The 71,448-nt window shown below is 48.9% G+C and overlaps 1 protein-coding gene and 1 pseudogene across 1 annotated transcript; both read left to right on the forward strand.

Moving 5' to 3' along the window:
- Positions 1-13,191: 13,191 nt before the first annotated feature.
- Positions 13,192-13,720, forward strand: LOC129150259 (60S ribosomal protein L21-like; annotated as a pseudogene).
- A 19,008-nt stretch (positions 13,721-32,728) lies between these two features.
- PXDC1 (PX domain containing 1) lies at positions 32,729-55,443 on the forward strand. The gene is made up of 5 exons (XM_054721529.1): positions 32,729-33,408; positions 44,166-44,257; positions 46,171-46,288; positions 52,844-52,955; positions 54,270-55,443. Exons 1-5 carry the CDS (start codon positions 33,153-33,155, stop codon positions 54,385-54,387), a joined length of 696 nt encoding a protein of 231 aa, XP_054577504.1. The 5' UTR covers positions 32,729-33,152; the 3' UTR covers positions 54,388-55,443.
- The last annotated feature ends 16,005 nt before the right edge of the window (positions 55,444-71,448 follow it).

Below are 71,448 nucleotides of genomic sequence, written 5' to 3' on the forward strand. Positions count from 1 at the left end.
GGTCTATCCATACAGTGGAAGATGATTCTGCCTAAAGAGGAAGGAAGTTCTGACACATGCTTGGATGAATCTTGAGGACGCTATTCTCAGTGAGATAAGTCAGTCACAAAAGGACAAATACTGTATAATTCCACTGATATGAGGCACCTAGAATGGTCATATTCATAGAGACAGATAGTAGAACGGTGGGTACCAGGGGCTGAGGGGAGGGGAATGGGGAGTTAGTGTTTAATAGGGACAGACTCAGTTTTACAAGATGAAAAGAGTTCTGGAGATGATTATGGCGATGTTTGCACAACAATAAATGTATTTACTACTGTTGAACTATACATTTAAGAATGCTTAAGATAATAAATTTTATGTGTATTTTACCATGAAAAAATTAGAAATACAGTTTCTAATATGCTATGCAAACCCTTCCTGAGTTGCCCTCAGTCCAACTACTCAGTTTCATTCCCACTCTTTCTCACCCACCTCACACCCCCAGGTATGGGTTTATAGGCCATTCTGTGAGGTGCCCTTCACTCTCCCTGCTCTGGGAAACACCCCACTCCGGGAAACCCCTTCTCCCTCCCCTCCCCCCTCAGCTCTGAAAGGCTCTGATTCCCAAGGCCTCTGGTCTCACCCACACTCACTCCAGGAAACCTCCATCCTGTCGCCACCCCGGGGCCCAGCTGCTCAGACCTGTGGGCTCCTGCCCCACCTCACTGCCATCACAGGGTGCGGCCAGCCCTGGTGACCTGGGCCTGTGGTCGGCTCTCATGCCTGCTTGCTTATGCGTGCAGGTAAGGGCACGTTTATTTGTCCTTGCATTTCTATCCCTGCGCAGAGCTCCTAGCTCCTAGGTGCTCGGTCAACATCTTTCAGATGGAAGTGGGTTAGGGAGCGAAGGGAATGGGAGCCTCAATGAACAGTCAGGGCTGAGATTGCCACCATGGCCCAGTAAGGCCATAGGCCACACAGTGGTACTGTCAGACGGGTAGGCAGCTAGCCAGGGCCCCACCCCACTGCCCCTCTAAGCCCCGGCCAACCTGGTCCCTCTCCCATCACCCCAGGTCTGTCCAGGAGCCAACATCTAAAGGGTGACCCCAGGCACAGCAGAGAGCCCCAAGGACCCCATCAACACTCAGTCCCCTCTTTGATGCTCATGCTCCGCATGTTCTTGTGTGTTTTGTGGTAAAAGTTCATTTGTGTCGATGGTTTCAGGTAAGAACAAGCGGAAGAGAAAATAATTTCTGCCAAGAGACCCTCAGGTTCAGACTGCGCTGGCTGGAGCCTCTCTGGCCCTTTCGCCTCTATCCAGTCTTGAGCCCCTGGCGGGTGAGTTTGAGATACCCAAGCGCTCCTGTGAGAAGGGTGAAGGGGCCCTGGCAAGAAGCAAAGAGTGGGTGGCAGCCTCCTGGGCACCAGCGTGCTCCTGGCTCGCTGACAAGGGGGAATGACTCACACGGGCTGTGGGGAGCTTTCCGCCCGCCCGACACCCCCTAGGACAGCTCTGAGTGCTGTCTGCAGCCGAGCGCTGGAAGGAGCTCGCCCTGGCCCAGGGCAGACTGCGGTCCCGTCTGAGCTGACCTGGCAGCATGATTTCACGTACCACCGAAGTGGCGGTATTTTTCCCGGCAGCACAGAAATGATGCATACTTAGCAGTCTGAGAAGGAGATCATTGCTGAAGATTACCCTCAAAGGCAGACACCCTGAGCGACTTCAGGCTGGTCTGGACATGCGGGATTTGAAGCAGAGGAAGGTAAAGGTAGTTTACAGGATTAATTAGGACACAGATCAGTGCAATTTGTCAGATATTGTGATATTGCTTTTCATGCTAATTTTTACATAGCAGAGGCGATGAGGGGCTGGGAACCTTTGCTGGGGTGAGGGGAATGACATCACACCCAGTGATCAATGCCACAGCCCACAGGAAGCCTTATGTTGATCACTCAAATCGTAGTTCATTTAAGAGGACAAGACGACTGGTGTCAGAGCTGTGGAAAATCCAAGACATACAGTGTCCTGGATGGATGAAAAATAAGACATTAGCCGCCCTGTGCACGTACAGACTAGGGGCGGTTCAGGCCTTGATGTATGCATAAAAATAATAAATTAATGCAAAAGTAGTTTCAAAAGTAGACACGAATTTCAGTTATGTGTAAGGGAATGAAAGTCGAAATCACCTCACGGTAGGCTGGCCTGGGCTAACTTAAACACATGTCTCTTCTCCTCCCCGGCAGGCAAGCTCACGTGTCCTCGTGCGAGCAGTCAGTCTATCAGCACTTGGCTGAGCGTGCAGCAACACATCCTTGCTGATTTCATCGCATTTTGTTTTCTTGGAAGGAGCTTCAAGCCGCTGCATGAAAATTACATGGTAGTGGTGGGGGAAAGAAACAAACAGAAAAGTCAGCTTTCTTGATTAGCTTTCAGTGGTTGGAGAGAGGTTTCGTGGGAGTCTGAAACCATTTCTCCTGCTTTGCTGGCAATTGTCAGTTATCCATCTATTTATTTGGAGGAGGAAAGAGCTGACAGAAAAGGCTCTCTCCTGAATTCTCTGCTGTTGAATAAAACAGCACATGGAGAGAAGCGGACTCCATTGAGAGGACAGGGCCAGAGCACTCGCAACCATCACACCTGCTCGCCCTTGAACAGAAGCTCCAACCACCAGCTGCCTCGGTGCCCACAGCATTGGCAGCACCGCACCAGAGAGGAGAGACCCTGATGCAAGTGTGACTCCGTGCGTTTGGCTCAGGGTGCTGGGGAGCTGGCATGGACCCCAGAGAAAACTCGCCCAACAGGAACCCACAGTGAGGAGGCTGTTTGACATGCAGCGCTTTTCTGTCTTCCAGAATGTGGGCACTTCGGCAACATTCACTCCTTAGAATTCCCGGGCTGTTTCCGTCCTTCTCACTATAACCTTTGTCCACTTTCAAAGGACAGCATGCTTGCCTGGGACACAGAGCTGACCAGGATGGCAGGCCCAGAAGCTCAGGGACACGCTGCTCTGGGTGGGTGTGTTGTGTGTACAAGCACATGTGTGTTATGGGCGTGTGTGAGGACACCATGCATACCCCAAGGTCCGTCAGCTCTTCTAACGCCACCTCCTGCCCCACCCAGATTTTCTTCCTCCCACTCCTCTCTCTTAGACAATATTTTAAAAAATATATATTTTATTGATTTTAGAAACTAAGGGAGAGGAAGAGAGAGATAGAAACATCAATGATGAGAGAGAATCGTTGATCAGCTGCCTCCTGCTTGCCCCCCACTGGATCAAGCCCACAACCCAGGAATATTCTCCGACTGGAAATCAAACCATGACCTCCAGGTTCAAAGGTCAATGCTCAACAACTGAGCTACGCTGGTCCGACTCTTAGACAATATTTTAACTAGTGTCTTGAATTTCAAGTTCCAGTGAGCAAAAAAGGTCAGCATCTCAAACTCAGCTGAGCCGCAGACAAGCCTCTCCCCAGTGCACCCCCTCCCCACTCCCACCTCTGTCACGGGAACCACCACAGTGGGAACAGTCACAGCCACTGCCATCCTCTCCCAGGCCCTGCACCTCGTTAGCGCCAGGTGCTGACATCAGTCCCTTTCCCATGGTCTCTCCTGGCCCCTTTCCGCTTTCCCACTGGTACTGTCTGCTCTCCCTGCCCACAGGGCCTCCCCCACACACTAATAGCTGTCCCCAATAACACCTCCTGAACACCACGACCAGGTACCCATCAGGGCAGGTTTGGGCCTGTCATGCATGCACCGAACATACATGTGTATGCGCGTGCAAATACACACCCAACACACACACAGCACCCCCCCCCCTCCGCACACACATACACACACAAGTCTACAGACTCCCGTCAGCTCTCCATAATACTCAGAATAACATTCTAAACTGTGCCCACCCTGGCACGAAGGCCTCCCCCGTTAACTCCCACCCTCTCCCCCAGCCTGTGCCCCGCCAGCCCCCTGCTCCAGGGATGACACGCCTAGGGACTATGTGAACAAGCTCATCACTTGTAGTGGAAAGAAGTTTTCAATCCAATATTTTGTGGTTATTTATCTGTTCTGTAGACAACAACAAAAGTCATACCACATATAAAAACACATATGAGAACTTGAATCTCTATCTCTGTCTCTATCTCTATCTCTATCTCTATCTCTATCTCTATCTCTATCTCTATCTCTACCTCTATCTCTATCTCTATCTCTATCTCTATCTAATCTATATCTGAAGAAGGAAAAATTGTGCAAATGCTGGCTTTTTGTCCTTGTAACCTTTGGAGTGAAGTCGGGGTGAGGCTCTGTAGGACGTGGAAGCTGATCCAGCAGGTCGCCTTAGGCGTCCCTGTCACAGCTTTTAGCACATCAGGCTGTAATCCCTGCTCTGCTTCTCTGTCCCCGACCAACCGGATGGAGATTCCTCCGTGGTAGCAGCACGGCCTCACCTTTCTCAGCGGTCAGCAGGGAGCCAGCTCTCAGGAAGAGAGCAGCAGGGCTGGGTCCCTGTGATCTCCTAATGGAACAGGTCGGGGCGCACTTCTGTACTGGAGACGGAGGGCGCAGCAGTGTGCTCAGCAGTGTGTGTGAGATGCCGTAGCCCCCACTTGCAATTGGCTTATTTTCCCCCTTTTTTTAATTTCAGAGAGGAAGGGAGAAGGAGAGAGAGATACATCAATGATTAGAGGGAATCATTGATTGGCTGCCTCCTGCACGCCCCCTACTGGGGACTGAGCCCGCAACCCGGGCATGTGCCCTAGACTGGAATTGAACCCGGGACCCTTCAGTCCTCAGGCGGCGCTCTATCCACTGAGCCAAACCGGCTAGGGAGCAAGTGGCTCTTGAAAGCAACTTGCAGGTACGGTCCCAAAATCCTGCAGGCAAATTTTGGGGGGTATGCATGGTTTCCTTAAGCCATTCACACCACTGTGGACCCTTGAAGATGCATGCCCCCAACACCTTCCCTATGGAGCTTCCCACAGCATCCAATGTCTCCCTTTGGGGTGGGGCTGTGGCTTCACACAGAGGCTGCACATTAGAATCCCCTGGGATTCGGTCCTGGAGAGCTAAGCTTCCAGCAAGGATCTGGCTGGATGGTCAGGGGTGGCCCGGGCATCAGCATTTGAAAAGCTGCTCAGATCACCCCAAGGGCGTCCGGACTGGGGACTGTCACTAACGCACCAAGAGCCACAGAGCTGCGCTTCTCAAGTCCCAGCCAGTGCTCCTCGGGGTTCCAGGAGGGTCCACGCTGTTGAAGGTGGTAATGGCACTTGATTCTATCTCCATTTTAAAATAATAAATACAGAAAGTAACTATTCTGAGATCCCTCTCTTTTCAGCCTAGTATTCAGGGAGCAAGCCTGCGTGGTGTGTGGAGTGGTGTTCAGATTTGGTCACGTCATTTGCTGATTACAGCTAGCTAATGCTGGTGCTTCTGACTTTACATTGTTCTTCATCTTAGTTTTACATTGTTTAATTCATGCCCATAATGGGCCACTAGTTAAATAAACAAGGCATTTGGAATACTGACATTTAAATACAAGTTTATGAAGAAAATAACATAAGCCTTTGTCAAATAAGCCTCAAAAATTTTACCAGTTATATTCATTAAATTTAAATTCTTAAAGAACATCAACATCTCCAGTATTTCAAAACCATTGTCCAAAAAGAAAATATAGCAAATAATTTATCCAATTGCTTTTCCTTTTATTGACGATAAAACTTTAAAAAAGAAACATTCTCTCCTCATCATTTTAACAAATGAAAATTATAAAAATACTAGAGGCCCGATGCATGAAATTCATGCAAGAGTAGGCCTCCCTTCCCCTGGCTGCCAGCACCAGCTTCCCTCTGGCACCCGGGACTGGGCTTCCCTTGCAGGGAGATCATGGGGCAATGGCTGGGCCCCTGACCAATTGCATCGCACCCACCTTGGCTGGCCTGGCACCAGTGGGTATCATAGCGTGGTCCCAGATGGTCATTCTGCTGTTTGGCCATTCTGTCGATTTGCATATTACACTTTTATTATATAGGATTAAGTCGACAGTCCATTTTGATGCCCTAAACATGACCAAATTTTAAGTTGCTTTTTAATATTTGTTTTTGTCCAAACTAAACACAATATTGGGTTTTTCATATAAAATTAGAGGCCCGGTGCACAAAATTCATGCATGGGGGGGGGCCCTCAGCCCAGCCTGCACCCTCTCCAATCCGGGACCCCTCGGGGGATGTTCAACTGCCAGTTTAGGCCCAATCCTGGGACATCCCTCTCACAATCCGGGACCACTGGCTCCTAACTGCTCACCTGCCTGCCTGCCTGATCGCCCCTAACTGCGCCCCCCTGGCCCGGTCGCCTCTTACTTCCCCCCCTTCCGGCCTGGTCACCCCCAACTGCCCCCCCCACCCCGCTGGCCTAGTCACCCCTCACTGCCTCCCTCTGCCAGCCTGGTTGCCCCTCACTGCCCCCCCCCACCAGCCTGGTTGCCCCCAACTGTCCCCCCTACGGGCCTGGTTGCCCCACGCAGCCTGCTGTTTGGTCATTTGGTCTCCCCTCACTAACTCCCCTGCCAGCCTGGTTGCCCCACGCAGCCTGTGCGGTTGTCCATTCGGTTGCGATGGTCTTTTATATATATAGATTAAAGTGTGTTAAAAAGCACAAACATTTGTACAATTTGTAGAAATGTATCTTACAAATTATGAAAGTTGTGATCTTACATTAGAAATGTTTTATATCCTTGAGATTATGTTGATCTGAATAAAATACTAAAAATAACTTTTGCTCAACCTCATGTAAAAATAATAAGACCACTAAAAAAATAATAAGACATTTTTTTTTAAATTCTGAATGAGTTTTTCAGGTTATGAATGAGGTGCATGTGTCAAAAAATTTGGGGAAATGGCATATTTTCCCTAACTTGATTATCAGAATCACAGAGGGAGTTTGTTAAGCAAAGAGACTTCTGATTCCCCCAGATCCATGAGTTGGAGTGTCTAGGAGATAGGGGGCACCTCTATTTTTAATAAGCATCCCAGATGATTCTTTTTTTTTTTTTGTTTTTTTTTTTTTTTTTTTTTTTTGCTGTTGTTAATCCTCACCCAAGGAAAATTTTCCACTGATTTTTATAGAGAGAGTGGAAGGAAGGGATGGAGGGAGGGGGGAAGAGAGAGAAAGAGAGAGACAGAGAGAGAGAGAGAGAGAGAGAGGGAAACATTGATGTGAGAGAGACACATTTATTGGTGACCTCCCGCACCTTCCCCAACCAGGACCAGGGCTCGAACCTTCTAACCTTTGGTGTTTGGGCCAACACTCTAACCATTGAGACACACCAGTGAGGGCCCAGATGATTCTGATGATGAGCCTAGTGGGAAACCAAGCTTATCATCGAAAAGCAGTTCCCTGGGGCAAAAAGAAGCCAGGAAAGCAGGTTGGCAAAAGGACACACTAGGCAGAAAAAGGCCAGATCTGAGCATGGTCCTGCCCTGAAGATCTTAGTGAAGGGAAGGAAGAAAGACACTGAAGGGATGAGTGGAGGAGCAGGCGAGGATTAAAGCTGCAGGCTATGCAAGCCAAGGACCCGGTCACCTGTCTCAGATCTGTCTCCTACCATGTGACCTCAGGAAAGTCACCTGAGTCAGGTTTCTCATCTGTATAATGATAATTTTTTAAAGACTAACTCTGTAGGATTGTGGTCAGGGTTAAAAGAAATTATCTAGGCAAAGCATGTGGTCCCGAAGCTGCTAAATGTAAGTAGAGAACGCAAAGAAAGGCTGGGAATGACTGAAGAGGGATTTTGAAGCTGCCTTTGACCTGTCTCTGTGAAATGATTGTTATATTTTCTGAACCTATAATTTGCGGTTGTCCTAGTCTTCTGGGATGAACAGTCTGTTCATAAATCCCACCCATCTGGGATCGATCCATGCAACATTATGGATCGCTGCAACTTCAATAAGTAAGTACCCCCTCCCTCCGAGACTGGACAGTCTTCTTCTTTGGGGTGATCAGGTTAGGATGTCGTGAAAGGGATTAAACATGCTGTGTTCGGAACATAGTTTTTCTGCAAGCTTCTCTAGATGAAGACAAGTGTTCCAGAGAGAGGGAATTTATAACGCTGATCTCTACTGAGCAAGTGGAGAAACCAGGCCGGGTGGCGGGAGTGGGGGCACATGCTGAGGTCTTTGATTTGATCCTTAGCACAAAGCATTCTTTTACTTAACATCTCTCAGCGATGAAAATGTAACTGTCAGCTAGGTTTACAAATTGGAGGAGCACTTCTAAAGACTATAGAATAACTCCCTGGAAGCAGAAAAGCTGGTAATGAGATTAGAGGCTCAACTCTCAACATCACACAGAAAAAAAATACTTATTCAGGAAGCTAGAGATGGGCGCCCAGGGTAGAACAAAAGCATGTTATGCAAATACAATGTGTCTGCATTATTCAGGGAAGTGATGAAAAATAGAAGGAAAGTAATCTTGAGACCTTCCTTTTCCTCAAGAAAAAAAATGTGGTGGGTTCAGAAGCGCCACCCTGAAAGACTGCCTCCCACTGGGTCCTGGCTAGGGACAGGGAGCTCTGGGGAGGCACTGCGAATGAACCCCCACTTGGCTGCCCGGGATACAATCAGCAATGCAGCGAAAGGAGGGATGGGAACAAAATGATTATTTTCATCATTATCCCTATGGTTAGGCATGGTTACTTTCAATCTATTGTTAGAGCTGATTGTGTTTTCATATCTCTCATTTCCTTTCAGACTCAATGCTCTTACTGCAGGAAATTATTAGCATATTTCAGCAAAAATTCTTGCAGCAGAAATATGCCACATGGTGATAATTCTTTTCATTGGAAGAACGAAATTGGAAGTTTGGGCCACTCCTGTTCATGACGTTATATATCCATAGCTCCTCTCCTTGATGATTTTCCCCTTAGTTCATAGGCTAACAAGCTCAGGACAAGTAATGCACACATGAATTTTATAGAGACCAGGGGTATTTGCTATGACAAACCTAACGTGCTGTATTGAATTTATTAGAAAGATCCCAAATAGAGGCCTCTCAAGATGTCAACTCAATCTGTGGAGTTTATTACCATGGAGAGAGTTTCTCTAGAGCGGGCGAAAAAATTGGAGAAACATCAGGAGGAACCAAGATGGCGGCATAGTTAAACAACTAATCTGCTGCCTCACACAACAATTTCAAAAACACAACTAAAAGACAAAAACGTCTACCACCCAGAACCACGGGAAAGCTGGCTGAGTGGAAGACTGACAACTAAGAACAGAAAGGAGCACAATCGCTGAAAAGCTGAGGTACGGAGGCACGCGAATCGGGCCGGCGGCGGGCGGCTGGGTGCGCGGCTTTTCTTCAACCCGCAGGGAGACAAGCTCTCGATCACTCTGAAATCCAGTTTCTGGGGACACTCGGGGGACCCAGACACCTACGGGGAGAAGCTGGACTCTCGGCCATCGGGTCGGAAAGTGAGAGTGACTTTTTTGCTGTGGTGCGCCCAGCAATCATTGTTTACTGCGCTGGAGCGCGGGGCGCAGGGACTTGGAAACGGGAAAGGCAGAGACGGCTGACGGCAGCCATCGCTGTTGGCCACGCCCCAGCCTAGTGACGCCCTGAGACCCCGCCCAGCCCTGAGGCCCCGCCCCGCACATTCTACAAACCCGCCCAGGCTCCACACAGCGGCTTTTACATATAAAGGCCTGTTCTGGGGCAGCTTAACCAACTGCAGCTCCAGTCAGACTGCTCCAAAACCGCCCAAGCACAGGAGGAGAAAACTAGCCCTTGCTGTAGCTCCTGCTGGGGGACACACAGTACACAAGGGTACACCAAGAGTGTCCACCTCAAGTAACTGGGAGGCTGAACCATTGAACCAATAGGACACCTAGTACACAAAACTACCCTACCAACTCAGGGAAGCAGAGAATATGAGAAGGCAAGGAAACAGATCACAAACCAAAGAAATGGAGGAAAACAAGCGATTGGACATAGAGTTCAAAACTACGGTTATAAGGTTTTTCAAGAATTTCATGGAAAAGGCCGATAAATTCCATGAGGACCAACTGGAAATTAAACATACACTGACTGAGATAAAAAATATTATACAGAGACCCAAAAGCAGACTAGAGGATTGCAAGAATCAACTCAAAGATTTGGAATACAAAGAGGCCAAGGACACTCTTCCAGAGAAGCATGAAGAGAAGAGAATTCAGAAAGTTGAAGATAGTGTAAGAAGCCTCTGGGACAACTTCAAGCGAACCAACATCAGAATTATGGGGGTACCAGAAGAAGAGAGAGAGCAAGATGCTGAAAACCTATTTGAAGAAATAATGAACGAAAACTTCCCTCACCTGATGAAAGAAATAGACTTACAAGTCCAGGAAGCGCACAGAACCCCAAACAAAAGGAATCCAAAGAGTACTACACCAAGACACATCATAATTAAAATGCCAAGAGCAAAAGACAAAGAGAGAATCTTACAAGCAGCAAGAGAAAAACAGTTAGTTACCTACAAGGGAGCTCCCATACGATTATCAGCTAATTTCTCAACAGAAACCATGCAGGCCAGACGGGAGTGGCAAGAAATATTCAAAGTGATGAATAGCAAGAACCTACAACCAAGACTACTCTACCCAGCAAAGTTATCATTCAGAATTGAAGGGCAGATAAAGACCTTCACAGATAAGAAAAAGCTAAAGGAGTTCATCACCACCAAACCAGCATTATATGAAATGCTGAAAGGTATTCCTTAAAAAGAGGAAAAAGAAGAAGAAAGATAAAAATTATGAACAACAAATACATATCTATCAACAAGTGAATCTAAAAGTCAAGTGAATTAAAAATCTGAGGAACAGAATAAACTGATAAACTTATTAGAATCAGAGGCATAGAATGGGAGTGGATTGATAATTCTCCGGGGGAAAGGGGTGTCTGTGTGGGGAGTATGGGAAGAGACTGGACAAAAATCATACACCTATGGATAAGGACAGCGGGGGGGGGGGGGGGGGGAGGGGGGAGGTAAGGGCAGAGGGGGGGGGGTGGTAACTGGGTGGTGGGGAGATATGTGGGGAAAAAGGAGAAACAATTGTAATCTGAACAATAAAGATTCATTAAAAAAAAAAAAAGAAAGAAAAAATTGGTGCAGAAATAAATGGTCTGATGTCTGGGTGTGTAGGAAAAAACCCCAAACCTTATTTTCCAGGTAGCATTCTATGGAAGCTACCAACAGCATGGCCACCTAGTACCCATGAAGCAAGGTAGCAAAGAGCTTACACTGGTTACAGCCAGGATGTGGCAGCCAGTGCTTACATTATGCCACACATTTCTCCTACTGTGAAAGTTGAACCTTGGTGGAATTAAAAATGGATACATGAGCTTATCAGAGGTACCAGATGATCAGCTTCTAGAATATCATCTTTCCTTTATCACAGTCCTGAAGATCTCTTAGACCAACAAATCTAAATTTTAAAAAGATAAATGAAAACCCTGACCATTTGGCTACTTCTCAAGGCCCAGAAGGGACTTGTTTATCTTTTATAACAAAGCAGCAAAACTTCAGAAGAATTCTCTGGTCACATGGTACGGCTCTCACTCCATTTGCACCAGGTGATAAAAACCTGCTGAAAGAGTGAGTGGTGGCAATACAGAGGGATTTTTACAGGAAAACAAAGACAGTGTCTCCTAAGTATATTTTAAAAAATGACATTGGAGAGGTGAAAAAGTTTACATATGAAAAGATAAAACTGTTTAATTGGGTCAATAGTCATAGGTGTTACACTGGGATTTATAATCAATGAACTGGGGGGAAAACAACCCTCTGGAGATCACCAATAAAGTTACAGCAGCACTTGAGAGTTTCATTTCCTTAGAAAGTGTGCTCATTCATACCACATTGTCATAGGGACTTTTAAAAAGTGTTTTCCGGCCATTTTGTTGCCCCACGGAAGACCAAGAACTGGGTTGAGAGGAGATATAAAAGTTCCCACCCACTTTTACCTTCCTCCGCCCACTCACCAGGTAGAAGAACTCTGTAAGTCCTCTCTCTGACACAGGAGTTCCTGGAAATGCCTTTTGTTGGAAAACAATGACTACTGCCCCCAGCTAGGAGCCACGTGACAGGAAAAGTCCAGCTATTAAGGACAAACCCCTCAGGCAGAAGGTGGGCAGGCAGCGGAAGACCTCGCAAGCTTCCTCTACAATGGAGCATCTCATTTGAGGTACAGTCATCCCCTTATCCACAGTTTCAGTTACCTGAGGTTAGCGTCGGTCCAAAAATATTAAACGGAAAATTCCAGAAACAAACAATTCGTAAGTTTTAAGTTGCACAGCATTCTGTGTAGTGTGATGAAATCTCGCAGCATCCTCTCCGTCCTGCCGGGACGTGAATCATCCCTTTGTCCAGCGCATCCACGCTATAGACCCTCCTTGGCTGTTAGTCACTCAGTAGCCGCTGGGTTATCAGATCCACTGTCTCGGTATCACCGGGCTGGTGTTCAAGTCGCCCTTATTTACTTAATAATGGCCCCAAAGTGCGAGAATAGAGATGCTGGCAACTCAGGTATGCCAGAGAGAAGCCGTCAAGTGCTCCTTTTAAATGTAAAGCTGAGTATAGCACAAAGATATTTTGAGAGAGAAAGAAAAATTCACATAACTTTTATTGCAGTATATTGTTATAATTGCTCTATTTTACTATTAGTTATTGTGGTCCATCTCCTACTGTGCTTAATTTCTAAATTAAACTTTGTTGTAGATACGTATGTACAGGAAAGCATGTACAACAGATCCTTGAAAGAGGTCACTTTGTTCAATGTTGTTTTGTAACAATGTTGATGAGGAAAGAACTCGATTCCCAGTCAGGGCCACTGTCTGTGGCATGGGCACTTGCTCACCACAATTGCGCGGGTCTCCGGGAACTCCAGTTTCTTCCCACGTGTCAGAGCTGTGCCACATGGGTGAATGGGCGTGGCGGCAGTGCCCGTCTGGTCTGAGTGAAGGTGCCCTGCGGTGTGCCCTGCGATGGAAGGGGCCCTGAGCCCTGAGCTGCTGAGCTGGGCTCCAGCTGCCCCACGACCATGAACTGCAATGGAAAACAGTGAGCTTACTTGTTTTCATTAATCTTTTTCAAATGTATAAGTAGCTCACATTTATTTCAGTGTTTAATATTAGAAGTGTCCTTTTCGCTCGGAACCGCCATCTTCCAGTAATTCACCAAAATGACTAACACACAGGGAAAGAGGAGAGGCCCCCGCTATATGTCCTCTAGGCCTTTTAGAAAACATGGAGCTGTTCCTTTGGCCACATACATGCAGATCTACAGGAAGGTGATACTGTGGACATCCGGGGAATGGGCGCTGTTCACAAAGGAAGGCCCCACACATGTTCCCGGGGCAAAACTGGAGGAGTCTACAGTGTCACCCAGCATGCAGTGGAAATTGTTGTGAACAAGCAAGTTAAGGGGAAGATTCTTGCCAAGAGAGTCACTGTGCATATTGAGCATATTCAGCACTCTGAGAGCCGAGATGGCTTCCTGAAACGTGTGAAGGGAAATGATCAGAAAAGGAAGGAAGCCAAAAAGAACAGTACCTGGGTTCAACTGAAGCACCAGCCTGCTCCACCCAGAGAAGTACACTTTGTGAGAGCCAATGGGAAGGAGCCTGAGCTGCTGGAACCCATGAATTCATGGCATGATAAGTGTAAAAAAAAAAAATATCTGTACTGATAAAAATGTTTCTCTTAATTGAGTAGAAGTGTGGCATCCTTTCCCCCCAAAATAAAGAAAACTTTGTGTTCATATATATATATATATATATATATATATATATATATATATATATATATTTATATATACACAAATTCCCATGCACTAAATTTGTACACAAGGGGCGGGGGGGGCTGTACCTCAGCCCAGCCTGCACCCTCTTCAATCTGGGACATCCTCTCGCAATCTGGGACCGCTGTCTCCTAACTGCTCACCTGCCTGCCTGCCTGATCGCCCCTAACCACTCTGCCTGCCAGCCTGCTTGCCCCCAACTGCCCCCCCCCACCGTCCTGATCACCCCCATCTGCCCTCCCCTCCTGGCCTGATCACCCCTAACTACCTCTGCCTTGACCCCTCCACCATGGCTTTGTCTGGAAGTTCTCCCGATCTAATTTGCATATTACCCTTTTATTAGTGTGTGTGTGTGTGTGTGTGTGTGTGTGTTTGTATATATATATATATATATATATATATATGAAGTGTTTTGGGTCTTTATTTAAAAGTTTGGCAATATTTTTGTAACTAGAAATATGCTGTAGGAATTTAACTCTTGCTGGTATCAATTAACCTGTGGTAAGACTGGTTTCATTATATGTTGTTTTGCTTAAAGCTGCAGTTTACAAGAATCTCTGGTCAATATTAGGGGAGGACTGAGTACATACATGGGGTTCAGTGCTATCTGCAGTTTTTTTCTAATATATATATATATATATATATATATATATATATATATATATATATTGATTTCAGAGAGGAAGGGAGAGGGAGAGAGAGATAGAAACATCAATGATGAGAGAATCATTGATTGGCTGCCTCCTGCACACCCCCACTGGGGATCGAACCTACAACCCTGGCATGTGCCCTTCACCGGAATTGAACCTGGGACCCTTCAGTCCACAGGCCGACACTCTATCCACTGTACTAAACCAGCTAGGTTACAGTCCCCTGGGATAATGGAACTATAATTTGAGATGTGTATAAATATTTTTACCCACCTTGTTAAAATGCTTTTTAATTCAATATTTGTAGGTAACAGTGAAACAATGTGAAAAGTGGCCTAAGTAATATGCTCAGGCCTATCTGTTTTCTTGGAAGCTTCTAACTTGAGCAGGGTATTCCCAGGTTCAGTGTCATTTCCCCTGGCCAATTACCCTTCCTCATTTCTCATAGCCCGTGAGGTCAAATGACAGCCAGAGCAATGGGGAAGTAGAATCACTCAGATATGCCCAATATCCTTAGCTATTCATTTCATTTTTTATTCATTGTTTTGGAAGCCACTCAAACCCTTTTTGATTTTATATATATAGATATACATATCTATATATATAAAAGCCTAAGTGACCATCTGACCATTCGACCAGTTGACCGGTAGCTATGACGTGCACTGACCACCAGGGGGCAGATGCTCAATGCAGGAGCTGCCAAGCTGTGGTGATTTGGCAGCTACGGTACTCAGGTGACACACCCAGAACCAGATAGAAGGGACCCTGATTCTGGAGTGCATCACTTGAGAACCACCTTCTCACAATCCAGGACCCCTGCGGAGGGTAGGGGAGGGGGGATGTTGAAGAGCTCCTTTTGTCCTGATCCCTGCAGGCCAGGCCGAGGGATCCCACCGGTGCACGAATCCATGCACCAGGCCTCTAGTGTGTGTGTGTATTTATATATTTTTTTTTTCTCCTCCTCCTTCTCTCCTCCTCCTCCTCCTTCTCCTCCTCCTCCTCCTTCTTCTTCAATGATCACCCAATGATATGTTCTTATTGGTTTGCGAGAGAGAGAGAAGACATTGATGTGAGAGAGAAACATGGATTGGTTGCCTCCCGTATGAGCCCTGACCATATATCGAACCCACAACCTAGGTATATGCCCTGGCCAGGAATTGAACCTGCAACCTTTTGGTGTATGGGATCAACCAACTGAGCCACTTGGCCAGGGCTCAATCACTTTTTGGAATGAAATCGTTATCATAAATAATTAAGCAGTATGTGTGTAGTTGTATTCTAGGAGAAATTACATTTCTCCTAACATGATACTTAACATCATTGGAATTTATTTGAAAACACTCACCTTCATTTTCTGTCAACTTGACGATGTGTCAAAACCTACTTCCTTGAAAGTGACCAAAAGCATCAAAATTAATCACCAAGAGCTCTTATCATTGAATATTAAATTACGTAAAGGCCCCCGAGGACTAGACAGTGCTTAAACCACAGGAGGGTGTGGTTGTGGTGTGGACCATGTGAGTATCATTGGAGCCTTGGCTGTCTGCCCAAAGCATGCTCACACAGCCATGCCGGGCACACCAGGCATCTGAGAGAGGTTGCCTTTAAGTGAAACCATGTAACGATGTGGGCTGTGTGGCTCCCTCACGGCAGCCACTTTTGTGTTGAGTATGTCTTTTAAAAGCAGTGCTCCAGCAAACCAAGGAAACAATCTCACTGTCAGACTGGGATCTGCTGACACTGAACTTGGAGTGGAGTTTTAGGAGTATAATCAGAATCACAGGAGATACCAGTCTGCTGAACTTAAAAATGGGTTATTAACAAAAGCAAAACCTGCCAGTAGTCTGCAATTGCCCAGCTTCCGAACTGTACCTGTGGCCCCGAGTCATCAGACTGGCACTGGTTTTCTAGAATATATGTACACGGTGGTGGTGGAAAGAACGTCCCTCCAGCATAAACCTCCCACTCACGGACACTCTCCTCACCCAGAGGCTCAATGTAAACACTCTAAGCACTTTTTAAAAAATGTAAGTAAGGAGAGAGCAAACATTCCAGTTATTATTAGCTCCTCTTTGATTATTGGCCCGAATGGAATGTTTTTGGAAAGCATTGCTTTCTCCATTTCTTTAAAAATGTATTTACTTATTTTTCAGTCTTAGGACTTCCGCTCTGGGCTACCTGAGGTCAGGTCATTTTGAACGTTTGAGTTAAAGAGCCCTGGGAAAAGAAAATTCAATTACTTTTCTGTCTGGGCGAGTGACAGAACAATTCATCACGACAACTAATACAAACGTACTTACTTCTCTAAACATCAGCTCCTTGAACCAAGCACAACACTGGCATTTGTGCTGTGGCCCTCAGCTTTTTCCTGGTTTGGGTTCACTGAGCCCTTTACTAGTATATCTGGGCAGAATTTAACTGCATTGGTGAGGGGGTCACAGTCATGTGACAACATAGAGCAGAGATATGACAATTAGCTGAAATACTTGATGTGCAGATGAATAAATTCAGTAATGTGGGTTGCTATTTGGAAGTAAATATGCAAACCAACCAGAGAGAAAGAGAGATGGGTAAAATTGGAGGCTTCATTCATTAACATGCACTGAGCAAATCTGGGGATGAAAATATAAATATATCCAAAAGCCAAAAAGGTAATCAGGGTGTGATTATTCGTTTAGAAAGCAGAGTCATCTGGGACTCTTTGAAGTTCTCTTGACTTGTAGTAAGATATCTTTAAACATTATCTTGAAATAAAAATTTACCCATTTCGACTCAACTGGCATGGCTCAGGGGTTGGGTGTCAACCTATGAACCAGGAGATCATGGTTCGATTCCAAGTCAGGGCACAGGCCCGGTTGTGTGCTTGATCCCGAGTGGGATTCTCTCTCACCATTGATGTTTCTGTCTTTCTCTCCCTTTCCCTCTCCCTCTCTAATCAATAAAATATATATTTCTAAAAATGTTTCTCTATTTCCTTCTTCCCTCAAGAAGAACCAGAATTGTGTTAAGAAAGCAAAGAGAAATAAACAAGGGTTTTTCATCCCAAAATGACGTTCTTGAGTTTCCAAAAAGAAAGCCACAGCCCTAGCAGGTTTGGCTCAGTGGATAGAGCATCAGCCTGTGGACCAACGGCTCCCAGGTTCTGTTCCAGTCAAGGGCACATACCTCTGTTGCAGGCTCCTACCCGGCCCAGGCCTGGTCGGGGTTCGTGCAAGAGGCAACCAATCAATGTGTTTCTCTCACATTGATATTTCTTTCTGTCTTGTTCTCTCTTCCACTTTCTCTAAAATCAATGGGAAAATATCCTCAGGTGAGGATTAAAAAACAAAACAAAAAACAAAAAGAAGGCCACATTGGAAGCAAGGCAAGAGTTTATGCCTTGGAAGGAGGGGAAAGGAGGAATGAAGTCACCTGAGTACATGGTTGCTCTTGGAGGTTCATGGGAAGGAAACTGGGAATGGAGAAGACGGGCAGGTGGCCAGAACACACACTGTGTGGAAGCCTAGCATTGCGGGTGGCGGGCAGCTGCTCTTTCTGTCCTCATTGGATCGGCATCCTCATTGACACCTGCCTGCCCACTGCTTACACACAAGGTGCCCATCTGTCCAAAAATCTGCTGAGCCCCAGAAATGCCTCATATTTCCTCCCCTGAATGGCCGAACTTTGTCATTCTCCCCAACAGAGTGGCTTTTCACTATTCAGAAATGCTATTGGAAACCAATTCAAGCCCCTGTATGTGGGTCAAGTTGAGTGATAAAATTCACCTCCCATTTCAAATTTCTGTTCCTTCTAATCAAATTTACATGAAGGTAGTCAATCTACATCTTTCCAGAAACATATCTACTCCATAAGATGAAGGGCAATAGAACTCAACCTTGGTCTTTTTAGCTAAAAGTTCTTGCTCACCTCATACTAAGTAGCTAATGATGTGATTAGATTTAAACTACACTAAATGGACAAGATGTTGGGCATATAGATACGAAAAGATATCAAATAAAGTAAACACTGACCCAAATCTTCCCCCACAATTTTTTGAAGATTCTGAAGTACCTCGGTCTCTTCATTCACTCATAGAATGAGATGCTTACTGGATACCAATCTTGAGTCTCTATGTTATGTGGTACAACTAATGTAAATACTTTCAGAACAACATCTCTAGTCTCAGGAGCATTCATAACGTTACCACCAACATTCACTAGAGTTAAATGATTATTAGCTAGCATGTGAATTGAATCTATTAAAACTTAATTGAATATCTAACTTGGAGAATTGGGATAAAATGCAATAGTCTGGACTTAAATTACTGGGGCTCATGTGCTATAGTAAAAGTGGTCTCAGGACTAAGGAGCCTTTAGAGTGGTTGTTGCTATGTTCTTTATCACCTTGTACCCAATGCCAGGAGTTACCCACAAGATGCAGTACTGATTAATTTTGTTTTTTCCTTAGCCTTTAATTCAGTGAACAGTAACCATTTGGGACTAATTTTAATGTGCTTGATAAAAGTCCTTAGGCACTGATGCTTATATGTGACAATATCAACAGAAATAGTGTTTCTCAAGGCAGAAAACAGTACTTTTTCTCTCTTCTTGTTAATATGTAGCTTATTGATTTGAATTCATATTTAGGTTATCTGGATAATATAAAGGAGTAGGAATAAAAATATAAAACTACCATAAGGGAGTACAAATAAAATAGTAACATTTTACTATATTTACTTTATCTATTTATTCATTTATTATGGAACCAATTGAAAGACAGCTTTTGACATTATGACACTTCCTTATTCAGGACTTTGGCATTTGAAGCCTAGAAACTGCCGGGGTCTTTCTCAGCATCTGCTAGGGTTCAGGAATCTGGAAAAGGGGTTGTGCATAAATTAATAAAGAGGCCATAGAAGAAATATGAATTTTGAAGGCATTTTGGGGGAGCCAGAGGAGGCTTAGTTCTAGTAACTAAGTTCCCTGAATCTCCAGACCCATGGCTTTTTATTTCCACATTTTTCCCTATAGCAAAGCAAATATACATATCAAAGGTAAGGTTTGGTAAACAGTAAAAGATTATCAGGCTGGGGGAATGCCTACAGCTGTTCAGCAGCAGGTAATAACATGCAGATTTTCAGCCTTGCTGAAGCCCCAAGGTTCATCCATCTTTTGATGAACTTCTTGCATTTATGACCTGCTGGAATTATCTTCCAGCATATCCCCCTTTTTTGATTTAATAAATTTAACAAGAATGTATGTCATTTGCAGAGCTCAGGTCCTTTTAAAATTTTTAAATTCAATAGAAAGGATGGAGTTTTATCATGTCCTTTTAAATTGCTGCCAGCCATCTAAGGAATCAGTCTGCAGCAAGCTTCTTTCTGGGCCAACAGTTCTTTGAGTCCCCTTTCCAATCACTGTCTCTTGTGACATGACAGCAATGATATTCTAGTTCTGGATGGTGGACAAACGGTGATCAATGGCAATGCAGGTCTGACCCTCATTGGCTTGGTCCTGGGCAACCTGCAGTGACACACAGCTGCTGACTGCTAAAATGGCAAGGTGTCTTCACCATCCCCATATCTCTGAACTGTTTCTCCTCTCTCATCAGCGTGTTTTTTGGGGCCACTGCTATTTGTGGCTGGAGTAGTCTGGTCAGTTCCTCTTTTGGATCCATTGTTGCAGGAATCCACACAGGCTTGGAGGAGTTTTCTGGAAATATATAAGCATATTCTCAACCAAAGGTTAATAAAGGAATCTTTTCTATAAACTAGACATGGGATCTTTTCATTTTTCCAAACCATTTTCCTTTGGCTTGCCATCAGCATTACAAGTGAAAAAAATTTCAAAGTAAAAAAAATTAAAGTAATTAAGGCTTGATGTAGTTTACTTAGAGGAGATAATTCCACTATCCCCCCCCCCCCTTTTTTGTTTTAAATAATATAAAGAGGCTTTTGGAAATCCTGTAATGTAGCCTTGATAGCTTTTAATTTAATTTTTTTGCACAGAAATATGACTGGTTTGGATTTAGTGCATGTTAAGCAACTTTGCTATGAGATGAACCATTAGTAAAAAATTAGTTAATGCTTCAAGAATAGGTTCCTGCCTAATACAACTAACTTTTCCTGAATATTTACTTATTTTAATTTGCCAATTTAAATCAGTCTGAAATAAGGCCTATTTTCTAACTTTACTAGTCCTTAGCTGTGGACAATAAATGATACTAATTAAATTTCTGCTATTAGTCTTTGAGTAATTTTACATAAGCTTTGTTTAGGGAGGCAAAACACAAAATATTTACTTTTCTTTTTGAGGCCTAATACATTGACTTTTAATTAAAATTTTCTAGATATTTGAAGGCAATATTTCATTTTTCCCCAGAGTAATTTTTAGGCCACCTTTAGAGAGTTTCTTTTAAAAATCTTTTTCTTTCTTTTACACTAAGCAACCTACATGGTTATTCTTCAGATGCAGAACCGATACTGTGATGCCTACATATTAAGTGACTCTCTTTATATTTATGGTGACTACTAAGGATTAGATTTAATGCTTGAATAATAACCTTCAGTTTACCCTGTAAATATTAGTGAAAGAGACTTAAAAATTTTTTAATTTCTCCTTTTTATTAAGCTTAACATTACTTTTAAATAGTATTCTTTTTTTTTGCCAGTGCTCATTTGCATACACAGAGGGATTATGGGAGGTCTCAGTAACTATTTTGGAGGACTACTAGAATCCAATTGTTTACAAAAATATTTGCTTCTCATATAACTTAAATTATATGAGACCTTGAATATATTTTTAAAAACCAATTTATTAAGTAATTAAAGTAGACATTTTTATTGAAAAAGCAAATTTAGTAAACTTATACATTTGATCTGTGAGGTACAGATGATGTCCCATTCCTTCCAGCCTATTTGAAGTGCAGGCTGCCAGGGCTTTTGTTTTTAAAATTCTGCTGCTGAAAAATTCGGCTTTACTTAAGAAATATTCAGCATTTTGTTTTGCCCTCCCCTAGAGGCCAAAACCTCCATAACATTTAAAATATATGTATATAAATAAAATATAGTTATTAATTTTTATTTGATAAAGCTTTCCACATGATTTCAAGTTTATTAAATTGGCTAAATTAAAAAATATTTCCTTTAAGAAGAGAGAATAAATTCTTGAATCACCCCAGGGCCCTTGAAGTGTTCTAAAATTATCTCTCTATTAAAGTTTAGAAATTTAACTTGGAAAGATCATCAAATATATATATATGTATATATATATATATATATAACATAAAGATTATATTATATACTTTTTATAATTATTCTAAAAGATATCAATTAAACTTAAACTGGTTTTTATATTAAAAATTTGGTAGAGACCACAGAATTAATCCTCTTCCTTAATTACACCAATAAATAACATATTTTGAACTACTAATTTCTTTAGAGAAAATACAAGAATTATTTTCTCAAAAATAAATTTTTAGACTTTATGCATTTTGTTACCACAACTATATAATTTCTCCCAACTTAATTTGAACTTCAAACTCTTAGAAGCCTTAAATTTTAGGTGGCAAGTTAAATATTTAACATTTCTTAGATTAGTAATAACTTTATATTTTTAAAAATACAAGACATATTTAATTAATAGATTCAATTCTATCCTCTAGATTTTTCATGAGGCAAATTCAGATTAATATTTCAGTATTTTGTCATTTCAAAATACCTAGATATTTAATAAATTTTATTATTTAATTCAGCAAACTTCAAAATTTTAAGTTGCCAACAGCTTTGGAAGCAAGCCTGGTCTATTTAGATGTAAAATAGCCACATCCTTCCTTAAAAGTTGCTGTCACGGGACAAACCCCTTCCTTCAACAAGGAGCGAAACTAGTTTTCCCCCGGGCTACTTAGACCTTTGTAATTAATACTAGAGGCCCAGTGCACAAAATTCGTGCATGTGGGGGGAGAAAGTGTCCCTCAGCCCAGCCTGCAACCTCTCCAATCTGAGACCCCTTGAGGGATGTCCGACCGGGATTGGGCCTAAATGGGCAGTTGGACATCCCTCTCACAATCCAGGACTGCTAGCTCCCAACCGCTTGCCTGCCTTTGCTTGATTGCCCCTAACTGCTTCTGCCTGCCAGCCTGATCACCCCCTAATCAGTCCACTGCCAGCCTGATCAACACCTAACTGCTCCCCGGCTGGCCCGATTGCCCTTAATTGCCCTCCCCTGCTGCCCTGGTCACCCCTAACTTCCCGCCCCTGTCAGTCTGGTCACCCCTAACTGTCCTCCCCTGCAGGTCTGGTTGCCCCCAACTGCCCTGCCCTGCAGGCCTGGGTCCCCCAACAACTGTCCTTCCCTGCTGGCCTGATCGCCCACAACTGCCCTCCTCTGCAGATCTGGTCTCCCCCAACCACTCTCCTCTGCCGGCCTTGTCACCCCTAACTACCCTCTCTGCTGGCCTGATCACCCACAACTGCCCTCCCCTGCAGGCCTGGTCCTCCCCACAACTGCCCTCCCCTGCTAGCCTGGTCCCCAACTGTGTTCTTCTGCAGGCCTGGGTTCCCCCCCTCCCAACTGTCCTCCCCTGCAGGCCTGGTCTCCCCCTCAACTGCACTCCCCTGCAGGCCTGGCCCCCCCCCAACTGTCCTCCCCTGCAGGCCTGGTCCCCCCAACTGCCCTCCCCTGCAGGCTTGGTTCCCCCCAACCGCCCTCCTTTGCTGGCCTGGTCACCCCCAACTGCCTACCACTGTCCGCCCCTGCCAGCCATCTTGTGTCAGCCATCTTGTGTCCACATGGGGGCAGCCATCTTTGACCATATGGGGACAGCCATCTTGTGTCTTGGAGTGATGGTCAATTTGCATATCGCTCTTTTATGAGATAGGATAACATTTATCTATGTTTCAACAATTTTGAGATTTTAAAGCCAATTATTATTACCCAAGGCATTTACTTTGGAACAGAGATAACTTACTGACTTTCTAGTGGCCTTAATGTTAACTTTGGAATATGGTTCATTATTATTTAAAAACTACCCTTTATTATGGAAATACTAATCTTATTGCTTAGAACCTAGCCTGTATTTTTTCATTTGGGTCATTTTTTGCCATCTTTTTGAAAAAACAAAACAAAACCCAGAAACAAAACAAAACAGTCTTGGGGTTTATTCTGTAGCATCTATAAAGAGATTAAACTTAGCTCAAAACCTTGTCCAACATCAGACGGAGAGCTTTTTTGTTTTAAGCTAGCTTTCTCTCTTTACGAGTCCAGAAATCCCAGATGCATTCCTAAATTTTGCAAAAATTTTTAAATGATGGACCGGGAAAAAAACATGGTGGAAAGGAGATTTTTCTAATAGTACTCTCTGGAGTGGGCATCCATTTTACAGGATCACCATGTGTCTCTCCACCTCCACATCCTGCTTCCTTTGGGGAAATTTAGTAAATGGTCTGGCTGCCCAGGTAAACAAAGCATCAGAGAGTTCCTCTGTGAGAGAGCTGATGGCTCCACCCTCTCCAAGCTGCCCTTGAACCTCTTGACACCAGAAGCAGAGGATCTGGTGGCTTTTTAGAAATTACAGACTTTCAATCTCCAATATGAATTTGGAAGTTAGCAATTTGACCAAGAAGCCATATAGTTAAATATGACAACAGCACTCCTTTTCCTTGAGCCTGATTTAAGAAAGTGCCTTTTGACATTTCAATTTCTTTATCCTTGAGCATAGAAGCTAACAATTTACAATGATATTTTTGCCTTTGAACCGAATTCTTCCCCATTATAGTCTGGCTTGAAACAAAAGACGTTCTCGCCCAGTCTGGATTTGCAACTTCCAAAGCTGGTGCAGGCTTTATGCACAGTTAATCTCCTCACCGAATTTTTGTTGACTCCCTCACCTTTACCGGTGATTAACTTCTTTCTTCACTCAGGCAAAATCTTCTTCTCCAGATGTCCTTGTCTCAGGAGCCATAAATGCCCGGGTCTTATCTGCAGCTGCAAGGGTTCAAGGAATCTGGAAAGGGGGCTGTGCATAAATGAATGAAGAGGCTAGAGAAGAAATATGAATTTGGAAGGCATGGGGAAAAGCCAGACAGAAACTCAATTCTAGTGACTAAGCTCCCTGAATCTCCGGACCCATGGCTTTTTATTTCCACATTTTTCCCTATAGCAAAGCAGATATACATATCAAAGGTAAGGTTTGATAAACAGTAAAAGATTATCAGGTTAGGGGAAATGCCTACAGCTGTTCAGCAGCAGGTAATAACATGCAGATTTTCAGCCCTGCTGAAGCCCCAAGGTTCATCCATCTTTTGATGAACTTCTTGCATTTATGACCTGCTGGAATTAGCCTCCAGCAAGAAACAAAGACATTTCCATTACAGAATGCCATTATTACATTTAAGAAAATAAAGAAAAGGTAGTTTTCCCCAATGACCTACAAATTATCCTTCACGCTTATTATAGGGTTTTATTTTTGTGTACTGGGGTGACCTTATCAGCACTTGGTGTCACTCTACTGTCAGAAAGCATGGCCTAAGAGACTTCTACTACCAAAATTCTCATTTGGGGTAAATGTACTCCCAAATTCAGTTACTTGAAGGAATGTTTTATTTGATAACAAAGGCAGCCTTATAGGCTCGCCAGGAATCCGTTATTTGATTGTCTGTACCTATAGACCTGTAGCAGACAGTGAGGAAATGTTATTTGGAAATTTTCCCAAGTCACTGTGGACCAACTTTGGGTGGACCACGCTGGGGTCCTGCCTGTTCTTCTGCTCAGTAGTAGAGCTGCTCCTGGGCTTTGAAACTTCAGTTGCAGGCTCACCTGCCCCATCACCATGGAGAGCTGAATGCCCTCAGACATTGTTGTGGTGAGCATGGATCGGACTCAGACAAAAATTCTGTTTTGTTGATTGAGGGAATATCCATGTGCTTTAAAAAGAAAAATACCAACTGAGCACTCAGATTGTAGGATGAATGTTCTTTCATGTAAAAATGCCTTCATTCTGCCTCTGGTCATGGCTGCTCTCACAGGGTGTTCCTGCTAGTGAGGTGGCAGATCATTCAAGAGTATATGGTGAGGATGTGGAGAAAAGAGAACCCTCGTGCACTGCTGGCGGGAATGCAGACTGGTGCAGCCATTATGGAAAACAGTATGGAGTTTCCTCAAAAAATGAAAATGGAACTCCCTTTGACCTGGTGATCCCACTTCTAGGAATATATCCTAAGAAATCAGAAAGAAGATATGCACCCCTATGTTCATAGCAGCACAATTTACAATAGCTGAGATCTGAAAACAGCCTAAGTGCCCATCAGCAAATCAGTGGATTAGAAAACTGTGGTACATCTACACAGTGGAATACTATGTAGCTATAAATAGATGGACCTGGAGAGTATGTATTATGCTAAGTGGAAAAAGCCAGTCAGAGAAAGATAAGTATCACATGATCTCACTCATATGTGGAATCTAATGAATAAAATAAACTGATGACCAAAATAGATCCAGAGACATAGAAGCATGGAACATACTGTGGAATCTCAGAGGAAAGTCGTGGGGAGGATGGATGGGTAGGAAGAGATCAACCAAAGAACTTGTATGCACACATGCATAACCCATGGACACAGACAATAGGGTGGTGAAGGCCTGGGGTATGGGGTGAGGGAGGGCTAGGTCAATGTGAGAAAAAAGGGAACATATTTAACACTTTCAACAATAAAGATTTTTTAAAAAAAGAATATATATGAAGTTGCATGGTGTGACGACAAATAGAACATGGGAAGAAGACAGTGATGGGCAGGAGCAGGCTCTTTTAGGAAGGGTGGTGGGGAGGGGCTCTTTGATGAGGTGATGAATTGAGCACAGACCAGGGAGGGAGGGAGCCACTTGAAGGACAGAGGGCAGCTTCAGGCTAAGGCAGTGGTAACTGCAAAGTCGGGGGTGGGCCTGCCTGGGTATCTGAAGAGGATAGATTCAGGGGGTGGGAGGGTGGTAGGGGATGAGAGGGGGCTAGGAGTGATGAGGTGATGGGCAAGTCACATAGAAGTCTTGGATGCCAGGCTGAGGTTTTGGAGTTTAACTCTATGATGGGAGGGAAGCCATGTGCAATCCACACTTAGTAACTGCATCAGGTTATGCTACTTTTCCTCCGCTCCTTTTTCTCTTCTACTAAATTTCCTTAGGGCTTTGATTTTCATTTAAGCATTTTTATTGTATAAATATTTTTGCAAGTCATCTTAAATCTTTTTTGGAATCAAATAAGACATATTTATGTCTCTGTGTCTATGCAGTAAAAGTTTGAAAATTCTATTGCTTGTTTTGGGCTAACATTGCTGGCTAATATGAGCAGCTATGCTAGCTCAGAACAGGTAATAACACCATACAAAGAGGCCGGATGTTTATGCTGACATGGTAGGTAGTCCTCTATAAATGTTATGGGCAGGCACTATGTCTCAAGCTACAGTGTTGATCCCTAACTATTTCAGTTTTTATCTTTAATCTTGATTTTTTTTTAAAATATAGTTTCCACAAACAAGCTAGCTAGCTCATCTCATGGCAGCCAACAGAAAGCAGCTTGAGTGAATGTTTCAAGCATCTAATAAAAAGCACTGTTTAGCTTCAAACCAAAAAATCATGTTAAATCATTCTATTTATTCATGCATTCACACCACTGGGAACAATGGAGTGGGTATGGGAAGAGGTACACATGTTTCATTTGTCCATAGACCGTTTGCTGAATACCCTCACACAGGCTACATAGTATTTATTTTAAGAATATTTCCTGAATTCCAGTAACTGAAAAGTGTGAAACCCCAGCAGCCCTTCCAAATGGGATTAGTTAGTGCTGTGACTAACACTAATAGTCTTAAACAGTCTTGAGTTTTTATTGATTTTTTAGTGTCACATTCAAAAATGGTGATTGAAATTTATGCAAATGCCTCAGCTGATGCTACAGGTGAAGTCAGCTGTTACTAGCCCTTAGATTAAAAAATTCCATCCTCAGAAAAGGGGCAACTGGAAACAATATTCAGGTTGATGGGAACACGCAGAGAACAAGTCTCAAGAAATGGGCTTAGGATTCCTTGGGAGTAACAGGGATGAGAAGGAATACTTGGATGAACAGACAGATTCCAAGAGAATCCATGGCGAACAAATTCAGTGGGCAGCTGGAGCCCAACCTTACTTTGCAGTCAGAAAACTGAGACACTAACTAGGAACACAAGCGACCGACTCCACAGCTAGCTCAGCATCTGCAGTGACAAAGACATGACCTTGTGGACAGTACAAGAAAGACTCTGCTAAACAAACTTTTAACATTGCCTTCGAATTACTGTAGCAATGCTTCCTTATTGCATCAAATTTGGAAAACAAAAACTGCACAAAAAATAAAAGTCTGTAATCCCATTCTTGAGAGATCATTGCCATGAGCATTTTGGTCTGTCCTTTTTAAGAGGGCTCAATGCCTGCAATTTGGGTCTGCAGGAAAATCTGGATTTAATGATAGATTATGAAAGCTTCCCAAAAGTCTAATTGTTGGAAATGAAGGGATGGTATCATTTTGGTGGAAAGAACAGTGCCGGCTCTGGCTCACTCACTTATTAATTGAACAGATATTTAGTGAGTGTTTATCATGTGCCAGGCACTGTTTTAGGCATCAGGTGTACAAATATGAATGAGACTATTTTAGTCCCTGTCCATGCGGAGATTGTTATCCAGCCAAGAAAACATAATTGATGCTTGGTTACAGTTAAGAAGCAATGCAGGCACCACGAAATTGTACAACTTTCCAGACTCACTTTGTCCAGTTTATGCTAGAATCAGCCTTGCTACTCAGAGCAGCCTGCAGACAATGAGGTCTGGGAACTTGTCAGGCTCTAACCAGACCTCCCAAATCAGGATCTGCTCTTTAGCAAGTTCCCAGGGGATTTATGGGGCACGTTATGGTTTGAGAAGCACTGGCCTACAGGATAAGTGGGAATCAAGAGTGGAGGGAGGGGGAAGGCCTGCCAAGCCCTGAAGCAGGCTCTCAGTGGGAAGGCACTTGGCACTTTGAGCGGGTGAAGGAAGACCAATACACTGGGACCACGGCCAGACATGTTCACAGCTGGGAGACACTGTCACTGCTACTCTTGTGAAGAGAAACAGAGAAGAGATGTGGTAGCTGGGAGCTCACTGATTGCCTCATTGTGTCTAGTACAACTCGAGGCAGAACACACAAGCCAATCATAGTGCTCCTATGAATAGTTCATCAAACTCACCCAAGCACAGTTAGTGATGAAAAATACTATTCAGCTCTAACTTTACATATTGCGGGAGGTGAAGTTAGAGGGGGTGGTTACAAATGGTGGAATCTGTGGGGTTTAAGCCCCCCTGGCTCCAGGATTACCTTCTTCACCCAAACCTCCCTTCCCGGTTCAGGCAGAGTGTTTGGTCTTGTTTGTCAGACTCTCGAAGCCCCCTGCTTCCTATTGTGTTGTCAGACCCAGGAGCAGGACAAAGAGGGTGCCTTGAAGGATTGATTACCACCCTTTGCAAGTCTTTCTCGTAATTTTGAAGGCTAGAAAGAAAGGATGAACCAAAAAAAACAAAAAACAGTCTAAGCCAAAATCAAACAACTGCAGAAGAAAATAAACAGAAAAATAAACATCCCCTTGAAAGTTAAGGCCTTGAATTTCATGAACTCTTTTATTCCCGTTATTTACTCTTATTAATCAGATTGAAGTGTCTGGTTACCCAAGCTCTTACCTACAAGCAGGGCTCCTCCTCTGATACACCTGTGTCATTCTACACCCGGGCTTGGAAGAGGGACAGTGACCCAGAGAGCTCCTCTTTGTTCTCCATTTTCACATTCTATTATGTAGCCCGAGGCACTGAACTAGCTAATCAGCTTGATTTACAACCTGAAACCACTCCAGCTCCTCTGTATTGGTTCCTAACATTTATATAACACAGGTCCTCAAAGGTGTTTACAGCACACTTTCTGCCATCTACCGGTTTATTAGTCCTCACAACAGTATGGGCTTTAACATTTTTTGTTTTAAATTCCTAATTCATGGAAAGGCAAATCCTGGCAAAGCAAGTTCGGGGCCAGCAGTTTGAGATGATATGACTGGAGTTAGTCAGAGGCTGGGCAGGGCCAGGAGTCAGAAGTTCCAGCACTTATTTCAGAGATTCTCTCATCATTATCATCATCATAAGATATATTTAAAGTTACACAAGTAATTATTGCATTCAATTCTGAAATATATATAAGAACATTATCTATAAAGTGAAAATCTTTCTTGACATCTTCCCATCTTGACTTGTTCAGCCCCCCCAAGGCACCATTATGAGCTTGGCAGGAATCTTTCCAAATTTAGTTTTGTTTTGTCCTGTATATCTACATATCAGTCATTTCCATTGACATTGTGTTTCTGAAATCTAGCTATATTTTTATAACGGATTCATGTTTGGGGCTATAGAGTATTCCACCATACTCACGTGGCACTAATTTATTCATTCTCCTTTTGATGAATATTTATGTGATTTCCAATTTTTCGCTTTGGCCAACACTGCAACACTGAATGTTTTTGTACATTTCTCTTAGACCTATGTGGAAATGTTTCTCTAAGATTGAATCCTAGAAGAGGAATTGTTGGGTCACAAGTTATATAATTTAAGTTTGAACAACTACTGCTAAACTACCTCCCAAAGAGCCTTTCCAACTAGTACACCCAAAACCAGTGTATGAGGGTGTATCTCTCTATAACTTTGCAAAAATCCTTGTTCTTGTTAGACTTGTCCATGTGTAACTTTCGAAAGTTAAATATTACTCTCAAATATATTTTACAAATATAGAGTGCACATGTATAAAAATGTATTCAGCTCATTAATTAATGAGAAAATTTGTAATATGAAAAAGCTATTTCAAAGACCATTTGGAGAAATGTATTAATATAGTTCTTAAAAAATATTAAAAGAAGATTACTAGGCTACATATAAAATGGTTAATGTCCTACAGGCCAATAAATTATAACCTTAAAGTTATCTTTCTTTGGGACAAAAATTATTTACATTTCTACAAGGCACAAATCTACAAGTTAATATATAACCTTATAGAGTCTTACCCTTTTATTAATAGTAAGTAGCAGTATCAAACAATGTTACAGTCCCCTAGAAAACTAAATAATCCTTGGGCCTTTGAATGATGCTTCAATAGGACATTGAAAGGCCATACATTGACTGGACAACTACTCTTCTGGCCTTATATCCAGGTTTTGGATAATTTTTCTTACATATTAAAAAAAATCTGGATTTTTTTGCAATGGATTTAAAATGGCAGTTCATTGTGTTTTAATTGAATTTCTGTAACTATTAGTGACTTTGAGGCATTTTTTATTTTTATTTGGCCACCCAGTTTTCTCTAGTTCCAGGTCTCTCTCTCTCTTTTAATTTTCCATTGATTTTTAGAGAGAGTGGAAGAGACACAGAGAGAAACATCAACCAATTGGTTGCCTCCCACATGTGCCCTGACCAAGGCCAGGGATTGAGCCTACAACAGTGGTACTTGCCCTTGACCTCCCAGGACCTTTAAGTCCCAGAGCGAACGCTCTAGCCACTGAGCCAAATGGGCTAGCGCACTTCCAGGTCTCTTTAAAGAAACATCAGTGGTAGGAAAATACTTTTTTCTCTAGTGACCAGAAATGCCTGGCACAAACTGAAGGGCAGCTTCACAAAGTTAGGCCTCCTAGGTGACAGGGGAATGAAGACTTGCTTGTTCCTAGGAAAGATTTTACACAGCAAAGTGTGCCCTCAAAACTGGATGCATAGCCTGGCTGGCCTGGTTCAGTGGTTGACCATCAACCTATGAACCAGGAGGTCACGGTTGATTCCCAGTCAAGGCATGTGCCGGGGTTGCCAGTGTGGGGGTGTGCAGGAGGCAGCCAATGAATGATTCTCTCTCATCATTGATGTTTCTATCTCTCTCTTCCTTTCTGAAATCAATAAAATCAATAAAATATATTTTAAAAAACTAGATGCACAAAAGCACCTCCCATTCTGGCCTTCAGAATGCTAATGATGCTGCGCACAGCAGTGGCAGTGAAGGAAAAGGAGTGTGTCCAGAGAGGACCAGTGTGTGTGTGTGTGTGGGGGGGGGGCCGGGGGGGGGGGATGGTGTTTGGTGGACCTTTGTTTGGGGAGGTGGAACTCTGCTCTGCTCTCTTAGGTCCCTTCCTGGGCGGACTTCCTTGGTCAGTCTACCCATCACTCAACACTTACTGACCCCCCCCCCCCCCCCCCCCCGCCACCTCCCCCCCTGCAAGGGCCGGCGATGGGCAGAGGGTTTTTCAAAGGACACATGGGGAGCATGACCAACACAGGCAGGTGAAGACAGACCGAGACGGTGAACTTTGAAGATGTGATATCCGCAAGTCTGGATAAAGCCCGGCAGTGGCGATGTGTGCGGGGCAGGGGAACATCTCTGGAGTTAAAGGACCGGCAACCTGGCCTCAGCCCTAGTTGGGCTTTGGAGATGTTCTGGAACTCCGCGAAGCACTGGGGGGCCTCGCGCTGGCTCCCCCACCCCAGCCCAGAGCGAGCGATGACACTTCTGGAACCAACTTCCAATTCTTAAAACTATCGCTTGAAATCATCTTTTGTTAGGAGCAGCCCGAGGAACTGGAGGCCGAGTCCCCGCTGCTGTGAACCCGTCTCCTTTCCCTGAGGGCGGCTTCCCCAGGTAGACTCCGTCCCCCGGACTCACGAGCGGCTGCGGGACGTCCTCCCGCCACCGGTTTGTCGCACGTCTTCGCAGGGGGCCCGCCTCCCTTTTAGAGGGCGACTCCTTGGCTGCGGACCCAGGTCTAGGGGACGCCCCTTCCCTGCTGGGGCCTGCCCTCCTGTCTGTCTTTCCGGCCGCGTCCCGGTCGGTCTGCAGCCAGCGTCCCGGCCTGTGGCACGACTGGAATGCACCGGGGGACGCGGGCGGGAGGACGCGGGGCGGGATCGCCGGCTCCCTGGGTGGCGGTGCGGAGACCGGCCAGAGGCAAACAGTCCCAACGCCCCGAGACTCGGATCCCGGGTTCGGAGTGTGCCCCGCGGCCTCCCTCCGCGCTCGGCCCAGCCCCCCCCCTCCCACCCCCCAGGCCGCAGCGACCCCAAGGATCAGAAGAGGAAAGAGGAAAAAGTCTCCAGAACCCGAGCGTAGGCCTGCCACGCCCTCCCTTCCAGCTTCCAGTCGTCCCCGGGGAGCGGGGGGAGGAAGCGGGGGGGCGGTCAGGTCCGGGAGGGGGCGAGGGGGCGGGGCCGAGCGCTGGTGTCGCCCCACTTCGGCGGGCAGGGGTCCTCGCGGCCCCAGCGGCGCGGGCTCGGGGTGGGCGGCGCCGGGCGTGGGCGGCGGGCCAGGCCACCCCTCCGCGCGTCCTCTCCCCGGAGGCGGAGGGAAGCGGACCGGCCGCAGCCCCGACGTCGCCGCCCGCGGTGGGAAGCGCCTTAAAAGCCGCTGCCCGGCCCCCGCCCGGTTCTCGCCAGGCTGTCTCGGGAGTGTGCGCGGAGGCCGGGGCCTGGCCGCCGACCGACTTCCGACGGACCCCGATCCCGGGCGGCCCCCAGACCGGCCGACCTCGGCTTCGGAAAGACCGGGACGGACCCCGGTCGGCTCCAGGCACACCCGGCTGGCCCGGACGCGCCCCCTGCCGGCGGGCAGCGGGCCGAGGGCGCCGGCGGCGGGGGCATGCGTGGCCCGCGGTATGGCCTCGGCGGTGTTTGAGGGCACCTCGCTCGTGAACATGTTCGTGCGCGGCTGCTGGGTGAACGGCATCCGCAGGCTCATCGTCAGCCGGCGCGGGGACGAGGAGGAGTTCTTCGAGATCCGCACCGAGTGGTCGGACCGCAGCGTGCTCTACCTGCACCGCAGCTTCGCCGACCTGGGCCGCCTGTGGAAGCGCCTCCGGGACGCGTTCCCCGAGGACCGGCCGGAGCTGGCGCGCGCGCCGCTGCGCCAAGGTGCGGGGGCGCGGGCTGCGGGCGGGGCCGGCGCCGCGGGGGAGGTTCAAGGGGGAGTGCGGCTGTGAGGTCGCTTTAAAGTGCACGAAGGGGAGAGGGGAAGTTACTTAAACTGAGACTGCGGCTTTCCTTCCGTCCCGGCACGGACTGGGGACACTTGGACCCTCCGCCCGCAGGTGAAGGGCGCCCAGAGTGCCCGGGGTGAGAGGACAGGGAGTCGCTCATGGAACCCCGAAGCCTTCCCGGCCTGGGTACCAGAATAGGTGCCCTGACCGTCCCCTCGGGCCAGTCACTGGCCAGGACCAGTGCGGCGGCCGGTGTCGGGGTGGCCCCCAGGCCTCTCAGTCTCGGCGCCTCCGTCCCCACTCTCGGGAAGGCCAGCGGCGACCCCGCCCCGCCCAGGGGGGCGGCAGGAGGGTGCTAGGGAGGCCTATGGGAAGAGCTGACAGTGTCCAGTTGGGGGTTGCGCCCCTCAGACTCCTCCCCCGGGCGGGGCCGCGCCTCTGGACTTCGCTGACAGCGGAGCTGGAGTGCGTGTTGCCACGCAGCCTTCTGTCACCGCTGGGGAGGGCCAGCCCACGGGCGCTGCAGAGGAAAGCTCGGCCCCCACCCCAGGGGTGGGTCCACATTTGCTTCTGATTAACTGTGGCGGCCTCCTCCCTCGCCTTGTGACCGGGCCTGGCTCCTGGGACTGGAGTTTCAGAGATCTGCTGTGGCTTCGCATTTCCTACTGCCTGTCTGTCGCCCGTCCCACTGGCTGCCCTTTGGAGGCCAGGCGGGGAGGAGGTGGGAGGAAGGAGGAAGGGCCAGAGAAGCTAAAATCGAGATGGGAAGGATTGCAGAGGGGGAGAAGGGGCCAGGAAGGTCTGCAGGGCTCTGAGCAGCCTCACTTCCCTTATATCCGCCCCCTCCCCCCACATGACCACCTGCAGTTAGGTGACACCAGAACCCTTCCTTTCTGCAGTCCTCTAAGCAGAGACTGGGTGGCACTTTGGGGGCAGTTACTGAAGCGGAGGGTGGCCGGGACAAGTCTCCTTAGCTGCTGTCCACCTGAGGTCTTAAGATAACCTCTCCTTACCCCCTGGCGATCCCCACTCCCACCCCAGAGAGTGAATTATATGGCCCATTAGCTCAGTTCCCATCCACATCCTCTGGCAGACACGTCATGTTGGAAAGGCTCCCCAAGCTGGTGAGTCTGGAGGCCCTGAGCGAGACAGCTTGCCTTGCAGGCTTCTCTTTGCTCCCCAGATTCCCACATTTATAGCCATTCTGGAGACAGTTTAGGATTATTTTAAGCATGGCAACAGTTTTCCTTGGGCTTGCTATTTGGGTGTGTGTTATTGTATTTTTTAAATTCAAATGAATGCCCAAATCAGGAAAGCTTAGTTGCGTTTTCTCCTTTCTGGAACAAGGTGGGCCATGAACAGATTGGGGCCCCCTAAGGCCTTCAGAGCGCCTGCCGTCCCCTCTGCCCTCCAGGTCTCACTAGGTCAGGTGGCCCAGCTCAGCCGTGACCCTGGGCACCCTGTCTGGTCCCTCCTTGGTAACATAGTACCTGTTGCTCACTTTTGTGTATGTGAGGATTAAAATGCAGAGTGGAGTGTCTAGCAGTAGTAAGCCCTGCATTAATGCTAGCTCCCCTCAGCACCCACTGCTTCTGGCGAGACTTGTAGATGGTGGTGGGGAGGAGAGCGTGGCATCGGCTGCCCTGGGACGTGATAATGAAAAGTCTTACCTGGAGCAAAAGGGAAGTGAGTGTGAGGCCTTGCCCCGCCCTGCACATGCCCCTGGCTCTGTGCCTTCTGTGTACATTTGAGTTGTGCTGGGTCAGTTTAGGTTTCTGAGGTGTAGACACACAGAGAGTACCTCTGAAGAGAGCCACTTACAAGTGAAGAAAGGTTTAGGATGATGGGGTGGGGGGGGGGGGGAAGTAGACTTGAAAAGTATATGATAGGCCGTGGCTGGTGTGCTCAGTGGTTAGAGTGTCAGCCCATGCACCAGAGGGTCATGAGTTTGATTCCCAGTCAGGGGCACGTACTGGGTTGCAGCTTCAATCCCCAACCCGGTCAGGGCATGTGCAGGAGGCATCCAACAGATGTCTCTCTCTCACATCAATGCTTCTCTTTCCTCCTTCTACTTTCTAAAAATTAATGGAAAAAATAACCTTGGATGAGGATTAAAGAAAAAGAAAAGAAAGGATATGATAGGTACTTACTTACCTGAAGGCGGGGGATTCAAATGAGGTATTAGCCATGGTGGTGGTCATGGTGGTAGGGGCAGTGGGGGTGGTGAGGATGAGGACCAGCCGCTGGGTGAAAGGACCTTATAACAGCCCACGGTGGGACTGTTGGAACCTTTGGCTGGATGCCTGGCTCAGCAACCTTAATTCCCCATCTAGTCCTTGATTCTCTGAAGGGAGGCAAGCTGGTCCCTCCCCAAGCACCACCTGAGTTTTGTACAATCCTAAGGGAAGTCCGTTTCCTTTTCAGAACTGTTTAAGTCCAGGGAAATAATTTTCTTAGTAAAATACATTCCAGTAATGTAAAAGAAAAGTCCACCTCATTTCTATGTGCCAGGTATCATCCTAGGTGCTAGGGACATGGTAGTGAACAAAAAAGACACCCCCCCCCCCAAAAAAAAAAGTCCCTGCCCTCATGATTCTTATATTCTGGTTGGGAGAAACCTAGTAATAAACAAGATAAATGAAAAATATGTTAGTGATAAATGTTCAGAAGATAAAAAATAAGTAAGCAAGGAAAGGACCTATTGCTTATGGGGGCAGGGAAGGTAGGGTGGTCCGAAGGGTCTGAAAGGAAGTGACCTTTGAGTAGAAACCTGAAGGAAGGGAGGGAGCCAGGCCACATCACTACCTGTGGAAGAAAGAGGAGCAAGTGCAAAGGTCCTGAGGCCTGCACGCACCTGGTGACTTTGAGTAGTGAGAGGCCATTGTGGCGGGAGTGGAGAGGGTAGTCAGAGATGATTGGGGAGGTAGGGAGTGAGCAGGTCACACTCGGATTTGGGTTCTTACTCAGAGGTGGAGAGCTTTGAACAAGTGACTTAATCTAACACACACTCCGGCTGCTGTGCTGAGAATGACTCGGGAAGGAAGGGAGGCTGGCTCGAGCTGCTGGGACATTGTGGCAGGTGTAGCAGGGCAGATGTGAGACGTGGCCAAGCACTGATATGTCTGGAAGGGAAGAGCACAGCATTGACTGAGAGACCAACTGTGGGTGTGAAGGAGCCTCAGGCTCGCAGCCAAGCTTTCAGCTGAGAAACGGAATTGCACTCACTGAGACGGAAGCCCGCAGGAGCCGGGGTAGGGATGGAATTGCCACTCACTGAGCCGGGAAGCCCGCAGGAGCCGGGGTAGGGCTCCAGCTTTGAGTGTATTTCAGCATTTTCTCCAGATAAGGCCCCTCATTGGGAGCCTGTGGGGTGCACACGTCTGCTCACCTTTATCACTGAAGATTTTAACCTACCTACAACCTCATGGACTGTCTGTGCTTGGATTTGAGGTCTGAGGGATGGGAGTTAAGGTATCTAGGGTATTATCAGGAAACACCCACCAGCCTCACACACCCTGATAGCTCCAGGAAAATGTGTCCTCTGCTCCCGGGCCTGAGCCTGTCCTGTGGGCAGAGAGGGAAGAAGCTCAGCGCTGCCCCAGACCAGAACGCCACCTGCTGGATGGGACGGACTGCAGAGTCTCCGAGTTTACATTCTGAGAGGCTGCGGAAAGTTCCAGCCACCTGGGCCCTGGGCAGCAGACAGGGGCACAAAGGCCTTCTTTGCCGGGCCAGATGTGTGCTCAGTGAGCCTGCCCCTCGCCTGTGACTCAGCTCCCACCCCCGTGCATAGCCCCACCTCAGGGTGTCCTGCCCCTCCTAACGGGCAGTTTTCACTTCTGGGGGTTCGGGGTATCCTTTCAGATTCACAGGCCAATTTTGAGTTTCTTCCAGGGGTAGTGCGCCTGGGCTGGTGCTTTCCCAGGACCCCGGCAGCGTGGCCGCATGCTCTGCCACCGTCCTGGCTGGGACTGTCCCCCTCCATGTCGCCTGCTCTTCCTCTTTCCTCCTTCCGCTTTACCTGTCTTTCCCAAGTCCACACGCTGCCACTGCCCAGACTTCCTCTGGTTTCCCTGTGCCGGTGCTCCTGGTGTCCGGTCCGGTCCGGTCTCTGCAAGTGGCCACGTGGCTGATTTGGTTCACGGTCCTGTGATCTCATCCCAAGAGAGCTCACTGTGCTGTGGGCACAGGTGACCCGAGCTAACTCTCAGCTAGAGGAGGAGCTGACATGGTGCTTTCCACCAAATTTCAGAGGAGAAACTCAGTTCTGCTTCTCGGGTCAGAACCCACTGTGGCATCCTGGCTGCCCCCAGCACATGGATCCCCTTCCCTTCTTAAAACACGTCTAGGCCTCTCCTTTCTCTGCTGTCTCTTTTAATCAACCCTTTTCCGAAAGGTGAAGGATACTCCTGCATTGTGGGCAGTGGCAACCCGGGGAGATTCAGAGTACCAGGCAAGCTAATGACGGTGGGCACTGGGTCAGCTTGCCTCTTCTGGCTGAAGCCCAGCTTGGAGTTGCATCATGCTCATGGGATTCAGGAGACAGAGAGGCTGGTGGTGAGTTATGACCCCGACGTGCATTTGACCCGCGTAGCACAGTCCTCCGGGCAGGTGTCCTGTGGGAGCTCTGGGCTCTGGGCTCTGGGCAGTAAACGGTACAGTACGCTGTTATCGGTGGTTGGCATTGCCCGCCCACTGAAATACAGTTTTTATTGGTATTTTTGTTCACTTTTACTTTCTTGGGTGACAGTCGGCATCCACTGGTCACTGCTGGTTGTCACCACTAAAAAGATGGTCCCCTTGTCCCGGAGCCTAGAAGCCCCAGAGCCCCGTGGTCGGAAACCTCTCCTTGGTGGGAAGGCCAGGGAGCCTGAGGGTTAGGGTCTGCTCTCCGTTCCATCCGGGCCTGCTGTGGCCTCCCTGCGATGACATGATGGCAGCCCAGGTGTCCCCTTGGAGCTCACGCTCTCCCCAAGCACACACCTTCAGTCCGTCTTCCTCTGACCCCGCACCCTAGACTGAGTCACAACTGTGGACACAACCACATAGCTCCTTTGATAACTTACCCTGCAAGTTTTACTTAATTTTGTTTTAAGAACAAAACACTTTAGTTGTCCTTTGCTGATAGGTACCTTGTAACCAGTGGGGAAGCACACTGAGCATCAGTGGGCAGAGCGGAGAGCAGGAATGGAGGTGTAATTACAACTCTTACACAGCATCTGTAGTTCCCCCAGGCAGCTGGCCCGCCTCCCCGGTGAGAAAAGGAGGCCCTGATGGGCTGGAGCACAGGTCACAGTGGGCGGGCTCAGGGGAAGTGGGGAAAGCACTGGCCTTGGAACCAGACAGGGAAGGACTCAGAGTCTGGCTCTGTCGTGCCGGTGACTTCAGGCAAGTGGCTTAGTTCCTAGAGGCCCGGGTACGTGATGGCCTTAGCGATGTTTGCGCGGCAGGGCTGTGGCGAGCGTGAAGCTGGGATCTCCACGCTGGGCACCTGAGAATGGTTGGCTTTGGACTCGGGACCACGTGATCCTGGAGCTTGGGCTCTTTTCTTTGCCACTCTTTTTATAAACACCTTTCCCAGAGGTGGACGGTAGTTCCGCATTGTGGACAGTCATGACAAGGGAAGTCATCCAGATTCCGAGAGCCGGGGGGCGGCCCCCTGCTTCTGAGAGCGCCCTGTCCAGGTGTGGCCCCCTCCTCCTGTCCCTGCCCGGCTACAGAGAGGCCCCACAGAGGGTTCCCTCCATCATCTCGGCGGGCCCCACGGACCAGGCCTGTGGCTCTGCTGGGCAGAGACTAGAATTGGGTGCCTGGTGTGGGTCAGGCCCAGGGACTGTGCTCCAGGGGGCAGTCTTATGAGGGGCAGGTGACTGTGATACCTGGGGCTGGTGTGTGTACTACCATAAGGAATAGAGTTACCCGGTGGGCAGAGTTCTCGAGGCCAGAGCCTGCAAGGGGGGCCACGACTGCCCTCTGCTCCCATGGCGAACCCCTTCATGTGGCGTGTGAGGCCCGGCTGGCTCAGCCTTCCCTACCCCTGCCCCAGCCACACTCCAGATCCCACACCCTGATCTCCTTCTCCCTCCCTCGCCCCTTCCTTCAGGCCTCCTAGTCTGAGAGGGTGGGTCCCTTGCTATGGGTCTTCCTAGCTCCCAGGTGACGCCCCACTCCCTGTGGCCAGTGTGCATCTCCCTTCCATCCTCCTGGCAGCAGGAAGCCCGGGGGAGCCAGGGGTCCTGCTAGCTTGTTGGCCAGGGCACCTCCACACCTGGGGGGCTGCCTGGCTGGAGCAGGAGGGCAGGCAGCACTGGGGGGTGAGCGGATGAGAGGTGCTTCCTGTTGTGAGCGCTGAGAGTGGGGTGGTGTTCCCTCAATGCCGTTGATGTTTTAAGGCAGACTGGCTAAGCAAACGGCTTCTGAAACACGTTTGGGAAGGGAATTGTGCTTTCAGTGGGAGAGCAATGACGAGGCCTAGAGAAGGAGGGGTTAAGGGAAGGACACAGAAAAGGTCGGTACTTTTAAGTGAAACACTTACTTTCTCATATGACAAAACCACATTCTCTCAAGGGAGCATCTGCCTTGTAGGAAGACACAGAGGAGGGAAGAGCGGCTCCTCTCAGCCCTTCTTGCATCCTCAGAAAGTGTAACTTGGTCGCTGCCTCTTCGGCCTCCTCCTCTCCACCACTGAGCAAGGGAAGCCGGCAGGGAGGGTGAGCCAGCGGGCACCCCGGTGTGCAGCAGGTGTCAGCAGGGGCAGACAGTCCCCTTGTAAACGCTGCATGACACCTCGCAGAAGGGAGCACAGGACACTGAGGTGGCGTCGAGGGGAGCGCTGCGGGTCCCGGGAGAAAGGCCCTCATTGGGACGTGTACGTGTGCAAATATAGCCACGGGGCTACGTCTCCAGCTCGTTTCTTAGCCTCCATTTCTTGAATGTTGGCTGCCTATGTAGAAAACAGGCACTGTACGTAGGAAGTAAGCCTATAAGGTTTTCCAAAAAATTTAAAATGTTTTGTTTCCAAAATGTGTATTATGCTCAACCTTTAAAGAACATGCATCTCCTAAGCACGCATGATGACCCTGCGTTCCCGGTGTCACCCACACGGCCTGCTCTCTGTACGGGGTGTTGATGGGCACGTTTGTGCACTGGAGAAGGAACTCTGGAAATGTAATTTATTATGTGACTTGGTTGAGAGGTCACGTTACAGAAAATCTTCCTAGGGCTCTATTGTGGAGTCTCCTCTGAGACTTGTGCCCTTTGGGTCATGGACACTCCTTCCTGTGCTTCAGAAAGACGGTCTTCCTTCCGACCTGACCGAGAAGGCTCCTGACTTTGTTTCCAGAATTTTAGCAGCAGAAGGCTCAGGTTAGGTTCCGGTCTCCCGAGTCTGTCCGTGGGACCGCCTGAGGTGTTCTGCACAAAGCCTCCACTTCCTGAAAAAAATGGGACCTTGGACCCAGGCTTCTGAGATCAGGAAACTGGGTTGTTAGTGTTTGCGGTCACTGATGGGTCACTGTGCTGATGTCAGCGTGTTCAGTCTGGGTTTCGAGAATAAATCAGGTGTTTGCATGAGGAAGCCGATCGTGAAACCGATAGAAACAATCTGTGTTCTCAGTTTCCAAGGCTAAACTAGTTCACAAGCAAAAGGCACCCTGGCTGCTGTAGGCTGACTTTAACCCTCAAATGTATGTAAAACTGGCACACTGAAATTGATATATAATTGTGCTATCAATCTTTTGGTTTCAGTTTTTTAATTGGTCAGGGCTAAATCTGGATAAAATTTTCACATCACAAATTGTGTGAAGTGAAATCTTAACAGTTGAGGTTATATTAGTGTTTATGTTTTTATCAGAAATTAGAAAAACTCCCGGGTGCTGTGAAGTCTACTGAGTCAGCTTCCTGATAGAAGTACCTGAATGTGGCTGGGAGTGGATTATCCCTTCCTGTCCTCACTGGACTGAATTCCATGGCTTCCAGAGTACTGTCACCCCCTGCTGGCCAGTCCTGGAACCACAGTCTCATAACCAAGAGGTGTGGGGAGACCACAGGTGGAGGAGCAGGCACAGTGCAGAGTGGTGAATTCTGCAGATGTCAGGAGAGAATTCTCTGGGAGCCCAGGTCTCCCAGCCTCTGATGTGGGGAAGGCTGCGCAGAACAGAGGGCATATGCCCCCTCTTGAGAGCTGGATGAGATTTTCTCGGACACGAACCTGGAGGTGGGGGAAGGTCAGCAGAAAGGTTGTCCCAGCAACAGGCAGCGTGGCGTGAGGGTGAGCAGGTCAGCAGGCAGCACTGCACGAGGGTGGGGGGCTGTGTTTGGATGGCGTGGGCCTGTTCCTCGGGGTTGGTGTGAGGGTTGGGGACTCACAGGGCACAGGGCCACTAAGGTGGACTGGATCAGGTCGAGGAGGGTCTGTGCACGTGGGTAAGACGCTGAGACTGTCTCCAGAGGCCTGACCACGTGCTTCTTGCTTTCCTCTGGAAAATGGGTCACCATGAAGACAGGGTTCCAGGTAAACACAGTCAAGGTTGAATTTCAGATAAATAATGAACAATTTTTTAGTAGAAGTCTATCCATACTTTGCATTATTCATTGTTTATCTGCAGTTCAAATTTAAATAGGCATCCTGTGTTTTATTTGCTACATCTGGCCCCTTAAAAGATAATCATAGAGCAGAATGTATTTATCTGATGAAGTCTCATCCTTGGAGATTATTAACCCAACCATAGGTTGAACATTAATTAAAGCAAAGATGTAACCAAAACTATGTTGTTACAACAAAGATACAAGAATTGTAAACCTCTGTACTGACTTAAGATTAAGTTATGCTTTTAACTTGTAAAGCGGGTGTAAATGCTGTTTGCCCTCACTCTGCAGGAGGTTAGTCTTCCTGCGGATGTGCCCACAGAACATAATACTGTGTCCGAGGCCCGGCTGATTAAGCGAGTCGTCCAGCTGCAATAGAAGCTGAAGTACAGGCACAGTTCTGCTCACCTTGGAGTAATGAAGCACCTTGTGGGCATGATGGACATACTGGTCTCTTTAAAAAAACTTTCAGAGGATTTTGCCTTGGTCCCTTTCCCTCCCGAGACTTCCCTGAAGCAAGCAGAAGATGAAAGCACTTCGGTGCAAGCGTGTGCACGTGTGTGTTTGAAATTCTGTTCCCAGGAACTCAGGGCCTGGAGAGCACGTCTGTCTCTCCTTCTTGTCCCTGCTTCCCGCAGCGTGCTGGGTGACGTGCTGGGGCCGACAACCTGGGGAACAGCGGAGATGGTGGCCCAGTCCTTGTCGCCGGGGATGGCTGGGGCGCTGTGCCGGATGTGCCGGGCTGTGTGGGTAGGGGCCTGGGGTTTCCCAGTGGTCCAGCCATGACCCACCGGCCTGCCTCTGGGACTCCTGCTCCCTGGCCAGCTGCCATCTGGCTGCCTGGGCCTGTGAGGCTGGGCAGCGGGGGCTGGACCAAGCAGGGACGCCGATACCCAAGGGACTTGTGCTTCAGGAAGTTGAGAGGGTGATTCCTGGCCTCGATTCGAGCTGACGCTGTGGAGCATCCCCCTGCTGTGGCCAGGCTTTCAGAATTGCTCTCGCCCACGTGTGGGGTGCTCCTGGCTTTCCAGGGACCCTACATTGTAGGCCTCTTCCTTTCAATCATGTAGTGTAAGAAATGAATTTTATCACTTATGTAGACGCAGTCACTGATTTGCCTAAAAACAACAAGCACCCTTTCTCCTGTAAAACAAAATGAAACCAGAACTTCTAACGAACTTAGACTCATTACTGACAACAGTTCTGGGATTTCAGCTGCGTGTTTTGGTGAGAGCTCACAGGGCAGGCATCCTAGGTCACAGGACGTGCGGGGAGAGGCATGTCTCCTTGGGAATAGAATATTCCCCATCTCCAGGAAGCCGATGTACAGAAACTGTAACGGGCGGGTTTGCGTTCCTCACTGTTCATGGGGACCCAGAAACGTACCCCGATTCTCCAATCTGTGACCTATAGCATTTACAAAGCAACAGCCTGCACTTCCCAATAGCCGCTCAGGATTTCTGGTAACTAACAAGTCAGATGCTGATTCCTGGAAAGTGCTGTGAGTCATGCCACGTTGGTTTTCTCTGAGTAGAAATCTGATTTCTTCCTCCCAACACCAGCATTTAAATGACGGATCTAACCATGGGCTCCATTCAGATGGGCCCTGTGGTCAGTCCGCAGCCCAGAGCGAGTCCGCCTGCTGCTGCGTTGTGGGAGTGGGCGTTGCCAGGGCACCTCCCCTGGTGCAGCCACCACAGGCGGCGCTGCGTGGGCCCCGCCGAGCTCGGGTGGAGCCCAGGGTGTTTATGGAGCCATCCCTGCTGCCCCCTCAGAGGCCACTTGGAGGGTCTGTCTGTGGCTTATGCCTGCCTACCCCCCTCACTCAGTCCCCCTGGCTGCCAGACCTCTCGCTTTAGATGGCAGTGTCACCCCAAATACACCCAGATCATTCACTGGGTCTTTGAAACTTCACATGAGGTGTAGAACAGGGCTTCAGAGTAGGGCTGTACATACGTGAACGAGGCTGAGTAGATGCACCCACCCTCATGCAGGGTGACACGGGGGTGGCACCCTCATCGTGGGAGGCCTGTTGTCTGTATTTGATGTGGGAGCACATTTCCTGGTCTGTTTTTCTGACTGTAGGCATGTCTGTCTCCACTGTAGGACTGGTAGCCATAAAGGACGCCCATGATATAGAGACCAGGCTGAACGAGGTGGAGAAGTTGCTGAAGACCATCATAAGCATGCCATGTAAGGTGAGTGGGTCGGGTCCGGCTGGGCGGGACGGTGACACATCCCACCAGCGTCCACATAGCTGGCCTGCTGGCTCCCTTGGCCACCTGCCCGTCCCCGGAAGTGTCAGGCCATAGGGAGGTCGGTGGGTAGACCCGGGAAAGGAAGACTTTGATGAGCTCCAGTGGCTCCATAGTTTCTTCCCTGGGCAAGTGGAAGTGGGGGGCCAAAGAGGTGTTGAGTAGGAAGGGAAGGGGGCCCTCCACCACAGAGGTCTTGGCTCTCCTGCTTCCATGCAGAAGGTCTTGTTGAGGGTGTCTGAGGGGAGGCGTGAGGAGCCCGAGGGAGTGTTGGCCTCAGCAGCGGCAGGTGGATATGCAGCTTGCAGGCCTGGATGCAGTGGTGATGAGGAACTGGCCGCTGGGTGCAGTGGTGATGAGGAACTGGCCGCTGGGTGCAGTGCTGATGAGGAACTGGCCGCTGGGTGCAGTGGTGATGAGGAACTGGCCGCTGGGTGCAGTGGTGATGAGGAACTGGCCGCTGGGTGCAGTGGTGATGAGGAACTGGCCGCTGGGTGCAGTGGTGATGAGGAACTGGCCGCTGGGTGCAGTGCTGATGAGGAACTGGCCGCTGGGCGCAGTGGTGATGAGGAACTGGCCGCTGGGCGCAGTGGTGATGAGGAACTGGCCGCTGGGTGCAGTGCTGATGAGGAACTGGCCGCTGGGTGCAGTGGTGATGAGGAACTGGCCGCTGGGCGCAGTGGTGATGAGGAACTGGCCGCTGGGTGCAGTGCTGATGAGGAACTGGCCGCTGGGCGCAGTGGTGATGAGGAACTGGCCGCTGGGCGCAGTGGTGATGAGGAACTGGCCGCTGGGTGCAGTGCTGATGAGGAACTGGCCGCTGGGCGCAGTGGTGATGAGGAACTGGCCGCTGGGCGCAGTGGTGATGAGGAACTGGCCGCTGGGCGCAGTGCTGATGAGGAACTGGCCGCTGGGCGCAGTGGTGATGAGGAACTGGCCGCTGGGTGCAGTGCTGATGAGGAACTGGCCGCTGGGTGCAGTGGTGATGAGGAACTGGCCGCTGGGCGCAGTGGTGATGAGGAACTGGCCGCTGGGTGCAGTGGTGATGAGGAACTGGCCGCTGGGTGCAGTGCTGATGAGGAACTGGCCGCTGGGTGCAGTGCTGATGAGGAACTGGCCGCTGGGTGCAGTGGTGATGAGGAACTGGCCGCTGGGCGCAGTGGTGATGAGGAACTGGCCGCTGGGTGCAGTGCTGATGAGGAACTGGCCGCTGGGCGCAGTGGTGATGAGGAACTGGCCGCTGGGCGCAGTGGTGATGAGGAACTGGCCGCTGGGTGCAGTGCTGATGAGGAACTGGCCGCTGGGTGCAGTGGCCGCTGGGTGCAGTGCTGATGAGGAACTGGCCGCTGGGTGCAGTGGTGATGAGGAACTGGCCGCTGGGTGCAGTGGTGATGAGGAACTGGCCGCTGGGTGCAGTGGTGATGAGGAACTGGCCGCTGGGCGCAGTGGTGATGAGGAACTGGCCGCTGGGTGCAGTGGTGATGAGGAACTGGCCGCTGGGTGCAGTGGTGATGAGGAACTGGCCGCGTCAGGCAACCACCTTACTCCTGCAGGCTGCTGCCCGCCTCCTCTGTGGCTGGGAGAGTCAGGGCGCTCATAGTTTACTGTGAAGTGGAGGGAGCTGTGGGGAAACGCTGGCCATGCAGCACTGAGAAAAGCTAGCCAGCTGCTGTCACCCCGTCCTGCCTGTCCCAGAGGCCTTGCGTTTCAGCCACGTGTCCATAAATAAACGAGGTCAGCGATTGCAGCCTCTTCCGCGTGGTCGGTCCTGTGGGCTGTCTGAACAGCTCTGGGTAGCTCTAGATGGGGCCACCTTGTAGAGGATTGATTTTAATAACTAACCAATTTCTCCCCAGTATTCTAGGTCAGAAGTCGTGCTCACCTTCTTTGAAAGATCTCCTCTGGATCAGGTGCTAAAAAATGACAGTGTACATAAAATTCAACCCAGCTTTCAAAGTCCAGTGAAAATATCAGGTAAGAGCTACAGGGAAGGCCTGGGGGAAATGCCGCTGGGGTTTCTGGGAGCCTTTTCAGTGCGGTGCCTGCGTGGCTGCACCCCGCCCCCCACCCTGTCCCCCCACCCCTGAGCTCCAGAAAGACAGCCCAACAGACGGTGAGCATCGTGGGTGAGAAGCTGCTACCAGATCCCTATGAACAGTGTTTTCTGACCCAGAGTTCACACTCCCCCTCCGTCCTAAGGGAGTTACTTGGCATATAAATTGGAGCTTAAGAAGCAGTATAATGATGAAAACATTAATGAGGCATTTCTGAAGCAAACTTCTGGAGTCAGTAGTCTAGCCTGCTAAAACGATAGTTCACATAATGTGGCATTGTGGCTTAGTCTAGGGCAGCCGTGGCCAAAGGGGAGCACACCGTTTCGGTATTGCTAGCATTGATCAATTCACTAAAACATTCACGAAAAAGGCAAGGTCAGCAGCAGGAAGTAATCGTGCACTGAGCAGAGCGCCGGCCAGCTCACCTGCGGGGTCAGGTGAACAGAAGGGGGCCCTGGACGTCACCCTTTGTGGTGGCTTTCTAAGATTGGTTGGCCCTGTTGTCAGAACACGGTTGCTTTCTGCAGTGCTGTCTGCGAAGGCTGCTGAGGGCAAGAGCTCTGCCCCGGGGTCTCAGGCAGGCACCGGGCTTCCCCAGGCAGCAGGCAGTCCACTTGTTTTGGCCTAAGAAGTAGCATTTGAGTGGAGTCTTGCAGGGTTTGCCAGGTGGGAAGGGGGGGAAGGCAGTGGGCTGTAGGCTAACCGTGAGGGCCTGCAGGGCAGCCTGGTCTGTAGGAAGGAGAGGAGGCATTCTGGAGGAGGAGGGGAAGGGGAGGAGTGGAGGAGCAGGCCTCTGGAGGAAGGAGATGAGCGGGAGAAGAGCCCAGAGCCAGCTCCTAAGAAGAAATTGGTGGTCGTGGTGAAGGGGAGACCGAGGAAGCCAACCTGGAGGATGGCTTTGGTGGAAAGTGTCCTTACTGAGTTCTGTGCCACAGCAGGGACGGGAGTCCTCATTGTGTGTTGGTGAGGTGGGCAGGGTGGGCGAGGTCTGGGAACCGGGATGAAGAAGGTACTTCAGGTCTGACTGTGTGAGGATGGGTGGGAAGCCTGGGTTGTCTGCCTGCTGCTTTCGGTGTCTGTGCAGCTTCCTGTGTATTCCTGGCAAGAGGAGCAGCGGTCAGAACCCTCCTCCTTCACGGTGGGGTGAAGGTGGCTGTCGTTTATCCTGGGGGGTGTCTGTGGGCTCCGGCTCGGAGGCTCAGAGGGCGCCGGGACCTGATGGCCAGTCCTGCTGGTTCGCATGCTGCCAGCTGGAGCGGGGCGAGCTCTGTCCTCAGTACGCGGTGGGAGGGTCCCAGCACTGGTGTCCCTGCTCTGCTCCAATCCTTTCTATGCTGAGCAGGTGGGGGAGCAAAGAGCAGTACAGTCCTTTCAGGGCCGGCGTAGGCACAAGGGCCGGTGTGCCTCAGGTTGGCCCCACGTGGAGAAGGACACTCGGGCTGTGTGGCGTTGCCTCCGAGTACCTCCCAGAGGGCGACCTCGTGGGACATCCCAGCCCTCTCAGTGGCCTGTCTTATCGGTGACGGTGATGGGTAAATGAAGGCCACGTCTGCCCTAAGGAGCTGAGAGGACTGAGAGGAAGGGATGGCGGTAGAGTCCCATGCTAACGCTTTAAGTATGTTCTCCGTGTTTTTTCAAGAGGACTGAGGACAGAGGCTTTGGCTTGCACCGCATGTGAGCCTCAGTGAGGCCTTGCATGGCTGACCAGGGACACAGTGTCCAGGTCTAGGGAGGCAGGGTGCTGACCTCCTCGTGCCAGCCGGGAGCCCCGGTGGTGGTGGAGGCGCATGCTCTGCCCTGGGGACATAGCAGTCACTACCCCCAGTGTTGGCTCTGCACAAAACACTTTATAATAAACGGGCTGCCAAAAAATGGAGTTTGTAAACATCTCCTGCAAGTCGGTCCCCGAAATCCTCCAGCCAGGGGCCTGTCCAAGGAACCCGTGTGCGAGGTGGCAGGCTCGGGGAGCACCAATCGATCCCTTCCTGAGCCGAGTCTCTGACGTAAGGGGTGTCCTCCTCTTCTTCTGCCCTCATCAATGGAGCCCGAAGTCTGGGAGTCTCCCTCTGAAGCTTCCCAGCGCAGACTAGTGTGTGGGTGTGCCGGCGTGGGGGTGTTCCGCGGAGTGGAGTGCACGCTCATTGCTCCCTGCTCGAGGAGATAAATAGACGAAGACAATGCACTGTGGTAAATTAGGAGACACTTTCCAGTGAAACCGGGGTTTGTGGTGGCACCGACATTCCTTTGAAGAATGAGTGCACACGTTTGCCAGTGGTGCCTTTCAATCTCCGTCCCATATTCTGGGGTTGCTGCGTTCAGGGGTCCCCCAGGTCTGAACATCCACAGTGTCTCTATCAGCCTCCCTCTGTCCCTGGTTGATAGCCTGTATACTGACTGGTCATCCCACAACTCTGGCTTCCTGAGCTCAGTAATTTCTCACAACCCGGCATCCACAATAAAACCCAAGCCCCCCGTCATTCTAGGCATGTCAGAGTCTGGCTGGCTCCAGCTTTCTGATTTTGTCACCACAGCACCCTCTGCTGCAGACCCTCCGCCGCTTCCTGGCTGGGCTTCGCTCGTGCTATGTCTGCCCCTCCACATCCACTCCTGTCCTGCTAAATTCCATCCATTCGTGAAAATGCCCTCGCTTGCTGCGACTCACCCAGCCCCTCCTCCTCCTCTCCCCAGAGATTTCATGCCACTGACATGGCATTTAGGGAGGAGGTGCCATGGGAACGGGCACTGGCCCCCCTGCGCTTAGAGGCTGCTCTTCACACTGGTGACTTAGGTGCATCAGGCCTCTGCAGGCACAGCCTCCTAATGTTCAGATTGTGCTGTGGCCACGGGCTCCACTAGGTGGCGCCAGGCCCTGGTGGTGCGAGAACCAAGCCAGGTTCTGGGCCCACAACAAGGGCAGTGGATTCTCTGGTGATGCTTTGGGTCAGTACAACCTCAAACAGTCCTCATCCCATGTTAATCTAACTACTATCAAACATAAGAAAAATAGAATATATGAATTAATGAACTGAAGGACTGATAGCATATGGAGCACTGGAAACCATGGCTGCAGTTAAAAAAAAGAAAAAGCATTACCACAGTAGTAATTACTGCAGAAAAGATCCATCGATAGCTGCTAAGATTAGTGGGGGGAAACATTTCAGGAGAAATAGGATTTGCAGAATCTCGATGCATCTCCCTAAAGGTATTTCTTAATCACCAAGAGAAATACAGTAACTTTTGGGAAACTGGCAGAACCTCCTTACGCAGGTGATCCAGGCCCACATCCCAGGAGTGAGGCCAGTGACATCACACACACGGGGCTCCTGCTAGACTAACCACTGTGGTCAGAGCTCACGCAAGTATCAGGGACATCGAGGGACAATCGGTCAAATAACTCACCAGTCTCTTCAAAAGTGTCCCGGTCATCAGAAATGAGAATAGACTGAGGAACTGTCAGAGGTCATAGGAGTCTAGGACACAACAGCTTAATGCAACAAGGAGTCCTGCGTTGGGTCTGAAACCAAAAAAAAGTTGGTGAAACTCAAGGGAGGGAGATGCTCAGTTAACCGACCTGTGCCATGTAATTTCCTGCGGTTGGTAATCCTACCACAGTTACCTGAAGGGTCAACATCAGGAGAAGCTGGTGAGGGATATGTGAGAACTCTGTACTGGTTTCACAACTTTTTTATAATTCTAAAATTAGCTCAAAAATGTTAACAAAAATAAGAAATGGCAAAGCAGGACTCTACTTAATGTGAAAAAATGTAGCTTGAGAATGCACCATTTCATAGAATCAGTCATGCATGTGATTAATTAAATTGGCCAGTGATTTTTTTTTACTATAGGTATTAAGCTGACTTCCAAGAAATTAAAATACTGTAATTTTTCTGTCATCACAACACTGCTTTGGTTTCTTTTTATTTGCATGACACAGCAGATATGAAGACATTAGCAGCCACGGTAATAACTACCATTTCTCAAGCACCAGGTGCTTATTCGGTCTTTACAAATGCCACCTCGTTTAATCTGTACTGTGCCCTTTGGGGTGGATACTGTTGTTCCCATTTTACAGAAGAAGAAACTGACTGAGCAAGAAGTAACCTGCTCCCCAGGCAGAAGTAGCAGAACTGGAGTTTCCTCAAGGGCCCAGGTGGCCTTGCGAACAATTAAACCGCATTTCTGTGCACAGAGGCTGAGCACAGGCAGCTAAGGAATGGTTTGCTACATGTCTATTTTGAGGGGGCTGGTCAAGATTCCAATTTTTAGAGCTTCAAGTTTCACATTTAAGAAAAATTAGGAAGCCCTAGCCGGTTTGGCTCAGTGGCTAGAGCGTTGACCTGCGGACCAAAGGGTCCCAGGTTCGATTCCGGTCAAGGGCATGTATCTCGGTTGCAGGCTCCTCCCCAGCCTGGGCCCTGGTCGGGACTCGTGTAGGAGGCAACCCAATGTGTTTTTCTCACATTGATGTTTCTCTCTGTCTCTCTCTCTCTCTTCCACTCTCCCTAAAAAAATCAATGGAAAAATATCCTCGGGTGAGGATTAACAACAACAAAAAACAAACAAACAAAAAAAAACCCACAACAACAAGAAAGATTAGGATGTTCCTCTGCAAGGTTCAGAAATGTTTGAGGCACTGACATTTGTTTTCATTTGTAAGGTTTCCCCCATCCCCTTGGTTGGGGGTGGGGTGGAGAAAGGTGCTGGGGCCATCTGCTGACTGTACTGACCTCACTCTGAGGTCTTCTGTGCTTCCTGGAGAGACAGATTGGAGTCAAACTTAATGAAAGCAGCTAAAGAAAGTGTTTGTTTTTTATTGTTTTCATTAGGGCTCCCATATGTTTGAAATAGAGAGGGGAGGGAATCTTAGTCTTTCTGGTTAAGAGTTAGTCACCTTCAGAGCCACTCAGGCTCCAGTAAACATCTTCTTGCACCTTCTCACACCTCGGAAGTAATTGGCCCTGGAGGTTCCCAGCATGGCCATTGGTCTTTGCTCCTTCTCAGGACTTGCAGGCTCTCTGGCTGGTTCCCGTGCAGGGAAGGAGGCGGCCCTGCTGGGCCCCGCCTAACTCACTGGGAGTGGGACTGGCTGAGCTGGTGCTGAGAAAACCTGTGAAATGTGAGCTGTCACCTCTCCAGAAAGCCATGTGGAAATTTTAGCAACTAATTACTTGGCAAATCTGAACAATGAGTTGTCATTTTAATCCTGTAGGGATGAGGAGGAAATCTTATGCTTTTCTTTCTTCATTTTTGTGTAGTTTCCCTAATTCTCTTCATATGGAGAGAAATTTAACGAACTGAGAACCAAATACCTGGAAAGATTAAAAATAAGCTTGCAGTTACAATTCCACTTATAAAAAGCAAATCCATGCATGGGAATAAAACAATCTAAGTTATGGTCAGATGTAAGAAAAAATAAATCTCCCAAACCACAATGCGCCAGGTGCCCAGTGAGCTGGGGGCCCGCGCTGCCTGTGCCATGCCGGGGCGGAGGGCCGTTTGGAGCTGCGTGTCTGTGTGTTAGGCCCTGACTGGGAAGATGGTAATCCTTTGGAAAACCCTTTGAATTTGAGAATGCACCAGGAACTTTCCAGTTGAGGGTACCGAGTCCCCAGATCATAGAGCCCCTGGCGGTAACAGCTACCACGCCCTCAGGCACCGCCATTCCACCACTTCCAGCGCCCAACAGCCCAAGACCTGTGCCCTCGGAAAGCTAACACCGCACAGCCAGCAAGACATATGAAGACATTTTCTTTGTGGGCCTTTTTACATTATCAAAGTTTGCGCTTGTTGGTAAAAAGTCAATTTACATGGCAGAATGAGAGAAAGTGAAAAGTGAAGTTGCCCATTGAGTTTAAAACGCACACTGATCTCATTTGATCCATGCGGAAGCCCCGGAGTGGGGCAGTGGGCGGGGGGGGGGGGGGGGGTTGCGGGGAGGGTACACCCGAAGGTGCTGTCCTGCCTGACAGATGGGAGCTTAGAGCCCTGCAGTGTGCCAGGGACCAGACCGGGACTCAAACCAGACTGACAGATGTGGGCTCAATGCTCCTTCTGCTCCAGCCTCAAACGCATGGGGAGGGTGTGGGAGAGAGCTCAGACATGGGGAGGGTGTGGGAGAGAGCTCAGACATGGGGAGGGTGTGGGAGAGAGCTCAGACATGGGGAGGGTGTGGGAGAGAGCTCAGACATGGGGAGGGTGTGGGAGAGAGCTCAGACATTCCTGGGGGAGAGAGGCGCCTTCCGCTTGCACAGGCCGGCAGGTATGGCTCCTGTGAAGGCTGCGCCAGCCCCTGAATCGTGTGCTGGACTCTAGGGTTGGCTCCAGCTGCACCTGTGGGTGCAGAGTGTTCCCCTAAAGTGTCGGGGAGACAGGGCAGCAGGTGGAGGGGGGAGTCTGCAGATTGGTGTAAGCCCCAAACTTTGAAACTTCAAAACCTGGCCCGTCCTGAATATTTACCTGTTGCTTTCATTTTCAGAGATCATGAGGTCCAACGGATTTTGTTTAGCAAATACAGAAACTATCGTTATCGACCACAGTATACCGAACGGAAACGAGCAGCACCTGGGTGTGGATCCGACAGAGCATTTGTGAGTGCGCTGGTCTGCATGTCGTTTCACAGATGGGATCCTGGAGCGGTCGGCTAGTGCGCCTGGGTTCACCCTGTGCGGAGCTCTGTAGGCAGGAACTCCCCGTGGCCACAAACACCAAGCCATCCTGCCTGCATTTGGACACGTATTTAGAGAGCTTGCCTTTTCTAGAGGACATAAGACTGTGGTTCATAAACCTGTGGGAACACAGTTCCTTCGCCCAATGGCTGGCTAAGTGGCCAAGCTTCAGGGTCTGGTCTGTGCTGGGCCCGGAGGGGGTACAGGGGCCACCGCCTCCTCGGCCCCAGGCCTGGTCTCCGGGGATGGGGGGAAGCGGCACCTGCACGCCGGCCTCACATCACAGGGCTAGACGTTCTCCAGACGCGGGTGCCGGGCCCGGCCCAGGGGCCTGCGCTGAGGAGGGGAGGACGAGTAACTAGCGAAGGTGGGACAGCCAGAAACACCGCTTCTCCGTTCTTCCTCCCTTTTAGCAGAACTTTGGCCCTGAGTGCTCTGGGGAAGCCGGCACGGGGCCCCCTTGAGGCACAGCCGCCTTCTCCTCGGGAATTATCAGACAGCAGCTTCAGGGGGTCATGGCGTGGCTTCTGTCGACTGCCAACACAACAGGGGTTGTGTGAGTGTCCGGAAGGGATGTAGCCTCCCCTGGCTCCTCTGAATCTTTAAAGCGGGACCACTGTGTCCTCCGGCGTCCACTGTGCAGACCTCAGGTCACAGGGGCGGCACGCCTGGCTCCGGAGCCCAGCGGCAGCGCTGGCTGTGCAGTCTCCCTGTGGCAGGAGAAGCACACCGTGGGCGGAGGGGCTGCTCAGTCCCAGGTCCCGGCCCGGCCACTCCACGGGAAACAAACATGGACTAGGACAGAGTCATGCCGAGACACCCAGGCTAGGACTGCAGGACACAGTGCGACCCCAGGATGTGACAGCCCCGGTCGGGAAGCCCTGTCCGCCCCAAGAACGGGCTCTTTCTTAGTGTCTCAGATGTCTCTCAGGTGGTGGCGCAAGAACCCTTCCCTGTGGTGTCATGGAATGCTGGCGAGGCCGAGGGGGCCCTCCTGTAAAATGCAGCTGACCCTTGGCACACCCTGCCCTGCCACCGCCGCATGGTCCCCGCTGTGTGTGTATGCAGAGCGCATTAGTTCCTGACGTAATGCAGGGCTGGCATAGTGGAAGGCCCTCCACAGTTTGACATGGATCCTGAGTGCCCTCCTGCAGTGACCTGCTGTACTCTCTCCATCTGGGTGGCGCTGGGGCAGCGAGCCAGCTGCAGCCCTCACCTTTGTCTTTCCTGTTTCAGGTTTGAGAACGGCAGTGAGTTCACCTCCGAGCTGGAGGACGGCGATGACCCAGCAGCTTATGACACCAACCTGTCCTATTACCACCTGGTCCCCTTTGAGACGGACATTTTGGACTGAGTCTGCATGGGCCCTCCTCCTCAGCCCTCAGCTGCTGGTTCTGCTGCTGTTCACCGGGCCCTGTCTATCCCACCAGGGCCCCGTGCCTGCACTGACTGAGCACGGCTCTGCTGCCAGGCCCCGCTCAGCAGCCCGCGCCCGAGGCCTGGTGTTCTGTGCGTGGGTAGGGGCGGTTCTGGGTTAGCACCGACCCCACGATCTCCACCAACCAGGAGTCAGGCCTGGGAGTCCACGACGCCTGCTGCTGCGGAAGGGCCTCTGCCACCGCACACCCCGGCCTGTTTCTGCATTCCTAGGACTCGCCCCCCGTGTGGAGGAGCCACAAGTGCCTGCAAGACATCACGATGCAAGGGGACCGCCCAGGGCCTTGCTGGGTTCCTCCTCGCCTGTGACCGCTTCCTGGGAGGAGCCTCCTCCTGGTGCAGGGCCAGGGCCAGGCGCCCCTCCCTCCTGCCGTCCCCAGCACGACAAGCACACAGAACAATCCACGTGAGCCCTCGCTGAGCCCCACGTTCTGGGCGACATAGGCAGGGCGTCCGAAGTAACCAGCCTTTTCCTGAGAAGCAGGATGTGTGGCCTCTGTTTGTCTTCATCTTCTGTCTGGAAACTGAGGGCTGGCTTTGTGTCCGCCACAGTGGGTGTTTACAGACGGGGAATTGTGGGTGCGGACAGGAACGGGGCTGAGTTAGTTAGTGATTCTCCTCAACAGGAAGAGAACCTTGCCTGGCCTGCCAGCATCTCTTCAGGGTCACGGTGCTGTGGCCACCTGGGCCCCCGAGCTTTGTCTCTCCTGGTTCCCAGCTCCCCACCCTGGAACTGCCATGTAACGTGAAGGAAGGGAGTGAGAGGAAAGCCACACACTCAGTTTGCCTGTTCCCCTCTGCCCTCAGGGAGGGTCTGGGGTCTGTGTGCTTATCTCCTTTATTTCTTCACAGTGTCTACTAAGGACCAACATTTGCTAATGTAAATATTAATAAATTATTGAAGTCCTAATTATTTTACACAGTCTGTTTTTAAATCTATTTTAATGAAATAAAATATATTACTCTCCTTTTATGGATGCAGTGTTTGTGTATAAAGGTCTGCCTCCTTTTATTCCCTCCAGGGAGGGGTGGAAGCCAAACCCTGCCCTCAGGTGTTTGGGTAATTGTGTAGGGTTTTCCTCTTCTCCATGTCCCTCGTTGGGACATGTTCTGTGGCCCAGGAAACCTGTTCTGTGTCCCAGCTGCACACGTGGGATTTCCCTTCTGCCTTCCAGCTGTGCTCAGTTTGCTGCATCCTCCTTTCAGGGAGGCTGTAGGTGGCTGATGGGGGTTGATCAGTTGCCTTTCTTCTCTTGAGGGGTAAAATTCACTTCTGTCCAAGGATAGGGCTGGTTGCTTAGCAGTTAAGGTTAGAATCTTTCACCAAAGAAGTGAAAACATATGTCCACACGAAGACTCAAAAAAACAATTTGCTCATGAATTCATCCAGTGGATATTTCTGTCACTGAAGGGACACTACTCACACCGGAAACCTAGGCTGCCTGGTGAACAGGGTGGGTAGTGATTCCCATGCTCTGGAATCGCTCGCAATGAGCTGCGAGAAGCACCTTACACTCCCAGGAGCAGCAAAGCCAAAGCCATATATCAAAAGGCTCCACTGGGAAGCAGGCGGGTGGTGTCCACAGAAGCCACCGCAGAGCTCTGGTACTCAAATGCACACGTTGCAGGGACTCCCAGAGTTGCAAGCCAGCTGACAGGCCGCACACTGCGAGGGTTTAATCTTCTGGAAAAAAGAGAAAAAGAGTATTTGTAACAGCAACATACTGCTGAAAAGATTGCCTCCATGTTCACTTCTGGTTATGTGCTTTCTCCTCTGTGAACTCAGTGGCATCCTAGTGTTACCAGAGAATGGCGTGGCTTGCCTTTCTCCCTCCATGGTTGCCTTTCTGTTATTGGAGAATTGCGTGGATTGCCCTTCTCTGTTGCTAGTGGGAGCAGGGTCCTAGGGGTGCCACTGGAATAAGCGTTCCCAGAGTCCCCCACGGGAGGATAAGAGGTAGAAAGCTTTATTTGTGTTGAATTACATCCCCTGGGTTGCAAAGTTGCATTTCCCTTAAACCAGTCCTGGAAGAAGCTCAGCTAGGGATTCAGCAGAGCTAGAAGCAAAGCCAGTGTCCAGAGTTTCCCTTCCACGGTGGAGCCGGGCCGGGTACAGCACCAGACTAATTCCAGCCCATCAGTCCATTGTGTGGGCGAGTGGAGTGTGACAGCCCCGCAAGCCAGGAGTCAGGTGCAAGCAGCGAGAGGGAACGCCCTTGTTCAGGAGCTTATGTATCTTAGACTCTACACCCTTGCAGAGGCCACGCCTATTCCTTTTTTCTGGATAAGGTGTACAATTAAGTGATTTTTAGTAAATTTACAGTTAATGGAGTCATCACCACAATCCAGTTTTAAATTTTCCTCTCCCCTTAAAAAGATGCCTTGTGCTTGATTTCAGTCAGTCTTACTCCCATTCCCAATCTCAGGCAACCACGGTGCAGGCTTTTGGCCTTTGTGGATTTGCTTTTCCTGGACATTGTATAGATCACACAGAATGTAGTTTTTGTGTCTAGCTTCTTTCACTGTAAATGTTGCTAGGATGCCCATGTCATAGCAGGTGTGAGTGCTTTAGTCCTGTTGTGTGCAATAGTCCATTGTATTAATGCACCACACGTGGTTTATCAATCATCAGCTGATAGACATTTGGTCTGTTGACACTTTTTGACATTGTGAGTTACGGGGCTATGAACGTTGGAGCTAAAGTCTTTGTGTGGGTATCCATGATTCTTTTTTCTTGGGTACATACCTATGAGTGGAATCATTGGGTCAAATGGTAAATTTATTAACTTTTTAAGGAATTGCCAGACTGTTTTTCAAATTAGTATGCCATTTTATATGTATATTATTATCTCCAGCCTGTTTGAAGGTTTGTTTCTTTCTCCTGGCAAGACTGGGCATTGTCATTCTCTCTGATTATAGCCATTCTAGTGGGTGTGAAGTGGATTTGATTTGCATTTCCCTCATGCCTTCTGATGTTGAGCACCTTCTCATGTGCTTATTGGCCGGCCATTCATTAATCTTCTTAGATGAAATGTGCAGTCATGTCTTTGCCCATTTTATTTTATTTTGAAATAATTATAAATCACAGAAAGTTGCAGAGTAATAGAGAGGTCATGTGTACCCTATACTCTTTTTGTCCCAGAGGTAACATCTTACATATTTTACTATATGATCAAAAGAAGGAGATTGACATCAGTACAGTCCATAGACCTAATTCAGGTTTTTATCAGTTTTACACAGACGTGTGTGTGTGTCTAGGAAGTTTCCTCATATGTGTAGATTTGTGCAGGCACCACAGTCAAAGTATGGAACTTGTTTTGTTACCTCAAAAATCTCCCTCATGCTACTCCTTTATATTCAAACACACCACCCCCACCCACCCCAGTTCCTAACCCCTGACAACCACTAATCCGTTCTCCATCTCCATAATTTCATCTTTTGAAAGGTGAAATAAATGGGATCCTACAGTATGTAACCTTTTGAAATGGGCTTTTTTCCAGTCAGCATAATACCATTGAGATTAGTTCAAGTTGTTGCGGGTATCAGTAGTTGTGTTTTTTAATTTTATTTAGTATTTAGCTGTGTAAAGTCCAAGAAAGTAATGACAGGCTCCAGCTCCAGCTTATCTTTGGCTCCATCACCAACATGAAGGCAAAAGGTCAGCAAAGGGAACAGCCCCACAGGGCAATCTCTCTCTCAGGCCTCCTCTTTCTCAGCCTTTTCTCTTCCCCGGCACAAGCAGAGTGAGCACATCTATAGTCCCTTGAACTTCTGTTCTGATGCCCTCTGCCCAATGTGCCTTCACTCTCCAAAGCCCTAGCAGCAGCACAGGCAGTGTCTCCTGTGTCACCATCCTTCCATGTCTCTCTGAGGACAGGAAGAGTGACTAATTTGCCTATTATCCCATAGCCACTGGGATCGGCTGAATTAATGAATGGGTAATTAAAGAGAACGTAAAAGGTCACATAGAACAAAGTTCTAAACTGTTTCCTGAAAAGAACAGCCAACACTAAACTAACATAATATTTAAAAAAATGTCATGCCCTGGCCCATGTTGCTCAATGTTTAGATCATCCGCCTGCACAATGGAGGTTCTTGGGTTCGATTCCTGGTCAAGGGCAGGTACCTGGATTGCAGGTCTGATCCCCACCCCTGGTCTGGGCACGTGTAGGAGGCACCCAATTGATGTGCCTCTGTCACATCAATGTTTCTCTCTCTCTCCCCTCTATCTCTTTCTCTCCCCCTCCTCCTCCATCTCTCCCTTCCACTCAAAAAAATCAATGGAAAAAAATATTCTTGGGTGAGGATTAACAAAAAAAAAAAAAAAAAAAGTTGTACCATCCAACATCCCAAATTTCTTAATCTACAGAAATGAGTTGTTTCTCCCAATACCATCAAACACTCAAATCAGAGAGATTATTCATAAGTTAAGGAAGAAATAACAAATGACAAAAACATATTTTTTATGATCACTTTAATACCATTCATTAATGACCTTTACTGAAACAGAGGTGGCCTGAATACCTATCTCCATGTATTTTTATAAGTATTAATAACCAAGTACACTAAAAGGAAGTTGAAGCTGTTGTGGAGCAAAGGTGATTGAATAACCCCTGGAGTCCAGACCAAATTAAAATTTAGGGAGCCTTTATTAGCCAGCCGGCTGGCTGGCCGACTGCTCTGCCTTTCTCCATGCAGGGAGTCCAGAGAGCAGCAGCGACCCTTTGTGTAGGACCGCTTTTAAGCACATTTACCACATCCTGTTTTTGCAGAACAAGCAACCCAAGACAAAACAGTTTTCCCAAGTAACATCAGAGTCATGCCGTTGATGACCATGTTATTCACAGGGTCATCCTGTTCTTCAGAAAGCTGACAATGTTCTATGAAAGAAGGCCTATGTGCTGGGAAGGGGCCATGAGACCGTATCTCAAGGCCTGGCCTGGTGTCAGCACTGACAACTCTATCTGGGGCATAGTCCACGGCCTCTCTGGAAGCATGCTCAAAAATTCCCACTCTCGGTGGGGGGTGGCAATGGTAAGATATGTACACATATAATACCTTAATAAAAAAAATAATAAAAAACAAAATAAATAAATTTTTAAAAAAATTCCCACTCTCTAACAGAAGCAAAATACCAAATCTTTTCTAAGACTTTTAGCAACATTAAAAATAAAATAAAAACATATACTCCAAACCTTATATTAGTAATCACTTCTGTCCATAAATGGTCAATAAAAGTTCAGAGACAACTGACTGACTGTTTCGATTATATTTGGAGAATGAGAAAAACTGTGTCTCCTTGGAGCTTGATTACGGCTTGCAAGGTTGACCTTTGCACCCCTGAGAAAGGGTGCACTCCTAAGTCCGGGGAATGAGCACAGCTGCAAGATAAACAAAGGAGAGGGCATCACAACCACATCGCTGAACGATATCACATGCCTTCCGGTAACATTGTCCAAACTCTGGGCACGGAGAGCATTCAGGGCACAACCCCAGTCAGAACACAATTTCCTAAGAAAGGAATGACTACTTCATGTTAATGTGTTTTACTACATTCTAAAGATTTCCAGTTTTTCTTGGAATTTCTTCTTTTAAAACAAAATTAATTCACTTTCAGACTCAGAAAATAAACTGTTTATATGATTCAATAAGATCTAAAGTATGTTCCGGTATATTCAGACATATGCACACAAAATAAAACCATGTCCCTGTAAACAAAAAAAGCTAATGTAAACTAAGATGAAGTAGTACCAATATATTTTTGCAATCAATATACATCAGACAGCTGCCAGTTAGTGGTAGAAATGAGGCACAATCTTATGACCAGCACAGGCAGCCTCCGAATATGGAAAAGGGCAGTGCCGTAGACCTGGAAGTCTTACTAACACACGGAATAATGGCTGTCTTCTCCCAAACCCACCCAAGGGCTGGCAACAGAAATTTTAAATCCCTCAAAGCTAAGACAGAGTCTCAACAAAGCTATCTTTTGGGGGGTTATCTTGGTAAAGCCAGGAAACACCCGCACTGGATTCCCACCTCGGAGCCACCTGGAGACAGAAGGAGACAGGGTTGTGCCCTGGTGGCGGGTGGAGAGCTGACTGGGGACAGAGGAGTGATTCTCCGTACAGGCTCTGAGGTGGGCTGCGAGGGAGCTACTGGGGGCCACATTCTGGGGTTCCCCAGAACTTTAAAACAACATTCTGGCCCTAGCTGATTTGGCTCAATGGATAGAGCATTGGCCTGCAGACTGAAGGTCCTGGGTTCAATTCTGGCAAAGGGCACATGCCTGGGTTTCGGGCTCAATCCCCAGTAGGGGGCGTGCAGGAGGCAGCCAATCAATGATTCTCTCTCATCATTGATGTTTCTATCTCTCTCTCCCTTCCCTTCCTCTCTAAAATCAATAAAATATATCAAAAAAAACATTTTATTCCTTAAGTCAATAAATAATATAAGTAATTTGTTAAATACGAAAGAAAAATACTAGGTAGTCAAGTCACTTGAGAAAATTAGACACTTAGCTTTTCAAAACGCCAAGAAAATCCATTCACTCACTGATTGTAAAAGCATCGCCTCAGAACAGCAGGATTTCCAAGGCAAAGACACAATGTGAAACCACTCGTTTTCTAGCCCATGGCAGGAATTATGGTTCTGCATTCAGTCCCAAGGGGGGGGCCGGAGGGGGGAAGGTGGTAAAGGGGACCACCCACCTTGATGAGCGTCCCCAGAGCTTTCACTCCAAGGAAGCTCTGGCAGCATGCTATCTAACTTCCTGTCCCGCCCACCTGGAGTCCCTCCTCCGCTCCCTACTCCGGGGCCTTACCCACAGGCTACCTACAGGCTGTGGTGCTGAGCCTCCAGTATTGGGAGAGCCTCCTTCCTAAGACCCGCTGTCCAAAACTAAGTCCACAAAGTCACAGAAGCACCAACCACCCGCCACTGCAACCTCTACCTCAGTGCACAGTGTCACCTGGTGAACCCAATGAGAGATGATACACAGACCCTCCCCCCAGGAGCCAGGTGAGGGGCAGGGACGGCTCTACCTGGGCACCTGCCCTCCTTCCCTTCCGAAGCCTACTCTCACCTGACCTTTCCCTGCATTTAACTGGCTCCACGGCTTTCCTCCACCAGCGAAGAGCATTAGTCATAAACTGCAAATACTGCAGTTGCGTTACTAATACCACTTAACACCCTTTGCCTCACTTTTTTCATCTGTAAATGAAAATAATGTTCCTAAGGATAGAGACCATGAGGTCATGTCTACAGACTCCAACGTGCCTAATGCCAGACACACTGACACATCAGAGTGAGTGAATGAATGCATCTGAAGCCCCACTTCTAAGGAGCAAAGCTCAGTAAATACACTCTCCTGCTCCCGGCCCTCTCACAGGGAACAACCCTGGTGCACACCCCACAGCCACACCGCCATGTGCTCTGGGACCCGGAAGATTCAGCAGCCACTAAGATGCAGAATGGAAAGCAGGCCCACCTGGAAGGACGTGGGAACACAGACGAGGCTCAGGTCCTCCTGCTTCACTCTTTCAGCTGTGGAGAGAGAAACCATGGCGGTGGGTCTTCACTCTCTCACTTCACTTTTCTTGTCTTGGACACGTTTGCTCAAATCCAACAGAAAAGGAAAGTCTGCCTTTCATACCATGTCCCCCCCCCCCCCCCCCCCCTTTTTGACAAAGTTGACGAACATACCGCACACATCACAAGACGGGGACAGCAGAAAGCCTAAGGCAGTAAGTACTAACTATGGAAGAGCAACGCCAGAGTCTGCTATTATGTGCCCGGCAATAGTCAAGGAACTGTGTACCTGTGAACTCTTTTAATCCTAAAGGTCAGTTATAACCCAAAGGAAAGGTACAATTAGTACCTCCATTTTACAGAAGAGGAAACTGAGGCACAGAGAGGTAGAGTATCTGGGTAGTTACACAGCTAACAAGGGGCAGAACTGGAATATGACCCCTGGCAGTCTAGCTTCAGTCTTAAATACTTCCCTATACTGCCTTTTACAGGGAAAAGCTAGAAGTCAATTTTCACATTTAATACAAAAAATATAATCATTTGTAGCCCCAGAGGGTTGTTAGAGTGGGTTTATTCATGCATTTGGGGATTGTACCTTTTAGGAAAACTTGATTTTTAAAAAAGTTTTTTAAAAAAACATTGTCTTGTTGAAATTTAAGTCATATATATATACTAGAGGCCCGGTGCACGAAATTCGTGCACGGAGGGGGGTTGTCCCTCAGCCCAGCCTGTACCCTCTCCAATCTGGGACCCCTCAAGGGATGTCCGACTGCCCGTTTAGGCCCGATCCCTGGGATCTGGCCTAAACGGGCAGTCGGACATCCCTCTCACAATCCAGGACTGCTGGCTCCCAACTGCTTGCCTGCCTGCCTTCCTGATTGCCCCTAACCGCTTCTGCCTGCCAGCCTGATCACCCCCTAACCACTCTGCTGCCAGCCTGTTTGCCCCCAACTTCCCTCCTCTGCTGGCCTGGTTACCCCTAACTGCCCTCTCCTGCAGGGTTGATCACCTCCAACCGCCCTCCCTTGCAGGCCTGGTCCTTCTCAACTGCCCTCCCTTGCAGGCCGGGTGCCTCCCAACTGCCGACTCCTGTTGGCCATCTTGTGGTGGCCATCTTGTGTCCACATGGGGGCAGGATCTTTGACCACATGGGGGCTGCTATATTGTGTGTTGCAGTGATGATCAATCTGCATAGTACTCTCTTATTAGATAGGATAGAGGCCTGGTACAGGGGTGGGGGTCAGCTGGTTTGCCCTGAAGGGTGTCCCTGATCAGGGTGGGGTTCCCTTGGGGCGTGGGGTGGCCTGAGCGAGGGGCCTGTGGTGGTTTGCAGGCGGGCCACGCCCGCTGGCAACACAAGCAGAGGCCCTGGTATCTGGAATTTATTTTCCTTCTACAATTGAAACTTTGTATCCTGGAGCGGAGCCAAGCCTGGGGCTCCCTCTGAGGCTGGCAGCCATTTGTGTTGGGGTTATCATTGAAACTTTGTTGCCTTAAGCGGGTGGGCCCGGCCAGGGTGTGGAGAAAGCTTTGCTTCCCCTGTTGCTGGCGGCAACCCTGGCCTGCTCTCTCAAGCTCCATTCTGCCGCCATTTGTTTGAATTTGTTTACCTTCTATAATTGAAACTTTGTAGCTTGAGTGGAGGCTTAGGCCTGCAATGGCTGGCAGAAAGCTTGGCTTCCTCTGTTACCTAGGAAACCTTGCTCTCTGTGGCTGTAGCCATCTTGGTTTGGGTTAATTTGCATACTCGCTCTGATTGGATGGTGGGCGTGGCTTGTGGGTGTGTTGGAGGTATGGTCAATTTGCATACTTGTCTATTATTAGATAGGATACTAGAGGCCCTGTGCATGAAATTCATGCACTGGAGTGTGTGTGGGGGGTCCCCTCAGCCTGGCCTGCGTCCTCTTGCAGTCTGGGACCCCTCGGGCCTAACCTGGCAGGTGGACATCCCTCTCACAGTCCCGAACTCCTCGCTCCTTACTGCCCACCTGCTCACTGCTCTTTAGCACTGCCACAGAGGCGGGGGAGGCTCCTGACACCACTGCTGCACTCACCAGCCATCAGCCCGGCTTCTGGCTGAGCAGTGCTCCCCTTGTGGGAGCGCACTGACCACCAAGGGGCAGCTCCTGCCTCCTGTGTCGAGCGTCTGCCCCATGGTGGTCAGTGTGCATCATAGTGACCGATCATTCTGGTTGTTCCGCTGTAATGGCGCTTAGGCTTTTAGTATATATATTGATTTCAGAGAGAAAGGGAGAGAGATAGAAACATCAATGATGAGAGAGAATCATTGATCGGCTGCTCTTGCATCCCCCAACTGGGAATTGAGCCTGCAACCTGGGCATGTGCCCTGACTGGGAATCAAACCATGATTTCCTGGTTCACAGGTCGACACTCTGCCACCATGCCACACTGGCCAGGATAAATTTCATCACTGGGTTGCATCTTGTGAAGTTTAGATGTCACTATTACAAAACCCACAGTTAATTCTTGAACTTAAAATCCTCCACACACTCAGTGCTAAGGCCCAAGGATGTACAAGGTTACAGCCCCTGTTCGGCCCATGAGGCAGCTTCCAGAAGCCAACACACCAGCACCACAGCCACTCCTTCAAGACAGAGTGGTGCTGGACTTTGTCTCCTGAGCACTTTGCCCTGGAACTAGAAGAGGCCAGCACTCTAGCAAGCCGCTCCTCTGGGCTTTGTTCTTACAAACAAAAGCAGGGCAGTAAAGCCTGTGGAGCAGCCACGGGGGCTGGGAATTCCTGCCCCTTCCTGAGCACAGACACCCTAATCAGAAAAGCCAGCACCTGCGGGAACCAGGCAGCAACTGCAGGGACCTCCCAGTCACTTCAGGGCAAGCCTGCACTGACCTTAATGTGTTTGCCTGAGGTTGTCTGAGGGTCAGAGAGCTTGCCTCAGGGTCCCTGAGACCACACACACACACACACACACACACACACACACACACACACGGATTAAAATTCTGTTGAGACCTCATCTAAGTTGGCTCCTCCCTCCCAGCTGAGCAGAGTAAACAAAGCTAGGGCAACCCCCAAAAGTGGCTGAAGAGATAGAAGGATCCCTCTCTAAGGGAAGAACAGAAACACTCCGATGACCTCAGGCAAGCAGTCCCTCTTCCCAGCTCCTTGTGGCTGGAAACCAACCAGGCACTTGCAAAACCTCTGCCCCCCACCTTTTTACCTCCCCACACCCACCCACAGGTTGAGAACCGCTGCTGTAGAGCCTAAGACCATCGGAAAACACAGATATTTACCTTATGATTCATAACAGTAGCAAAATTACAGTTATGAAGTAGCAACGAAAATAATTTTATGGTTGGGGGTTACCACAACATGAGGAACTGTATTAAAGGGTCGAGGCATTAAAAAGGTTGAGAACCACTGCTCTAAGGGATGGCAGGGTCTATCAGTCAGATTATCCAGCTAGTACTCATCAGGTGATTCCTGATGGGTTTAAGATTCCATTTTTGGGAGAGCCAAAACTGTAAGTCGCGGTTTGGTGATGTGGGGTTTAGCATATGCGACTCCATTTTTGGCCTGTTGTCTAATATTTAACACTCCCTCCATCCAAAGGCTTGGACTTCCAGATACCGTAAGAATAATTTTTAAGCTGACTTATAGCATGTAGACACAGCCCTTGTGGTAGGCCAGGTGTTCCCACCACTTTTCACACAGTAATTCTTTTTTTATTTATTTATTTATTTATTTATTTATTTATTTATTTATTTAATATATATTTTATTGATTTTTTTACAGAGAGGAAGGGAGAGGAATAGAGAGTTAGAAACATCAATGAGAGAGAAACATCCATCAGCTGCCTCCTGCACACCTCCTACTGGGGATGTGCCCGCAACCCAGGTACATGCCCTTGACCGGAATCGAACCTGGGACCCTTCAGTCCGCAGGCCGACGCTCTATCCACTGAGCCAAACCGGTCAGGGCTCAAACAGTAATTCTTTAACACAACCACAGAGAGGGTATGTTTTTTATTATTGCCAAGTGTCTGATGGGGAAACTGAGGCACAAATACCACCTCTCAAGCCTTGCACCTGTAAGTACAAATATTAACACCTCACAACTTCTGTGGACCAGGCATCTGGGCACGGTTGGGCGGGGTACCTCTGCCCCAAGGTCTCTGAAGCAGATGTATTTCAACTGAGGCTCCACTAGGGACAGATCCCCCACCCCCACCCCCACCCCTCCGCCACGAGGTCACTCCCCTGGTTTGTGTCAGGATGCAGGTTAGACGAAGGAGAGCTCTAGCTCCTGCCTGTTGGCCTGGGCACTCCCTCGGTTCTCTCCAATGGGGCCTCTGCATAGGGCAGCTCAAAACATGGGCACTTCCTCTCCCATTTCCACGGATATGACAGACAGACACACACAGACACACAGTTATCTCATCCACACCTGATGAGGTCCTTAGGGAATGGTGTCTAGCTTCACTCTCATTGTGCAGGTTGGGAGACTGGGGAGGCCCAGAGAGGCACAAAGGCTTCCCCAGGGCACAGAACTGATAAGAAAAAGGAGGTGTGAACTCAGCTTTCTCCTCCAAGCTGGAGACCTGGGACATTCCCAGGGAGCTGGTGGAGGGCTGTTAGGTATCGGTGTACAGGTATGGAGATGGGATGGTTGAGGAGGGTGAATGGTTAACAGCGAGAGGGGGCTTTGGGGGCTCTGATTGGAGGAAGGGGTCCAAGTCATGGAACCTTGAGAGGTAACCTCACTTCCTCGGTGACAGACCGCCCAACAGAGATGAGAAGTCTGGTAACCAGGGACCCACGTTCTAGCTCACTGGACTGGAGACCGTCAGGAGAGTAGGATGTTTCTCTGTTGCTTCCCAGCTTTCCAAGGCTCTGGGCAGAAGAAAGCCCAGAGTGAGAGGTGTTTCTGTTGCTGTAGACTTTGGCACAAACGCCACCGTGGATGCCTCTCACCCTCTGGCAAGAGGCAGCCTCAGGTAACTGAGGGCAGCCCAGAGCAGGCCCATCCAGACCAGACCCCAACTGGGACCCCACTTGGCCAGCCCAACACACCCTTTACCCCTCGTCCTGCATGTGCGTGTGTGTGTTGGGACTGGTGAGGGAAAGTGGGGGATGAGGGGCACTCATCCTGGGCAGGAGCTGATTGTTGGCCTGGTGAGTGTGTCATGCTCATACCCCAAGTCATGGCTGGTGGGATGGAAACACGAGTTCTGGGGACCAAGCTCCTCTACACACTTGCTAACCTTGAGCCTTCAAGGTGTCACCTCGTGCCTTCCCTGGCTGGAGGTCTTTGCAGATGCCCCTCTGTGCCTGATCTGGGGAGTGGAATTTGTGGTGGGCATTTCCCCCGGCTGGCAATGCCCAGGCTGGCCACTGATGCCTCCTGGCCCGGCACCGGGCTCTGTCTTTGTAGAGCTCCAATGAGGATGTAGTTGAGGAGCTGGCTGATGGGTTTACTTACACCATCAACTGGTACAAGGGACCAGAGCACCAGGCCAGGAACAGCGTCCAGTGCAGGTCTGAGGTGAGATCTGTCCCACACCCATGACCTGAGATGACTGGGGTGGGACCAGAACCCAGACTCAAATCTGGGGCTCACTCCCCAAGACATCTGTACCTCCAATACTCCCGTCCGGGTTCCTGGTAGGGTAGGAATACAGTCTTCATGTATTTGTTGAAGACTGTATCATAGAGAAAACATTTTTTTTTTTTTACTGTCTTTGTATTTAGCTAGTTTTTATTGTTTAACTACTGCCCAAGGTATCCTGTGGAGCAGTCAGCTCAGCTGTCCTTGCACACCTCTGCAAGGATTAAGATACTGGACACACTTCTTTGTCATCTCACAGAGCATGGCAAACCATTGTAGGCTGGCCAGGGCAGGAGCTGTGGCCTTACTCATCTCCATATCATCCTGTAAAGGAGGTAATTTTCCTCAGTGATTCAGCCTTTCAGTGCTGTAGGACCTTGGCATGATTCAATTCTGCGGGGCTGCTGGGAACATCCCCACTGTGTCCTAACAGACTGTCTCAGTCTGCTAGGTCTGCTGTAACACAGGACCATAGATTGGGTGGAAGGTTCCCGATGCCTATTGCTTCAGTCCCCAGCTCTGTCTTTGCAGAGCTCCAATGAGGACGTCTTTGAGGAGCTGGTTCATCGACCCCACTACACCATCTGCCAGGTCAGAGTGCAGGTGCATCAGGCTGAGGTGAAAGCTGACCCACACCCAGAACCCTAAGATGACCAGGGAGGGCCAAGAACCCAGACTCAAATCTTGGGACTGCTCCAGGGCCCTCCCAGGGTGTTTCCACTCGTGTCCCACAGTCCCATGCACAAAGGAATTTGGACCGCCCTTTCTCCCTCCAGCTATATGGGAGGCTAGAAAGACACTCCTCACACATTTGTAGGAATATTAGAAACAAAAAATACATTCTTTCATTTCACAGTAGGACACGAGTACATTTGCATTTCCCTGTTTATGTTGTCTAAACTACCTGCCCCAGGTATCCTGTGGAGCAGTCAGCTCTGCTTCCTTGCAGACCTTCTCCAACAAGGGAGGTTGTACCACAGATGCAGCCTTTCCATGCTGCTGGACATTGCCGTAACTCCATTCAGGTACCACATCAGCAGGGCTGCCGGGAACACTTAAGTGTATCTGAAAGGACTGTATGAGTTTCCTCGTGCTGCTATAACACCACTGATTGTTACACACTGGTTGGTGTAAGCAGCAGACATTTATTTTATTTTCTCACAGTTCTGGAGGCTACAAGTTAGAGAGGAGGGTTTTGGCAGGGTTGGTTCTTCTGAGGGGTTTCTCCTTGGCTTGTAGATGGATGTCTTCTATCTCTGTGTCATATGGAGTCCCCTCTGTGCTTCCATGTGCCCTCTCCTCCTCTTCTAAGGACACTGGTCATATTGGATTAAGACCCACACCACTGAATTCCCTTAACCTTAATGACTTGCTTAAAGAATCCAACTCAGAGACAGGCACATTCTAAAGTTGTAGGGTTCCAAAGTCATGGAATTTGGATGACACAATTTAGACAACAATGTACATATGACTCCCAGCAGGAGACAGACGCCCACTGCTGGTGGGAGGACACACATGTCAAATTATAACAGCTGCAGCCAAATTCCAAATTGAAAAGGCTGTAGCAGTGACGTTGCTAACATCAGATTTGTGATGATGGCTGCTGCCTCACACCCAATCTGGCCTAGGGATCTCTCACTCATTTCAATTTTGACCAATCCAACGCCAGGTTGTCCGAGGCAATCACAGTGTTCCTTGACTGTCAATTGCCTCATGGGTACTTTCACTCACCTGTCAGCTTTTCACCAGCCACATGGATTGGTTCCTTCATGAGTCATCTGCTCAGACACCTGCCTGGTGATCGTCTTTCTCCTGTCTGGAGTCTCCAGACACTTGTTCCTTCTGAATCTGGAATCCCCATCATGAGGGTCTCAAAACACCCTTTAATGTAAACGGTGGAAACATTAAGTGCCATTTGGAAGTCAATGGTTTTCATAGGCCCTGTCTATCCTGTCCACTGTTCCAAACTGTGTAGGGACAAGGTTCATAGACCCTTTCCATCCATGTCAGGAGCAGAGAAGTGTCAAGTAGCTAAGAGGGGATGTCGTGCAGCCCTAGCTTGTGGCAGCTCTCAGTTCTGACCTGCAGGATCATGTGACATCCCTAAGCCTCTGTGTTCTCATCTCTATAATGGGGATGTTTCTTGAGGACTGATGGGGACAATGCTCTTTATACATCCTATTAATACAGGGAGGTCTGTTGTTCCTCAGCCAAAGAAACATGCCTACAAGTTTAACAATTGTATACACATCCCCCCACCTACCAAACTTAAGGGGCACCTTTAAAACCTAGAACCTCGTTCAGCATGGGTCCTCTTGCACACGTCCCTGAGGGGCTAGGAGTCCCTGGCTGAGCTCCAGATCAGTCCTCCAGGTGACTCATGGGAATGCCATGGATAGGATCTCTCCTTGTCCACCCAGTGTGCAGCTGAGTTAACACTGAACCTACGTGAGGCCCGCAGGATGCGAGCCCTCCAGGGAGGCACACTGGGGAGAGCGGCAGCATCGATGGTCCAGCTTTCCCGGGTGGAAACATCTCCCACATCACCACCTTTATGCCCAGTCACCCAGCCTTCTCCAGAGCCCAACAGTTCCTGGACCAGCTGTTTACGAGGTGAGCACGTGCCCCCTTCCTCTGCACAGGGGTGACTCTGCCCACTGCTAGCTGTGTGCCCTTCTCTCTGAGCCTCAGTTTGCCCTCTGAAGAGTGGGGTGGTAGAGACTACTGTGGGGACAAGCCAGGGCAGGTGCTCACCTGCTGCCTGGCTCTGCAGAAAGGGCTACTGGATGTGCTGTGGTTAGTTATGGCAATTACTTCTCTCTACCCCCAGGAAAACTCACCCATCAGCGGCCTGTGTCATTGGTGGGGTTTTATCTTTCTTTTTTTTTAGTTTTTATATTTTTCTTGGCCTGTGGCTTTTGAGTTTGCAAAAGCACATGGAAAACAACCAGTGAAAGAGTTTGGGAATCCACTTAGCTGATCCTGGTCCTTGTCTTTGGTGTTGGCAGATCAGGGATTTCTGGGGATAGAGGGACCCTAGGCCCACTCAGCTATCTGGGACAGTTTTGGTTGGCGTTCATTTATTCGACAATGTGTATTAAGCACCTACTACAAGTCTGTACTTTTGAAGCAGACACAATCCCTGGGCCTCAGTTCTACTCAGTGAGTCAGAGGCACACTGTCCATCTTTAACAGGTCCTGTCCCCCATCCATCAGATCTGATATTTTCCACATCTGGAGGCTACCTCCTTATAATGACCAGAGAGACACACCACAGGACCAAATCAAAAAGTGAGTGGTCTTTGGGTCCAGAAGGAGGGTCTCTTGTGTCTACAGGATGGAGGCTGTGGGTGGGGAGGGCCTGGCAGATACTTTTGATTCCCAAGGGAGGCCTGAGCCCCAGAGGCTTCTATTCTGGGAGGAGTCAGAGAGGACTGTGGATGGGACCCCCAGCCTCACAGAACTGAAGCAGAGGGTGGGCTGAGGAGTCCCCCAGAGTCCCAAACCCACCCCAACCCCATCCTGCTCTGCCTGCCCCTATTCACAGTTATCTCTCCTGACCAGTCACCAGGCTCAGCACAGGACATGTGGTGAGCAACCTGCTCTCAAATCTGTCTCAAACTTCAGTGCAGATGCCAGGTGCATGGAGGGCTGGGCTGCACAGGGGACAGGACCTTCAGGACAAATGTCAGTAGGAAGAAGAGACTCACACAGACTCTATGTGAAAGCTAAACCACCAGGCCTGCTACTCTCAGGACAGCCACACAAGGGTCAGGGATGGCATGGGGCTGTCCCCTGGATGGTCAGGGGAAGGCACAGAGGCCCAGTGCCAAACAAGGGTGCCATGGGAAGGGCCATTGCTTC

The sequence above is a fragment of the Eptesicus fuscus genome, chromosome 9 (genome assembly GCF_027574615.1).
Source record: "Eptesicus fuscus isolate TK198812 chromosome 9, DD_ASM_mEF_20220401, whole genome shotgun sequence".
In the NCBI taxonomy this organism is placed as follows: Eukaryota; Metazoa; Chordata; class Mammalia; order Chiroptera; family Vespertilionidae; genus Eptesicus; species Eptesicus fuscus.

Coding starts and splice junctions, on each gene's coding strand:
- PXDC1 (XM_054721529.1), top strand. CDS start 33,153: ATGGCCTCGGCGGTGTTTGAGGGCACCTCGCTCGTGAACATGTTCGTG. Junction 44,258..46,170: donor TCATAAGCATGCCATGTAAG/GTGAGTGGGTCG, acceptor ATTTCTCCCCAG/TATTCTAGGTCAGAAGTCGT. Junction 46,289..52,843: donor AAGTCCAGTGAAAATATCAG/GTAAGAGCTACA, acceptor TTTCATTTTCAG/AGATCATGAGGTCCAACGGA.